The following is a 72,089-nucleotide window of genomic DNA, read 5'->3' as shown; positions in this document are numbered from 1 at the left end:
ATTACAGTGCATAGAGAAGGGTGTATTTCTAAACAGTAGGTTTGCTCAATGTTCTTCATGCAGTGGTAGAATATTTTTTATTTATTTAGTCAGTTAAGAACAAATTCTTATTTTCAATGACAGCCTCGGAACAGTGGGTTAACTGCTGTCACGTCCTGACCAGTTAAGGGTTATTTGTTGTTGGAGTTTGGTCAGGATGTGGCAGAGGGTATTTGTTTTATATGGTTCGGGGTGGTGGTGTAGGTAGTAGGTTGTTTTATTTATGTATTCCGGGGGTTTTGGGCACTGCTCTGTGTTTATGTATTTCTAGGTTTAGTTAGTTAGTTGTGGGTATAGGTTCTAGGTTTGTTTTCTATGTAGAGTTAATTGGGATTGGACTCCCAATTGAAGGCAGGTGTGTTGAGTTGCCTTTGATTGGGAGTCCTATATTAGTAGGGTGTGTTTGTCTGTGTGTTTGTGGGTAATTGTTTGTGAGCACTGCTTGTTTAGCCTGCCACACTGTTTGGTCATGAGTATCGTTTATTGTTTGGTTTTTCCTGTGGATGCTTTGTGTTTTTTTTCATTAAAAGAATGAGTATCCACATACCTGCTGCAGTTTGGTCAATTCAACATGGCACCTTTTGTGACAACTGCCTTGTTCAGGGGCAGAAAGACAGATGTTTCACCTTGTCAGCTCTGGGATTAGATGTCGCAACATTTCGGTTATTAGTCCAACGCTCTAACCACTAGGCTACCTGCCGCCCAGTTAAGGTAGACACACCTCCACTACACCTACATGTTTTTGATCTCCACCCAAAATGAATAGCAGGGGAATAGTGCGCTATTCGCATGTTTAAGTTTAAGGTAAGAATACGCATAGAGAATGACGTTCCATTTAGGTCGCTTAACTCTGGTCGGAATTCGGGCCCTAATGTAGCTAGCAGCTAGTTTAGCCCCTGGCGATGTCAACACGTTTCACAAGTCAATAAAATGTACAAATCAAAGCTATTGGTCACGTATACAGTTTAGCAGATGTTACAGCGGGTGTTACTAGCGCCTAACAATGCAGTAAATGTCAAACAGTTACACAAATAATAATTATTTTTCAAAGTACAACAACAAATCAAGACATTTCGGAATGAATACACCTAACAACCCAATAGCACTGTAACAGTAATCCAATCTATACGCATCTACACCAGATTAATTTACATAAAATATACTAGGAATGATATGTACAACAGTATATATATTAGAGTGAGCTATGTCAAGAATCCAGTCTTTAAATAAATATGTGGTGTGTATAAACGAGTGTAACTAAAATGCAATGTACAGTAGTAGACATATTAGAATGAGTTATGTCAAGAATACAGTACATTAAAACACAGTTGCTATCTCACGATTTTAAGACTTCCAATGTTTTTTCTTCTTCTTCTTCTTCACATTACGAACCTTTAACACGGACAAATGACGTTCTTTCCACTTTGGCTGCACCCAGATATGGGTAACTGCATACTTGGAGTGTGTCTGAAAGTGGGCGTTGAAAAAGATGTGGGTGGATCAACAGCAATGGGTGTAGCATCAGTGCTCGATTAGATTGGTTAGACCGTCCATAGCCAGGTGCACCGTGGGTCAGCTTAATGTTTACATAGCAGGTTAAGAGAATTAACATAGCAGGTTAGGATAATTAACAAGGCAGGTTAGGATAATTAACGTAGCAGGTTAGGAGAATTAACAGGGCAGGTTAGGAGAATTAACATAGCAGGTTAGGATAATTAACAAGGCAGGTTAGGATAATTAACAAGGCAGGTTAGGAGAATGAATATAGCAGGTTAGGATAATTAACAAGGCATGTTAGGATAATTAACAAGGCAGGTTAGGATAATTACCGTAGCAGGTTAGGAGAATTAACAAGGCAGGTTAGGAGAATGAGGTTAAGGTTAGGAAAAGGGTTAGGCTTAGCTAAACTGCTACAGTTGTCAACAATCGACTCATTGTGCAGCCCAATCAGCCACGCAAAACGGTCTTGAGTGGCAACAAAACGGCCCAATTAGATGATTTGCTTTCCATACACCCACTTCTGTTGATACGCCCACTTTCAGACACACTCCATGAAATCAGTTAACCATGCCTCCACCTATAGGAGGAGCATGTGAGAGGTGAGAGGATGTGTCACTTCCCGGTGACCTCTCGCTTATACAAAAATTGCCCACAAAACATTGTTAAACATTTTGTTCACCATTTCATGACTGAAAGTGTACATTTGTACATAAAAAAAGCTAATAAGAAGCCAGAAGAACGCTGGGCTGTCACCCGGAGGGATGCCACACTGACCTCTCGTCTGCCGTCAAACGGAGAGGAAGAGGCGAAGCATGAGGATTTACTCCGCTCCTAAATCTGTCCACATGAGATTAGCCCTTTTTTTTGTTGAATGGAGGTATATGAGAGAGCGTAGAATTACATGAGGCTTATTTGATTGAATAGAAGTTGTGTAATGTTTAGGCTGTTACAAATGGACTGATTAAAGGGAAGGAAGGAAGCATTCCGTCAACTTTGAGACAAATGACTTAGTTGTGCCTGTTGTTCACACGTGTATCTGCCCTCTCATTGGCTACAATGGTCCCACTTCATCTCGCCTGCCTTCAATCATTGAGGACATGTATTTCCATTGTTAGAGCGGTCACTTGGCTATCTTGTTGTCAATATAATAGATAATCTTCGAGTCAAAATGAAAGCAACTGGTTTCTGTCTGTCTCTTAATTTTGTCCTGGGTCATAACGTACAAATAGTGTAAATAGTGAAATTTAACTAAAGGATTTTGTTTTTGTAACGTATACTGACCGAGTTGTGAAATTTGTTGACAATGTCCAAGGGGCTTAGCTAATGTAGCTAGCTAGCTAACGTTGCATTACTGAATACTGAATAAGGGAGAAACGCTAGCTAACCTTAGTACTGTAAAGACCTGACTAGATCATAAAGGAACAATTGTCCAAACAGAGGATTGAGTTAACAAATTTACGGTTTATTAACCAAACTTAGCCCACGCCAAATAAATTAAGGATAAGTGAGGGTAGTTTAAAAATGCTTCATAAATGCAGAAATTACAGTTATATCGAGTATAGGCTTAACTGAATGAACAATAGAGACAGAATGCAATATGGCATTTTGTTAAATAGTTTGGTGTATGGCCTCCTCTCTGAGGAATACTCCTCAGAGCCAGATGCTGAGGACAGGTAGCCTTTTGCTGGGCGGCTGGCATCGAACCCCCCCCCTCCAAAATAAATACCTTACTCATCAGGGAGAAGGTACACAGCGGAGCAATGGTTAGATCTAAAGATTGAAAACAATAATCATTAGATGTGAAAGAGATACATGTGAAGAATAGAACAAAAGTGCAACTGTGCTGTAATGGAAAATATTTTATGAAATGTTTATTAATACGTCCAACGTTTCGACAGACAAGCTGTCTTCATCAGGGTATAATGACAAACACTGCGAGATGACTCATTTATATAGTGTCAAAAGACACACACGGGTGTCTGTAATCATGGCCGGGTGTGGCCTGATATCATTGGTTAATTCTCATATATTAAAATAGCATACAAAAAACATAAATGGATAGAGTACGATCATAGATACAATTTTGGCAACATAAGCCTACAAACATTTATAATAGCAAAATCACAATAATCACAAGAATGGCTTCAGATCAAAGTCTACGTTGAGACCGAAGGGAGCAGGGGTCTTTAAATTAAAGATCCAGGCAGCCTCTTGTTTTAACAATAAATTGTCGAGGTCACCCCCTCTCCTAGGGAGGGTGACATGTTCGATGCCAATATCGAGTGGTTTTCTTTCGAAAAGTGGGCCGCAACTGGGTAAGTTGAGTTTTTGCACCTAATGGTGCTACGATGCTCTGAGATACGTACTTTAAATTTGCGCTTTGTTTTACCCACATCATTTTTTACCACAAGGACAAGTTATAAGATAAATAACTGCCTTAGTGGAGCACTTGATAACAACATTGTTTGGGATCTGTTTCCCTGTTTGGGGGTGTTTGAAGGATCTACATTTATAAGTGCCATTGCATTGAGCACATGTAACAGTGTAGGTTCCGTCCCTCTCTTCGCCCCGACCTGGGCTCGAACCAGGGACCACACACAGCTGTTACACTTTTAGTTTCCATCCAGTAGAGGCGTAAATAGACGTTGTGCAGGGATATCTTTGGGTGGTAAATCGGAGTTTACCAATTGATTTCTGAGGTTTCTGCCCAGTGAGAATACAACCAAAGGAAGGTCCGAAAACATTACCGATACTATCATTGGATCTTAGAATGTGCCAATGTTTGAACGATTCCTTTAATATTTTTTTATTATTATTATTATTGATTATTTATTGAATATTCGAAACATACAATATACTTTCAGTGAAGCCGCTCAATAACTGCATCATACCAGTCATCCAACAGATTCCCATTCAGAGAGACACACAGAAGCATCCAGGGTCAATGCCCTGCTCAAGGGCATGTTGACAGATCTACCACCAGGCCAAAAAACGTGAACCCAAAACCTCCAAGATACCCCCCTCAGTTCCCCAATAGCTGTCCCTCAACCAATCGAAACCCCTACCACAGTCCCCCCCCAAGAATAAAAATTAAAAATACAATTCATTCCATTCCCCAACCCCAAGAACCCCCCCCCCCCCAATGCACCAACAACCAAGAGAATGAACTAAAGAGAAAAAAGGAAAAGACAGAAGAAAACAGCAAACAACAATGCAAAAAAAAATAACAAATTTAAAACAAAGGACATCAAGGACAACTAAAATCATAACCGCAAAGCCAACTGTATATGTTTGTGTGCATGTCTGGCACTATTACATGTATGTGTGTGTTCTTGTATGTGTTTATTTGAATGAGAGTGTGTGTATGTGCATGTGTACAAACAGCTGCACAGCATCAGCCTCAGGCAAACCGGCATTAGTTGTAGAAATACTGCCACTTCAAATGTACTTTTTATTATGATTTATTTTGACTTTATTTGACATTTTTTACTTTTATTTTTGACCATCATTCTATCTCTCACACAGCAACTCCACGCCCACTTGTCTCCAATTCCACATCCCAACCCTCAGCTTCCCTCAGCCCATCCCATCTATCTCTGCTGGCCACCCACTTCGGGTTTCTACGCACCATATATCTTTCAACTATACTGTGATGTTTAATGTACAATTTCAATCTATCTAATCGAATAGAATCCACAGATTGCGAGTTGAAGAGAAGTACTTTTACTAAGAGTGTTAGTATATTAGTAATCTCCTAACAGTACTATTTCTAGGGTCAATTTTAGATCAATGTTATGCATTTTGAGCCATTCCTGAACCTGAGACCAGAAACAGGCTACCTGAAGGCAACACCAAAATAAATGGTCTATTGATTCTGTATCCTCACAACAAAATCTGCAGAGCTTTGATGATTTTATGCCACAAATATTCAACATTTTGTTGGTGGCAAGAGTTCTATATAATAATTTTAGCTGATTCCCTTAATTTGTTCAGAGCACTTTGAATAGCTGGTAGTTAGAACGCAAGCATGCTTATTTTTTGCGAGACTGGCCTTGAAAAAGGTCATGTCTCGTTTCGTTTTGAATTTTCTCAATGGCAGGATTAATCTGACTGTTTTCGTACCCCCTCTTCTTGAATTTTCTTTGAGTCAGCCATATTTCTGTCGAAATCTGATTGTTTTTTTACAAATTCTTTTGATTCGACAGAATTGGCTGTAGGGCAACTGTTTTTCAAGGGAAGTGGTTGACAACTATCAGCCCTCAACAAACTGTTACGATCAGTGTACTGTAAACTGTAAAGATCAGTGTATAGAACATTATCTTCACACAAGATCAGAAGATCAAGAAAACTGATTTGACGTGTATCAGATTGCATAGTAAATCTCAAATGTTCAGAACAGGAGTTAAAAAAAGCATGGAATGCCTGGAGCTGTTCTGCATCACCCCTCCATAGAACAAAAATATCATCAATATACTGTTTCCAAATAATGATGTTAGGCAAGAAAAGTATTGTGACTATTCAAAAAATAAAGCAATTTTTCACTGACCAATGTAAACATTTTCAAATATATGCAACTTAAAAGTTTTACATCATGAAATTTCAACCTGAAAGCTTCTGGACATCACAGCAATTTTGAGGGAATTCTATTTGAGTCAGAAAAAGATACTCATATGACAGGTAAGATTTCCAAAATCTTGCGGAGAGCATATACAACTGACAATCGCTTAGGAAAAAATATTAACTATTGGAACCAAGACTTAAAAAGAACTGATATTTGCACAAATTGGAGGGAGTGTTGGAACATAATAAACTAAATTACAGTTAACTAAAATGTACACTTAATCCAATATAAACTAATATATAGAATTTATTATACAAGAGACAAAATTCACAAATTCTACAGCACAACCGCAGAGTCATGTCCTAAGTGTAAAACTAACAATGACACAATGATTCATGCCTTCTGGGAGTGCTATGAAGTCCTAAAGTTATGGGCAGAGTTAGAAAGATGGCTGTCAGATGTTTTACAATGTAAATTTACTTTTAATCCATCTATCTGCATATTTGAAGACATGGCATATGGGGGTGTGGTAAGATACCCATTGGGTTGGACAATATTATTTACGTCAATTACTGTATATTGAAGAAGCTATTACTTAAATACTGGAAGTCAAATTATAGCCCAAGAATGTAAGGATCAAATGCTTTATTATTTAATATGTAACTTTATGGGCAACCCGACCAAATTCACATAGAAATATGGGTTATAGATCTGTCATTCTCAGTGCTGGAAAAAGTACCTAATGTTCATACTTGAGTAAAAGTAAAGATACCTTAATTGAAAATGACTAAAGTAAAAGTGAAAGTCACCCAGTAAAATACTACTTGAGTAAAAGTCTAAAAGCATTTGGTTTTAAATGTACTTAGGTATCAAAAGTAAATGTAATTGTTAAAATATACTTAAGTATTAAAAGTAAAAGTATAAATAATTTTAAATTCCTTATATTAATCAAACCAGACAGCAACATTTTCATGTTTTTAAAATGTACAGATAGTCAGGGGTACACTCCAACACTCAGACATCATCTACAGATAGTCAGGGGTACACTCCAACACTCAGACATCATCTACAAACCAAGCATTTGTGTTTAGTGAGTCCGCCACATCAGAGTAGGGGTGGCCAGGGATGTTCTTGCTTGTTTTGTCACAAACTGAAATTAGGCGAACTATTCAAATTTTATCAACCAGGAAATGTCAAAGTGATATCTGCATAGTGCATCTTTAAATATTGAAAGAAATCTGGCTACAGACAGAAACGGCTCAACACAATTTGAAGTAAATGTTAAGTTGTCGGTTGTTTTTGTCTAGGTATGTTTTTGTTTATTGTCAAAGGAAGAAAAGGAGGATGTGAAATAAAATATTACAAAAAAATAATACGAGTGGGCAAAGATGGCATGAGACAATGCAACCAGGCTTAATGTTTGCTGAAATAATGTGATTTGCTTGGTGTGCGATGAGTTGAGGCCCACTATAGAATTACCAATGTTATGTAAACCAATGAACTGCAGACTACTGAGCCTGAAAATCCCACAAAAAGTATACGGATGGGAAGCATCCATAGTAAAACACATAATGAGTTCTGAGATCAGGCACTGCTTCGACAACCGTAGTAAAAGTGTTATGGAAACTGGGTGCTAACCAAGAACGTGCAGGTGCCAGATGAACCTTGCACACTAGCAATAAGGGAACCAATGTGGTGAAACCATTGCTGTGTAGCGTAATTTGCAAACAGAAAGTGGTTACCAAACTGTTAATTGGGTAGGATGTTAGAAGCTTGAAGAGAAGCATTTTCTCGAAACAGTTCAGGTAAGATGTAACCCAGTTCTTAGAAACAGAAGCTCCACCTGTAACAATGTACACATTCATTACAATGATGACAAAAACATGAAAGTAGCATTAATAGACTACAATAAGCTGATAGCCCTGGAGAATAGAAACATTACTTGAGATGGAACTGATCGTAAGGACTGGCTCAACATATCAAGTTATTGCAGAAGACATTTGTTTATGACGAGATGAAATACAAATTAAATAAAAATACCTAATGTGATGAGAATTAAGCTGACATTCCCTGAAATCGGGCACTAAAATTATTTAAAAAAATATGTACAGTACCTGTCAAAAGTTTGAACACACCTACTCATTCCAGGGTTTTACTTTATTTTACTATTTTCTACTTTGTAGAATAATAGTGATGACATCAAAACACATATGGAATCATGTAGTAACCCCCCCAAAAAGTGTTAAACAAATCGAAATATATTTTATATTTGAAATTCTTCAAAGTAGCCACCCTTTGCCTTGATGACAGCTTTGCACACTCTTGGCATTCTCTCAAACAGCTTCATGAGGTAGTCACCTGGAAAGCATTTCAATTAACAGGTGTGCTTTGTTAAAAGTTAGTTTGTATCGATCACATTTTTACTAATCCTGTAGAACTTTGTTCTAAAGCTGTATCCGTACGCACTGGATGCAATGATCACAATATAGTGGCTATATCCAGGAAAGCCAAAGTTCCAACAGCTCGGCCTAAAACAGTGTAGAAGAGATCATACAAAAGATGTTGCTGTGACTCTTATGTGGATGATGTTAAAAATATTTGTTGGTCTGATGTGATTAATGAGGAGCATCCAGACGCTGCACTTGATGAATTTATGAAATTGCTTCTTCCAATTTTTGCTAAACATGCACCTGTTAAGAAATTGACTGTTAGAACTGTTAAGGCTCCAGGGATTGATGAGGAATTAAAAAACTGTATGGTTGAAAGAGATGGGGCAAAAAGAGTGGCTAATAAGTCTGGCTGCACATCTGACTGGCTGACTTACTGCAAATTGAGAAATGTGACTAAACTCAACAAAAAGAAGAAGAAACTGTATTATGAAGGCAAGATCAATGATATAAGGAATGATGGAAAAAAACTTTGGAATACTTTAAATGAAATTATGGGCAGAAAGACAAATTCAACTCCATCTTTCATCGAATCAGATGGCTTATTCATCACAAAACCATTTGATGTTGCCAAGTATTTTAATTATTATTTCATTGGCAAAGTGGGCAAACTTACAAAGGAAAAGCCAACAACGAACACTGAGCAATTGTATTCATGCATAAACAAACAAATAATGAAATAAAAGCATTGCAAGTTTGAATTTTGTAGTTACAGTCTTGTTCCATCGCTGCAACTCCCGTACGGACTCAGGAGAGGCAAAGATTGAGAGACGTGCGTCGTCCAAAACACAACCCAGCAGCTTCTTGACATTTACAGCCATTTAGCAGACGCTCTTATCCAGAGCGACTTACAGTAGTGAATAAATACATTTCATGCATACTTAATTTTTTTGTACTGGCCCCCCGTGGGAATCGAACCCACAACCCGGGCATTGCACATACCAGGCTGGCGTTGCAAACACCATGCACTACCAACTGAGCCACAGGGAAGGCTAACACAATGCCCGCTTAACCCAGAAGCCAGCCGCACCAATGTGTCAGAGGAAAGACTGTACACCTGGCAACCATGTCAGCATGCATTGCACCTGGCCCGCCACAAGAGTCCTTAGTGAGCGATGGGACAAGTACATCCCTGCCGGCCAAACCCTCCTCTAACCCAGACGTTGCTGGTCCAATTGTGCACCGCCCCATGGATCTCCCGGTCGCGGTCGGCTGCGACAGAGCCTGGACTCAAACCAGGATCTTTAGTGGCACAGCTAGCACTGAGATGCAGTTTCTTAGACCACTGCGCCACTTGGGAGGCCGCTGTCATATTTTTAATCTGACCCTATAGGAAAGTCTTTGTCCTCGTTCCTGGAGGGAAGCCAAAGTATTTCCGCTACCCAAGAGTGGTAAAGTGGCCTTTACTAGTTCTAACAGCAGACCTATAAGCTTGCTGCCAGCTCTTAGCAAACTGTTGGGAAAAAAGGGTGTTTGACTAAATATGTCACAATTGTCGTAAGGAGTGGACCAAAACGCAGCGGGAAAATGTATACTTATCTTCTTTTTTATTTGAAGAAGGAAAACAAAATAAACACGTATACAAAACAAACGACTCCAAACAGTCCCGTCAGGTGCAATAAACACTAAACCAGGAAATAACTACCCACAAACCCCCATAGAACAAACACCCCTATAAATAGGACCTTCAATCAGAGGCAACGAGAAGCAGCTGCCTCTAATTGAAGGTCAACCCAATAAACACCACATAGAAATAGACTAACTAGAAATAACATAGAAATACACTAAGATAGAACATAACCCAAACAACCCCGAACCACACTAAACAAACACCCCCTGCCACGCCCTGACCAAACTACAATAACAAACAGCCCCTTTACTGGTCAGGACGTGACAAATTATAACATTATTTCTCTGTAAACAAATTAACAACAGACTTTCAGCATGCTTAACATGTACTGCACTGATACAAATGACTGATGATTGTTTGAAAGAAATTGATAATAAGAAGATTGTGGGAGCTGTACTGTTAGATTTCAGTGAAGCTTTTGATATTATTGACCATAACATGTTGTTGAAAAAACATTCATGGTATGGCTTTTCAACCTCTGTCATATCGTGCATTCAGAGCTATCTATCTAATGGAACTCAAAGGGTTTTCTTTAATGGAAGCTTCTCTAATGTCAAACATGTAAAGTGTGGTGTACCGCAAGGCAGCTCTCTAGGCCCTCTACTCATTTCTATTTTTACCAATGACCTGCCACTGGCATTAAACAATGCATGTGTGTCCATGAACTGTATGCTGATGATTCAACCATATACGCATCAGCAACAACATCTAATTAAGTCACTGAAGCCCTTAACAAAGAGTTGCAGCCTGTTTTGGAATGGGTAGCCAGTAATAAACTGGTCCTGAACATCTCTAAAACTAAGAGCATTGTATTTGGTACAAATCATTCCTTAAGTTCTAGACCTCAGCTGAATCTGGTAATGAATGGTGTGTCTTTGAACAAGTTGAGGAGACTAAATTACTTGGCGTTACCTTAGATTGTAAACTGTCATGGTCAAAACATATAGATTCAATGGTTGTAAAGATAGGGAGAGGTCTGGCCGTAATAAAGATATGGTCTGCTTTTTTGACACCACACTCCAAAAAGCAAGTTCGCCAGGCTCTAGTTTTGTCTAATCTTGATTATTGTCCAGTCGTGTGGTCCAGTGCTGCAAGGAAATGCCTAGTTAAGCTGCAGCTGGCCCAAAACAGAGTGGCACATTTTGCTCTGTATTGTAATCAGAGGGCTGATATAAATACTATGCATGACAGTCTCTCTTGGCTAAGAGTTGAGGAGAGACTAACTGCATCAATTCTTCTAGAAGAAACATTAACATGTTGAAAATCCCAACTTGTTTGCATAGTCAACTTACACACAGCTCTGACACACACTTACCCCACCAGACATGCCACCAGGGGTCTTTTTACAGTCCCCAAACCCAGAACAAATTCAAGAAAGCAAACAGTATTATATAGAGCCCTTTATTGCATGGTATTTCCTTCCATCTCATATTGTTCAAATAAACAGCAAACGTGGTTTCAAAAAACAGATAAAGTAACACCTCACGGCACAACTCCTCTCCCCTATTTTACCTAGATAGGTTGTGTGTATGCATTGATATGTAGGCTACGTGTGCCTTTACATTTTTTTTATGTAGTTCTGTCCTTGAGCTGTTCTCGTCTATTGATGTTCTGTATTATGTCATTCTGTATTATGTTTCATGTTTTGTGTGGACCCCAAGAAGAGTAGCTGCTGCTTTTGCAACAGCTAATGGGGATCCTAATAAAATACCAAATACCAAATCTCAGTGCAAGAGGCGTCACTACAGTACCTGGTTCAAATTCAGGCTGTATCACATCCGGTCGTGATTGGAAGTCCCATAGGGCGGTGAACAATTGGCGCAGCGTCGTCCAGGTTTGGCCGGGGTCGGGCATCATTATAAATAAGAATTTGTTCTTAACTGACTTGCCTAGTTAAATAAAGGTCGGATTATATATATTTATATATGTATGTATATGTGTGTGTGTGTGTGTGTGTGTGTGTGGGAAGTCATTCAAGATTGTTGGAAAACCATTCCAGGTGAAGCTGTTTGAGAGAATGCCAAGAGTGTGCAAAGCTGTCATCAAGGCAAAAGGTAGCTACTTTGAAGATTCTAAAATATATTTTGATATGTTTAACACTTTTTTGGTTAAAACATGATTCCATATTTGTTATTTCATAGTTTTGATGTCTTCACTATTATTCTACAATGTAGAAAATAGTAAAAATAAAGAAAAACCCTTTTGACTGGTACTGTATATGTTCACATGGCTTATTTTATTGATTTCCCATCGTTTTATAAGCCAGACGACAGCAATCCAGAACTTCCTAGGGCCATGCAAACGTCCTCTGTCGAATAAACTTGTATTTGCCTTCATCTGGTGGTCGGCTGCATCATTACATCGATTTATACAGTATCACTTCACTACAACGTCACGTCAAGAAAAACATTTATCCAGCTCGACTGCTTTATGGCACAGACATGGCAAAGCAATCCCTGAATTTCTCGAGCAGGCGGATCTACGATAAAGAATGTGAACTACACACTTCCTTAAACCTAAAATAAGTAAATAAGTAATTTGGTGTGGAAGTCAACATTGTTTTACGGAAGCAGACACATTGCATATGCTCAGAACGACAAAATCAATCCCTTTACATAGTCCATCTTCTCATGTCTATCGGAGGGATTTAGACGTTCACATATTTAACAGATAATGTCATGCAATATTTGGTAAAGTAATAAAGAAGGTGAAATATTTTGGGTAGATGTTCCTAAAACATAACTATATATGGACATATTATAAAATATGAAAAGGCTTATTCATTCACAATTGTATTTTATCATATCTTCATATTTGTACATGTTTTATTATTTACTTTTATTGTTTACTAGATCATATGGGTTGAAAAGTGTTTTTCTCAGATATACAGTACCAGTGAAATGTTTTTTAATTTTTTTTACTATTTTCTACATTGTAGAATAATAGTGAAGACATCAAAACTATGAAATAAGACATATAGCAACCAAAAAAGTCTTAGATCAAATATATTTTGATTTGTTTTTCAGACCAGGGGCGGAAATCCCGGGGGGGACACGACCCCCCCATCCTGGGAAAAATATGATTTGTCCCCCCCCAATATATAACTGAAACATAACTATGTAATTTAAATAATATTAATAATACGCAATGAAAGCAACTGTGCTGATTATAGACACTTAATAGCGCGTTTTTAAGTTTCAAAAGATTGCGACCCCCCCACCCTTTGCCTCACAATGGTTTGATCCACTGCCAGTTCCTTACAATGAACGTAACTGACGTGAGGTTAATCCAGTCAATCGCGCACACACACTAGCTGAATATGCAGAGCTAGCGCGCAAATATTAACTATTAAGCTAGCTAGTACCTATTCCATTTATGTGGCCTCGTCAAAGATGGAATCTTTGCTATCATCAATTTATTCCAAAATCAGCACGCAGACGATGTAAGTTAGTGCTTCAAAGTCCCTGTGATAAGGTTAGCGATAAACTGGAGTCCAAACTGAACAGAACTACACTCTCTTCTACCATTGTCTTAAATATATTTAATGGTCTCGTTGCAAAAGCTAAATTGTCGCAAGGGAACTTTTATTTATTTATTTTATTTCACCTTTATTTAACCCGGGTAGCAAAGATTATAGCAAACACCACTGAAACGGAATTGGTGCTCGCTAGCTTTGCAAATTCAGCTATTGTTGGAAGCCAGCCAATATGAAACTAACTATTAAAATTACAAAAGGTTGCAGCATATGTTGTGTAAATGGTGAACTCATACAGCTGTCAACTCTTGTCATTTTAATCCGTTTCACATTTGCTAGCTACCTTTTAGATCGAAGCCCAAATAGAATGATAAAAGATAAGATGATAGAAGCCCATCTCCTACTGTAAATAACCTACACACTGTGTGTGTGTGTGTAGCGGGCCAGCCAGGTAGAAAAATGGCAGAAAAATAAAAGACGGACATCAGAGTATTTTTCAATACACCAAAACACAAATTAAGAACCCTAGTAGCCTAATATCTCAAAGACTAGTTGATAAAATGTTCATAAGAAAGAAATGAAATTCAAATGGAAATGTTTCACAATGATGTCATTAGGCAGAGCAGGCAACAGATGGCACACAGACAGCAGAGTTGGGGACAGATATGCAGGGACAGACTGGCAGAGACAGGGAGTCTCAGGTAAGTTTGTTGAGTCTTTGTTTGGCAACATTATGAAAGGTTCTCAATTTTTTTTACTTGTAAAATAGGAACATAATTGGAAAATGCCATGGATACCCCCACTCTCAACTTAAACTGGTGACTGAACTAAGATTTGTTAAAGGCAATGGTATTGCTGTTATGATTAGTTGTGTAGTTTTGGGTACCGGTAGTTAGGAGTACGGCAAACACCTTATTTCTTTGGTTCCTCAATATACATTTACCATATTACAATGTAGGCTATGTGTTACAGCACTACTGTTGGTGTCCCCCTCAGGAATTGCTCTTGAGAAAATATCATGTAATTGTCCCCTCCAAAGTTGATATCAGATTTTCGCCCCTGTTTCAGACACTAGCTAAAAAGTTTAATTTGGCTCTATACTCCAGCATTTTGGATATGAGGCCAAATGTTTTATATGCGGCAACAGTACAGAATGTCACCTTTATTTATTTACCAGTACCAGTCAAAGATTGGACACACCTACTCATTCAAGGGTTTTTCTTTATTTTTACTATTTTCTACATTGTAGAATAATAGTGAAGACATCAAAACTATGAAATAACACATATGGAATCATGTAGTAACCAAAAAAACGAATCAAAATATTTAGATTTAGATTCTTCAAAGTAGCCACCCTTTGCTTGATGACAGCTTTGTACACTCTTGGCATTCTCTCAACCAGCTACACCTAGAATGCTTTTCCAACAGTATTGAAGGAATTCCCACATATGCTGAGCACTTGTTGGCTGCTTTTCCTTCACTCTGCGGTCCAACTCTTCCCAAACCATCTCAATTGGGTTGAGGTCAGGTGATTGGGGAGGCCAGGTCATCTGATGCAGCACTCCATCACTCTCCTTCTTGATCAAATAGCCATTACACAGGGTCATTGTCCTGTTGAAAAATAAATGATAGTACCACTAAGCGCAAACCAGATGGGATGGTGTATCGCTGCAGAATGATGTGGTAGCCATGCTGGTTAAGTGTGCCTTGAATTCTAAATAAATCACAGACAGTGTCACCAGCAAAGCACCCCCACACCATCACACCTCCTCCTCCATTCTGCACTGTGGGAACCACACATGCAGAGATCATCCGTTCACCTACTCTGTGTGTCACAATGACTTGGTGGTTGGAACCAAAAATCTCAAATTTGGACTCATCAGACCAAAGGACACATTTCCACCGGTCTAATGTCCATTGCTCGTGTTTCTTGGCCCAAGCAAGTCTCTTCTTCTTATTGGTGGCCTTTAGTAGTGGTTTCTTTGAAGCAATTCAACCATGAAGGCCTGATTCACGCAGCCTCCCCTGAACAGTTGATGTTGAGATGTGTCTGTTAATTGAACTCTGTGAAGCTGTAAGAACCGACGCTGGAGTAGAGAAGCAGGTATGGAGAGTGAACATTTAATTTTGCACAGACATGGAACAAGACAGGAACAGCGTCAGAACCGGGTAACACAACGACCTACAACAATTAATTCTGAATCGGGGAACAGAGTTGGGGATCAGACAGATATAGGGGAGGAAATAACACAGGTGATTGAGTCCAGGTGAGTGCAAAGAATCGCTGATGCACGTGACGAGGGGAGCAGGTGTGCGTAATGATGGCGGCAGGAGTGCATAGTGATGGGCAGCCTGGTGCCCTCGAGCGCCAGGGAGGGAGAGCGGGAGCAGGCGTGACAGAAGCATTTCTTTGGAGTCGCATTTAACTCTAATCAACGTATCCTCTGCAGAGGTAACTCTGGGTTATTATTGACTGACCTTCATGTCTTAAAGTAATGATGGACTGTTGTTTCTCTTTGCTTATTTGAGCTGTTCTTGCCATAATATGGACTTGGTATTTGAACAAATAGGGCTATCTTCTGTATACCACCCCTACCTTGTCACAAGACAACTGATGCAAACACGTTGAGATTGAAAGAAATTCCACAAATTAAATTTTAACAAGGCACACCTGTTAATTGAAATGCATTCCAGGTGACATGAAGCTGGTTGAGAGAATGCCAAGAGTGTACAAAGCTGTCATCAAGGCAGTGGGTGGCTACTTTAAAGAATCTCAAATATAAAATATATTTTGATTTGTTTAACACATTTTTGGTTGCTACATGATTCCATATTTGTTATTTTATAGTTTTTTGATGTCTTCACTATTATTCTACAATGTAGAAAATAGTAAAAATAAAGAAAACCCTGCAATGAGTAGGTGTGTCCAAACCTTTGACTGGTATTGTAGATATTCACACCCCTGTGTCAATACATGTTAGAATCACCTTTGGCAGCGATTACAGCAGTGAGTTTTTCTGGATAAGTCTTAAAGAGCTTTGCAGACCGGGATTGTACAATATTTGCACATTACTCTTTTTAAAATTATTCCAGCTCTGTCAAGTTGGTTGTTGATCATTGCAAGACAGACATTTTCAGGTCTTGATGTGCAAGTCAATTTAAGTACAAACGGTAAATAGGCCCCTCAGAAACATTCAATGTCATCTTGGTAATCAACTCCAGTGTAGATTTGGCCTTGTGTTTTAGGTTATTATCCTGCTGAAAGGTGAATTCATCTCCCATTGCCTGTTGGAAAGCAGACTGAACCAGGGTTTCCTCTAGGATTCTGCCTGTGCTTAGCTCTATTCCGTTTATTTTTATCCTACAAAACTGCCTAGTCCTTGCCGATGACAAGCATACCCACCTTGTATTCAGGACATAAAGTGAATTTCTTTGCTACATTTTTGGCAGTTTTACTTTAGTGCCTTGTTGCAAAAGGGATGCATGTTTTGGAATATTTGTATTCTGTACAGGCTTCCTTCTTTTCACAATGTCATTTAGGTTAGTATTCTGGAGTAACTACAATGTTGTTGATCCATCTCAGTTTAAAGGCTGTGATAGTTTTATCCTATGTAACTGTTTTAAAGTCACCATTGGAGAAATCCCTGAGCGGTTTCCTTCCTCTCCGGCAACTGAGTTAGGAAGGACACCTGTTTCTTTGTAGTGACTGGGTGTATTGATCCAAAGTGCAACTTCACCTTGCTAAAAGGGATATTCAATGTCTGCTTTTTTATTTTAACCCATCTACCAATAGATGCCATTTTTTGCAAGGCATTGGAAAACCTCGCTGGTCTTTGTGGTTGAATCTGAATTCACTGCTTGACTGAGGGACCTTACAGATAATTGTATATGTTGGCTACAGAGATGAGGTAGTCATTAAAAAATAATGTTAAACTCTATTATTGCACACAGTGAATCCATGCAACTTATTATATGAATTGTTAAGCACATTTTTACTACTGAACGTATTTAGGCTGGCCATAGCAAAGGGGTTGAATACTTATAAACTCAAGACATTTCAGCTTTCCATTTTTAATTCATTTTTAAACATTTAGAATTGACCACACATGACACCACTTACTAAAACATCTGCCCATTTTTTGTTGTTAGGTCTATCAATCCCATTTTTTTCCACGTTTATATTGTTCACATGTTGTGGAAGCCATCTGATGTGTTTCCAGCTCCAGTCATCAATAATTCACTTATTGTCAATGAAAAAACCAAAACTAAATGTAATTTTTTTTTGAAACGGTTACTTTGTGTGTGCTTGATCTTGTGTATTCTAAACCTTGTAACTCCTATCTATCTTCTGATAATTTCCTCACAATCTCCCAGATGTCTTCTTTCCAAAAATACCACGTTTTTGCATTTCAGAATCATGTAATTACACATGAAAAGCGTATGTCTATTTAGACGGAAATCTACATTTTGCCATTACATTTAAGAGAAGTTACCAACCTGCTCTGGACACTATTATGGCCAGTCTTTCATCAATACTTTTTACCATAGATAGCGAAGGTATCACAAATTATTTGTTTGAGCTTTGCATGGTAACAGAGGACAACGTTTCCAATCTACTATGCTTAATGAGCACAAAAAAAGCAACTGGGCTGGATAACCTTCCTGCAAGATTCATAAAGGATAGTGCCTTGTGTCACCGCTAAAATGATAACACATATTGTAAACCTTTCTATTAGTAGTGGTCCATTTCCCAAGGATCTCAAAACATCCCGGATGGTTCCACTCCACAAGAAGAGCAGTAAAACAAATGTAGGAAGCTACAGGCCAGTGTCAATCCTCAGCACCTTATCTGAAGTTGTTGAGAGATTTTTTTTTTTTTATCAACTTGGGGGTTACCTTCTTGAGCACAAACTTCTTTATGAACTACAATCTGGCTTGAGAACAGCTCATTCCACTGATACTTGCCTTATACACTTTTTTGACAACATCAAGCAGGAAAGTGGGAAGGGGAACTATACAGGTATGGTCATGTTAGACTTGCAAAAAGCTTTTGACACTGTGGACCATGATATTCTCCTGATGAAAGTGAAATGCATGTTTCTAAATGATGTAGGAAATCAAATCAATTTTTTTTGGTCACGTACACGTGATTATCAGATGTTATTGTGGATGTAGCGAAATGCTTGTGCTTCTAGCTCTGACAGTACAGTAATATCTAACAAGTAATATCTAACAAATTACACAACATATAGCGAACACACACAAATCTAAGTAGGAATGAATTAAGACTACATACATATGGACGAGCGATGTCAGAGCGGAACGGACTAAGATACAGTAGAATAGTATAGAAAATAGTATAGAAAACAGTATAGACATATGAGAAGAGTAATGCAAGATAAATGTAAACATTATTAAGTGAATGAGATACCGTAGAATAGTATAGAAAACAGTATATACATATGAGATGAGTAATGCAAGATAAATGTAAACATTAAGTGACTAAGATACCGTAGAATAGTATAGAATACAGTATATACACTACCGTTCAAAGGTTTTGGCTCACTTAGAAATGTCCTTGTTTTTTAAAGAAAAGCAATTTTTTTGTCCATTAAAATAACATCAAATTGATCAGAAATACAGTGTAGTATATTGTTAATGTTGTAAATGACTATGGTAGCTGGAAACGGCAGGTTTTTTATGGAATATCTACATAGGCGTACAGAGGCCCATTTATCAGCAACCATCACTCCTGTGTTCCAGTGGCACGTTGCATTAGCTAATCCAAGTTTATTATTTTAAAAGGCTATTTGATCATTAGAAAACCCTTTTGCAATTATGTTAGCACAGCTGAAAACTGTTGTACTGATTTAAAGAAGCAATAAAACTGACCTTTAGACTAGTCAAGGTAGAGATATGATCCTTGACTAGTCTCTCAAAGCACTTCATAACGACAGAGCTGAGTGCTATGGGGCGATAGTCATTAAGTTCAATTACCTTTGCCTTCTTGGGTACAGGAACAATGGTGGACATCTTGAAGCATGTGGGAACAGCAGACTGGGATAGGGAGAGATTGAATATGCCCGTAAACACACCAGCCAGCTGGTCTGCGCATGCTCTGAGGACGCTGCTAGGGATTTTAGTCTGGGCCGGCAGACTTGCAAGGGTTAACATGTTTAAAAGTTTTACTCACGTCGGCCACGGAGAAGGAGAGCCCACAGTCCTTGGTAGCAGGCCTCGTCGGTGGCACTGTGTTATCCTCAAAGGATGTGAAGAATGTGTTTAGCCTTTCCGGAAGCAAGACGTCGGTCTCGGCAACGTGGCTGGTTTTCCTTTTGTAGTCCGTGATTATCTGTAGTCCATGCCACATACGTCTCGTATCTGATTCGTTGAATTGGGACTCCACTTTATCTCTATACTGACGTTTAGCTTGTTTGATTGCCTTGCGGAGTGAATAACTACACTGTTTATATTCTGCCATATTACCAGTCGCCTTGCCATGGTTAAATGCGGTGGTTTGCGCTTTCAGTTTTGCGCGAATGCTACTATTTATCCACGGTTTCTGGTTACGGAAGGTTTTAATAGTCACAGTGGGTACTACATCTCCTACACACTTCCTTATAAACTCAGTCACTGTATCAGTGTACGCGTCTTGATTATTTTCGCAAGCTACACGAAACATATCTCAGTCCACGTGATCAAAACAATCCTGAAACGTGGATTCCGATTGGTCAGACCAGCATTGAATAGTACGAAGCATGGGCACTTCCTGTTTGAGTTTCTGTCTATAGGACGGGAGGAGCAAGATGGAGTCGTGGTCAGATTTGCCGAAAGGAGGGCGGGGGAGGGCATTCCGGAAGTTTGAATAGCAACGGTTGAGAGTTAATAGCGCGAGGAGGACAGTGAATATGTTGATAGAACTTCGGCAGCTTAGTCCTCAGATTTGCTCTGTTAAAATCCCTAGATACAATAAATGCAGCCTCAGGATATGTGGTTTCCAGTTTGCATAAAGTCCAGTAAAGTTCTTTGAGGGCCGTCGAGGTTTCGGCTTGAGGTGGGATGTAAATGGCCGGAGGAGAATTCTCTTGGGAGATAATATGGTTGGCATTTAGCAGTGAATTGGTTTAGGTCTTATCTGACCAACAGAACACAAGTATGTAATGTTGGTGATGTTCTGTCAGAGGCCAAAGAAATATCCTGTGGAGTACCGCAGGGATCAATTTTAGGGCCTTTTATTTCTTATACACGTTAATATGCCAGATATTTTATTTTATTTTTTATTTTACCTTTATTTAACCAGGTAGGCTAGTTGAGAACAAGTTCTCATTTACAATTGCGACCTGGCCAAGATAAAGCAAAGCAGCGCGACACAAACAACACAAACATACAATCAATAATACAGTAAAGTGCAAACTCCTGCTTTATGCTGATGACCCAGTCGTACTGGTATCAGGGAAGGATACAGATAACAGAGAAGATCCTGAGTAAGGAATTGCATTTTGTTTGAGATTGGTTGACACAACAAATTGTTGCTACATTTGGGAAAAACTGATTTTAATTGGAACAAAACGTAGATTGCTTAGGGCTGACAAGACAAAGGCAAACTGTGCAGGGAAGGAAGGATATTGAATCTAAAACAAGTGTAAGTTATCTTGGTGTGTCCCTAGATCAATCCCTTTCTGGAGACCTGATTGCTGCTAAAATTCATTCTAAAATGGCGAACAAATCGTAACACTGGATATTTTAACATCAAAGTTAAGAAACTGCTTGTCTCAACCTTGATTGTGTCATTTTGATTATGCCTGCTCTGCTTTGTATATTGGGCTATCAAAAAAGCTGAAAAAGAGAATGCAGGTTATGCAAAATAATGTTATCAGGTATATGCTGAATGTCTCCACTAGGACCCTCATAGGGGTACCGGAGTTCCGGGAGGTGGGCTTGTTGCCTTTGGAGTCCAGAGTGGACCAACTTATACCTAATCATATGTTTGACATCTTAAATGATTGTGCCCCAGGTTATATGAAAAACCAAATTGATATTGTCTATAACCAACACAGATACAATACCAGAGATAGTGTTATGTCAAGGAAAATCCCAAGAGGAAACATGCATTTGTCTGTGGAATAGCCTACCTTTGGAGATCAAGCAAATAAAAAGTAGAAATAGCTTTTATAAAGCAGGCAAAGGTTTTCATTTGGAAAAGGTTGTCTAAGTAAGGGAAACCACTCCACTGACCCTTGTGCCCCCTACTGCTGGTAAGGTGTATTATTTGAAGGATCGGTATGATGTGCAATGAATATTGTTTTAACGTAAAATTAATGGTAGATTTTTAAGGTTAGAGAGAAGTGCAGCGAATAGTGCCACTTTTTAGGATGTCAATATAAACAAATGTATTTATGGTTGTTTGTAATTTTGTCTTGCCTATGTGTTATTGTTTTTACCATCGAGGACCACTTTGGAAACAAGCTTTTAATACCTTCAAGTGATATCCTCTGGGTCGACATTGTACAATTTGTTGTCTGTTACCCAAAATAAATTGATTCTTAAAGAAATGCCTCATGAGCTTAGTTCAACTGTAGTATCCCATCAGAACTGAAAATACAAGCTTTATTTTTTACTCCAATGTTTGTAAACAATATAAATGTCAATAAACACTGTAGGCTATAGCCTCAACACATGGTTAAAACTATCATTTTGATATCATGGATGGTCAGTTCTTGCATCCATAGCAGTCTATGAATTTGAGTGGCAAGTATCCTAGCAGTTAGGGCCAATAACTGAAAGGTTGATGGTTTGAATCCTGTTACGTACATCTCTTGGAGGGAACGCAACACCCTGCTACACTCAACTCCCATTTGGACTGAAAGAGGTATGTGACTGTATGTGGGGTAAAGATGACAGAGGCAGAGAATATTACCGTTAACAGGGAATTTATTCTTCCTTCGCACGGTAATTTGGGGGAAAAGGGGCTGGACGGAACCAAAGCAAAGAAAGTAAAAGTTAAAGAGGCCCCTTCTCCTTCCTTACCTATCCACTACTTATTCTTAACGCCACCTGGCCCGCTAACCAAAATACAGGGGGTGGTCAGCCCAGGTCTTACCTAGTGTGCATAGAGTACATACTACGGGTATATGTATGCCCGCAGGCCTCTTGCCTAAGCACTCCTAAGGTGCCTTCCCCTCCCCCCTGGGAACTGTGGTGGCTAATTTCTGCATTACCAAATGAGGAGAGTTACAAACTTTACACACACACACACACGTCAGTTATACTTAAAACTACATCTTTAATAATTAAGATGCTTTTGCAAAAGCTTTTGACCTTCAATGAACCATTGAAAAGTGATTACACAAAAGTACAAAGATCTTTTATACCCAAGACCCACCCCTCTCAACGTACATGACGAACAACAGATCTTAGGAACAGTTCAAAGGTTAAGTTTTGTATGAAAGATATCTATAAAACATAGCAGAGAGCAACTGCTGTATCAACAGTGTTCATTGTATAGACCAGTGTCTGGTCCTCCTACCCCAAACTGGAACTGTCTCTTCCTGGTACAGTATAGAACAGAACCATTAGCTCATCCAATGGCATAAATCAATTGACAACTCTAGATACTCCCATCTCAAGTAAACCCCCTCTTGACTCCACTCCTGGACAAGCTCACTGAGGGGAGTGACTTGCGCACAGACATTGTGGAGACAATTGGTTCCGCATTAATCACACCATCCCTTCACATGGTTTAACAGATACATTCACATATGAAGACAATGTTCCATTTTGTCCTCCCTGTCTGATATTCTGCATAGCAACAGAGATATGTCAAAGACAAGTCTGACCTCTCCCCTCTCTGGGCCCCAAGTGACTGAGCCCCAGCTAAGGGAAAAGTACAACTGTCAACACCAGAGTCCAAAGGGCACGCCATCCTAATGACAAGTATCTCACATAAGCATATTATACAAATAAAACATCTTAATTATCTATGTTACCCAACTAATTCTGATTCATCCGCCACAGAACAAAAACAGAATAATTACTAACGTAAAATGAGCAATTTCAATAATCAACAGTCCTTTTGACATTAACATACTTTACAACAAATTATACAGAGCCACAACAAAACACAGGACATACAAAGAAGCGATCTCTCCTAACAAAGGAACACTGGCTTTTCAAGCTGAAGAAGGAGTTTGTATTTGAAAACAGCTGTTTCCCCTGGTGAGAGGGAGGGTTCAGAGCTCCAATTGTCAAGGGGCCGACAAATCAGCTGCTTAGAATCCAGAAAGCCATTTCCTGAAATACACACATACAAACACATACAAACCCAAAACAACACAGAAACTGGGGAACGTAACACATTTTTTAAATAACAAAAAATCATCATGAAACTAATCAAAAATGTTTGATTAGGCTATTGCGTTTAGCCACACAACTATCTTTATATTTTTATTTAAACCTTATTTTACCAGGTACATTGACTGAGAACACATTCTCATTTACAGCAACGACCTGGGGAACAGTTACAGGGGGGATGAATGAGCCAATTGTAAACTGGGGATGATTAGGTGACCGTGATGATATGGAGGGCCAGATTTGGGAATTTAGCCAGGACACTGGGGTTAACACACCTACTCTTACTATAAGTGCCATGGGCTCTTTAGTGACCACAGAGAGTCAGGACACCCGTTTAACATCTCATCCCGAAAGACAGAACCCTACACAGGGCAATCATTGCCCTGGGGCATTGGGATATATATATATTTTTTTAGACCAGAGGAATGGGTGGCTCCTACTTACCCTCCAACACCACCAATGGGTTTTAGTCTATTTGAGGCGGATGTAAAACAGGCTACATTTCTAGTACTGGGAAGTTACCATAGTTCATGTGTTACCATGGTTTCAGTCACCATTTTCGTTTTGAGTCATGTAGCTAGCTAATGGAGCCCATTATCATGTTGTTGTAGAAGATCTGTCATGATCATATTGTAGAAGATCTGTGTCGCAATGACAGAAAGACAAACACAAATCTTAGATCTTTTATTTTAAGATAACTTTTGGGCACGCGTTGTAACATTTGTATCTGGCTAAATCTTTCGGGGGGGGAAATACAAGTCAATAGGCTACCTATGAAGCTACGAGGACAGAGAGTGTAGAAGAGAAAACGAACTCGTATTGTTACAGGTAGAGAGGTATGAATTGATATACTGTAGCTAACGTGTGCTGAAAATGATTAACGGAGAGAAAGAGGGATATCTGATCATGTCCAAATATTAACGACGTCTGGAATCCAACAGTTTCACTTGAATGATCAAAACGGCAAGAGTCAGACAAACGGCAACCCTCAACATGTCCAACCGGTACATGTCAACAGCTCGTAGACACGGTTTAGCTGAGGTGCATCTCTCGACGCCAGGTAGGTTAGCCTATCTTTTTTTAAATATATAATGAAATCATTATTTTCACCCGACTTATGCCCGTCATAACTGAAATGTTGCTCTTTCATTTTTTTTCTAGGAGCTGTATCTGGCCAAATAAACCAGGTGAGTGACAAAACAGGCTCATCACACCGCTTTTTCAATAAAGCAAATTAAAGGCAGTGTAAGCGTGTGACGTTAATCTTATACAATTAAATCTTAATTATGATTAGCATTTTCTAAGTGTGCTAACAATTAGGGTGCAAAATTAGGGTGCAAATTGGTAGCCAAAATGTTGCCAGTAATAAAAATAAAAAAGGTATGGAATGCTCCACAAACAATTAAATGGATCTCACAAATGTTTAGATCCAAAGACCAATAAAGGTCTATTGACTGAAACGTTGGTGTGCCATCTAAGTTTGTGGAGCATCCAACATCAGTGTGATGGACTTTCCATTTTATTTATACATTTGTTCTCTCTCTGTGCACCTGTAAACATAAGAGCTGTTTGTAGCCTATGTATACTTTCCATTGACCTACTGGTAAAGGCTACCAAAAGAAAAACGAATTATGGCATACTTTCTGTGTAATTACAATTTGACTATGTCATTATACCTACCATATAGGTTAATGAAGTGCTACTAAAGTCTGATTATAGCTTTCCATAACCTATATAGGTACATTGCCTTGAGAAACAGCTAAATGGGGAAAAAAGATCACATGGTTTAATTAATTAGAGAAAAACTAATTGGAGACCTTAATTAAAACTTGTATAATACATCAGTCTTTACTTAACATGTTTTTTCTATCGTCCAAACTTATCTAATGCTAATCTCATATTTAAAGTAGGGCTTTATAACATAATAAGAATGAATAGTTATTATTTCTCAGATCTTGCTCCTGAATTCAAATGGACAAAGTCTACCAAATGTCAGCTTTAAGAAAAGAATGAATGAACCGTTTATTGCCCACAGGACTTCTATATCTCTCATCTGATTCGTCAACTTGAAGACTTGGACATGTCAAGTGGCGTCAGAGCACAGAAGGTGATAACTGTAAAAGTACTTACTATAGTTTAGAGCATTTAGATGTACAGCGTGTATGAGCAAGTCTAATCCATTTTACGGTTCTGGAAGTTTCCAGACAAGGAATGGTTACCGGTTGTGTATGACCATTTTCAACAAATTCCTTTGCCTTTAGCGTACTGTTTTTAATGCCTTTAATACATATTACTTTAAAATGCATTTAATACAGTCATCTTTTTAATTTCTTAGATATTTCCATCAACACTCAATTCAAGTATCTACCTGACCACCTGCCGTAGCCCATCAGAGTCTGTGTAAGTAGATAAATATTTTAAAATGCCTGCTTACTACCCTAACTTGGTGACAGCTGGGCTATTCACAGGCTGAATGAGATCTTCAGTGTGGGAATATTACCCTCTGTATACCAGTCACCTGTATAGAGGACAATGGGATATTAAACAATGGGCCAGCCATTACCTTGATGGAGGGAAAATCAATCAGAAATGTATGCCAGCCCGTCTGACAGCATTTGGTGTCATGTTTGTTCTGCCGTCGCCAAAATGCCGAACTTTAAATTGACTAGCTTTTCATTGGAATCCATTAAAAAAAAATGTTGTGTATCCAAACTCAAATATTAGGTTACTTCACCCCCATTTCTTGATTATCAAAAAGGAATATTCCACTGAAAATATAACCAAACATGATTTACCATTTACCTTGGCTGTAGTCAATTCACTAGGACAGTTTTTAGGTATCTGTTTTGCTTAGATAAGCTACTTAAAACACTACATTTGGTTGTCAGTATTACCAAAGGTGTAAATTAAAACACCTTTCAGGTTTATGGACTTCGAAATTAAAATACATGTTTTATGTAATTATTTATTAAGATCGCCATACTACTTAGCTCTATGCTATTTTTATGCCCTCTATCTTTAGCCAGAGCCAACCACAGAGAGCCCAGTTCAGGATGATCCACAGACGACCAACGATCAACATCCATCATCTCAACAGCAGGCTACGGCACCCGAGTTTCACCAAACATAACCAAGGGGAGGGCCGGGACACAAGCTCCAGTGAGTCTCTGAAAATCACACCTGTCCAGGCGGCTTACACTGTCAATTCGAGGGACAGGAGAAAGGGCAATGCAGAGAGGAGGGTAAAGACATTCTACTGTTGGGGCCCAATGAATGACAGAACAGGGCTTTGGTCAGGAACCAGCACTGATGGCTCAAAGCGAAACGGTAGCAGCACACCGGCGGACATCCACTCTGATGCCAGCGATCTATCCGACCAAGAGAAAGGGGGTGCCCAGGCCCACGAGTGGGTCACGCCCGAAGTGGAGCTCCGGTTGAGGCCTGAACCTTTCGACTTAGACCTGGACTCTGACTTGCACTTCTCGGAGTCGTCGGAGGCCCAGTCGCCATTTGCAGAGGTGCTCCCTGCATCTCTGAAAGTGTTGGATCTGACCCGGAGTCTGCCCAGCACGGCCGATTGGGAAAGTCGCCAGAGCCTGCACATGCGAGAGCCTTCATTGGTTGCCATCGTAAGCAGACTATCTGAGATGGAGGATCTGCAGGCGGCCACAGTACAGCGAGAGCTGACCAAAACGGGCCGGTGTCGGCCGGCTACGGCCGTCAGCTTGACCAGGAGCACTTCTCGCTTGAGGAAAGCAGATTCAGTTGTGTCCAGTGTAACGGAACTGAGCCTGTCTCGCGACTCACGCACTAGGCCGACTTGTGCTCCTTACAAACAGAATTGCATCAGGGTGGGCGCAAGGCCACATACAGTCTTTAAGAGGCCCTGTTCCAGCTCAGCCAAACTAAACAGAACAGAGACCCTTGTCCAGGTCCAGTCTTGGGGTGAGGGATCGACACCAAAACCTACAGGTTGCACCAAAATCAGAAAAGCCAAAGCGAGCAAGAAAGGCACATTGACCTCCTACAGAGTGTCACCACCAAGCTCTGCAAAAAATAAAACTAAAGCCAGGGACTTGAGAAAGGCTTAACAATTTGGAGACAGGGATTACACAGACTGTGCATTTAGAAAGCCTTTTCCTTTGACAGGGTGTTTCCTGATCACTGCACAATGTTCTCGAAGTAGAACATGACAGCTGAGTGAACTAGTGTACCAGTCAATGAATGTACAAAATATCTCGTCAGACCTTACCTGAACCCTTTGGTGTCATAACGATATAACATGTCAAAGTCAGGCAATGTTATCTATGTAGGTACTGGAAGCTAGTTGACTAGTGGGAATTAGAATGCCTAAATAACACTTTTTTGTTCAGGGTCCAAATTATACAAACTCTTAGGTGTGTCAAAATCTTGACTATTTTGAGTGTGTCCACACTGATGTTTAAGTTCATATTCTAGCACCCCTTAAATTCAAACCATGGTTGAGCCATGTTTATTTTAAGTCAGTTGTCATTAAGCAGACAGGCTAAGTCATGATTGTTTTGTGACAGCTTGTCATTAAGGCAACACGATTATGTAGACTATGACAGCATCCAAGTAAACTTTTATCAAAGAAACTCAAAATCTTCTGGTAGTCTGTGCCTGTTTTTATTATATTAATACACAAAGGAAAATGAACACAAGGTGTTACGTTCTCAATAAAGGACAGAATATGCACATTGATGTTATATCATAACGAAACAGTAGTGTACAGTCATTTGGGTTGGATTACATTGAAAAAAGTGAAGGATGTAGACAAATGTCTTACATACATTTAAAATAAAAATTAATAAAAAAAAATATATATATATATATTTCTGTTTTAACATTTTCTATCTGAGAAATATCCACTGGGCTCATTCATTGAACATCTCTCTGGTCTCGAGTCTTACATGGGCACCAAAGCAGAAAGAGGAGACTGAGGGAACCAAGGCAGTGAAGAGAAGTTCTGACTTACCCTGAAAAACAAAAACACAAAATTGCAATGTTACCAGTGATAACATGAATCTGGCCATATTTATCAATAACAAGAAAAAGTATTACCTTATTGTTGGTCACTTTGGCATAGATTTAGGCACATTATAACAAAAGTTCAATCGAACTAATACAATTTATCATGATTGCCATATACTTTCTCAGAATCCATAAGGAAAAACATTGAGTTCATGAACAAATCTCAAAAGTCTAATGGGTCCAAAATCTCACCCAACGTGTCTAACACTGACTCATTATTGTAACAACGTGTCTAACACAGACTCATTACGGTAACAATGACTCATTACGGTAACAACGTGTCTAACACTGACTCATTACGGTAACAACGACTCATTATGGTAACAACGTGTAATAGTAACTCATTACGGTAACAACGTGTCCAACACAGACTCATTACGGTAACAACGTGTCCAACACAGACTCATTACGGTAACAACGTGTCTAACACTGACTCATTACGGTAACAACGTGTAATAGTGACTCATTACGGTAACAACGTGTAATAGTGACTCATTACGGTAACAACGTGTAATAGTGACTCATTACGGTAACAACGTGTCTAATACTGACTCATTACGGTAACAACGTGTAATACTGACTCATTACGGTAACAACGTGTCTAATACTGACTCATTCAATAACAACGTGTAATACTGACTCATTACGGTAACAACGTGTAATACTGACTCATTACGGTAACAACGTGTCTAATACTGACTCATTACGGTAACGTGTCTAACACTGACTCATTACGGTAACAACGTGTAATAGTGACTCATTATGGTAACAACGTGTAATAGTGACTCATTACGGTAACAACGTGTCTAACAGTGACTCATTACGGTAACAACGTGTAATAGTGACTCATTACGGTAACAACGTGTAATAGTGACTCATTACGGTAACAACGTGTCTAATACTGACTCATTACGGTAACAACGTGTAATACTGACTCATTACGGTAACAACGTGTCTAATACTGACTCATTCAATAACAACGTGTAATACTGACTCATTACGGTAACAACGTGTAATACTGACTCATTACGGTAACAACGTGTCTAATACTGACTCATTACGGTAACGTGTCTAACACTGACTCATTATGGTAACAACGTGTAATAGTGACTCATTATGGTAACAACGTGTAATAGTGACTCATTACGGTAACAACGTGTCTAACAGTGACTCATTACGGTAACAACGTGTCTAACAGTGACTCATTACGGTAACAACATGTCTAACAGTGACTCATTACGGTAACAACGTGTCTAACAGTGACTCATTACGGTAACAACGTGTCTAACTGACTCATTATGGTAATAACGTGTCTAACTGACTCATTATGGTAACAACGTGTCTAATACTGACTCATTATGGTAACAACGTGTAATAGTGACTCATTATGGTAACAATGTGTCTAATACTGACTCATTATGGTAACAACGTGTCTAATACTGACTCATTATGGTAACAACGTGTCTAATACTGACTCATTATGGTAACAACGTGTCTAATACTGACTCATTATGGTAACAACGTGTCTAATACTGACTCATTATGGTAACAACGTGTAATAGTGACTCATTATGGTAACAACGTGTCTAATACTGACTCATTATGGTAACAACGTGTCTAATACTGACTCATTATGGTAACAACGTGTCTAATACTGACTCATTATGGTAACAACGTGTCTAATACTGACTCATTATGGTAACAACGTGTCTAATACTGACTCATTATAATAACTGAAGTAGTTACTGATAGTATATTTGAAAATGTCAGGTCATGACATGTCTACTAATAATTGACATCATCATACATGCCCCGTCTTCCTGCTTACAGACATCAACGATGGAATAAAAATCTGCCAGGACTGCCACATTTGCCTCTTCCTAATTTGCACCCTCCCTTGAGCTTTGCCCACAAGGGGAAAAGCCACAAGTGTCAGTCTCAGAAGATTTGAATGCTGCTGTTGATTTCTGTATGCAGGAATTTCCCCTGCTTTGTATGATGATGTCATATTGATGAGTCCACCTTTGCAAATACAGTAACTCTCCAGAACAGAAACCTTTGTCCAGAGGAGGTTCCTTGCGAGACTCTTCTCTAAAAGGGCAGCACCTAGAACATATAGAGAACAAATGAACAAGTATCTTGGTTCAACTTTGACAGTTACAAGTCAAGCTAACGGATGCCTGGTGGTTCAACTTTGACAGTTACAAGTCAAGCTAACGGATGCCTGGTGGTTCAACTTTGACAGTTACAAGTCAAGCTACCGGATGCCTGGTGGGTCAACTTTGACAGTTACAAGTCAAGCTACCGGATGCCTGGTGGGTCAACTTTGACAGTTACAAGTCAAGCTACCGGATGCCTGGTGGTTCAACTTTGACAGTTACAAGTCAAGCTACCGGATGCCTGGTGGTTCAACTTTGACAGTTACAAGTCAAGCTACCGGATGCCTGGTGGTTCAACTTTGACAGTTACAAGTCAAGCTACCGGATGCCTGGTGGTTCAACTTTGACAGTTACAAGTCAAGCTACCGGATGCCTGGTGGGTCAACTTTGACAGTTACAAGTCAAGCTACCGGATGCCTGGTGGGTCAACTTTGACAGTTACAAGTCAAGCTACCTGATGCCTGGTGGTTCAACTTTGACAGTTACAAGTCAAGCTACCTGACGCCTGGTGGTTCAACTTTGACAGTTACAAGTCAAGCTACCTGACACCTCGTGGCAATCTGGAACCAGTTTAGAGCCATATGCGTAACCAAAACACACTCAGGTACATGTGCAGCTTGGAATGACACTTTGTTAACCAGAAAGTGTCTGTCATGTGTAGACGAATACAAGGATCAAGCCTTAACATCTTGTGAGAGGAAATATTTGGAACCACAACTTTTTAATGGTTGAGTGTGGGTGATAAATGCCTTCCCGGAAAACAGTAGGCAAAATTAATTCCCCATATTGTATTTTACATCACCCCCAGTGTTGTTGGCTTTTAGTATGTAATAAAAAGCTGGAGCATCCCCAGAGAACATTTGTGTAGAGGTGGTGACTAAGGGTGAATTAACTGGAAGCTATACAACTAAATAGAGTCGCTGGGAGTTATATATGAGTTTGCGACTATTTATTTCTATAGCTTACGGCTTTTAGTATCTACACATGCCATCAGAAATGACCTTGATAAGTGGCCTTGTGGAGGTCTTGTCTCTCTGAAAGTGGAGCCCGGGCTGGAGAAGGAAGTGCTGGACTGTCTCGCTCTCAGCCACCACAGGAAACATCATTGTGGGGAAAAACAGCACAAACATCAGCGTCAGTGAAACAGCACACAAAATGATGTCTTCTGCTCCTTTGGTTTGAACTAAATCTAGCATGTAAGGGCCAAATCCTAACTTTCGATCTGTACGCGTCAAGTTTTGGCGCACAGATCTCAAGTTTGGATTCCAGCCTAAAAGTTGCTGAACACCAAAGTATTCTTAGTTTAAGTTTGGTGGATTAGCTTTAAAAAGAACGCATTTCAGTTCATTGTTGACACTTTAAGGGGCCTGAACATTGGCATTTGTATGTAGGGAAGACATTTTATGGAAAAGGCATACATACTGCATTAGCTACTCATTTAGGCTGTTTTATTTCTGCTTTGGTCCTATAAGAACATATATAACACCAAATAAAGTAGAGGCAATTACCGCTCATAACAAGCAGACTCAAAGCTCAGTGCAGGAATATCCCTGTATCAAAAGACAACATGGTCATACAAAACATGAATACCAATGACAGATAGCATAGGGAAACAAAACACTTACATAGCCTTTTTTTTTTTTGAGAACACACCGAGAAACAATTTCAACACATGCTTTTGTGTACATAGCAAGACTGCTATCCTCACAGTTTCTAACATCTTAACACCGTAAAGGGAGCGCAGGGGGAAAAAAAAAAAGGTATTCATTACACAGTAGAGCAAATAAAACGTAGCTGTTGCATTAAGAGAAGTACACTGAAGGTGACAGCTTGTTGGATAAAGCCCCCCCCCACCGATACAATTTTCTCTCTACAAATTTGGATGCGTGACTGATTTTTGATTTTTTTAAATCCAATATTTGCCATAGTGATTTGTTTTATGCTTAAGAAATATATAGTTGTCTTATAGAAACCATGTTTCAAGACATGTAAGAGATACCCTGGAGGAAGGTAAACCATGTCTACAGGGACATCTGGCTAAAACCATGTGTAATACAAAATAAACATATATGAGGTAATGACCAGTTGAAGTTGATGAGTTTAGTTTTTTTTCTAGGGGAGGGGGGGATAGCTTACCTTCAATGTACTGAAAGTGGTATACAACCTGCTTTAAACATGAGGGGCCATCCCTGCAGGTGTGCTCAAGTAGAACCCAAGGCCCCCTCAACCGTTTGGGTTTTCGGCACTGACAGACCTACAGGCAGCAGCAGAACGGGCATGCGGACCAGGGCCTGCACAGACACCAGGATGTGGGGACAGGGTGGGTGGGGGAGCGCTCTGGGCTTTCAAAACCTGGGGGAGACGCGGATATAGACATATATTTATGCTGGCCCTGCACCACATCACAGGTAACTGTAAGTCAATGGAGCTGCCAAGGTTGCAGGAGTTTAGTCTACTCACTGTACAAACATCCCATTGAAAAGGGTAAGGGCATTGGGTTACTCTCCCTGCTTGTCACAGCCTTGGCAACTCATGAATGACCGTTAACTCAAAAACCCCCAACAACCAGAATTAACATTTGACTAACCCAATCAGAATTAACATTTGACTAACCCAATCAGAATTAACATTTGACTAACCATTCCCAACAAATCAGAACTAACATTTTACTTAACCCAATCAGAATGTTTAAAAAAAATAAAAATTACAGCAAAAAATATCATCCACCTTCAGTCACCTGCAAGGGGCCAATCAAAAAACGGAAGATCTGATTGGATGAAAGTCCAACTCTAGTGGCTTACTGTCCATGAGATAGTTCTGTCTCATTATAAGCCCTCTATCTGACTTACAGGTAGGCTGAGACTGAACATATGCTGTGCAGCAGGCATTCTGCTTGGAGCCCTACTACGGTTATTTAATACAATCCAGAAGACCGATGAAAAACGGGAGAGTGTGTGGTTCAAACGGGGGAAGAAAGATAATACTACTTCCTCTCCATCAGCAGTGCCAGATGGGATGTGGGTCCAACCACAGTCAAACTAAGGACTCAGTACTGGTTGCGGCAATCAATGCGTGACTGTGAGTGGATACAGTACAAAGTGGTCAGAAGATCTTCTCCTGGATGTAGGGGTGCTGCAGGGCCTGGTTGATGCTGATCCTCTTGGCCGGGTCCAGCATAAGGGTCTGGTCCAGCAGGTCCTTGAGCTGGGTCACCTTCTTGCGTTGGTCCTCGGGCAGACGCTGGCAGCCTACCATGTCAGCCAGCAGCTCCTTGGTGGGGTTGATGGTGCTCATCACTGTCACCTTCTCCTGTGAATGGGTGGGACAGAAGAAAAACAAGTGGGGGAGGGGGAAGAGCGAGGGAGGGAGGGCAGGAGGGAGAGAGCGATAAAGAGATGGGATGAGAAGCGGAACAGATAAGTGGTGTGGAGTTGTGTGGGGCGGGGCAAGAGATCAGAGTCGAAAAAGACCCAGGGAGGAAAACAAAACAGTTTTAAAAGAAGGAGAGAGAAAAGGAGAGAGGAAAACAAAACAGTTTTAAAAGAAGAAGAGAGAAATGAGTGAACAAAACAAAGATGGTAGAGAGAAAATTAGCAGAGATACGGAAGGGGGGTTGGAATAGGAGGAAAAGGAGAATGAAGAGGGGGAGAGAAAGAGGGAGAAAAAGAGTGGGAGAAAGAGGGGGGGAGAGATGTGGAAAAGGAGTAAGAGGACAGAAGGCAAGAGCAATGACACCATAGAGATGAGATGGAGATAAATCGATACATGACATCATTTGAGGTTCGTTTGACTTTTTTGCAGATCACAAGGTTTTAGAGTCATCCTCAGGAAAGTAGGGTCCTTAAAAATATAGACACATGACTTAGCTTACTATCTATCCTTCATTAACATTCCCACTGAGACAATATGAGAGAAAACAACAACCTCCTACCCTTTCAGTAACTCTGTCTACTTCGGTGTACAGGAAGTTGAGGTTCTGGTCAAAGTGCTGGTCCTTGAACACGCCTTTCCTGATCATCTGTGCAGGATAGAAAGATACTAGTTGGGGGTCAATTCCATTTCAAATTATTCCATTCAGGAAATAACCGGAAACTCAGATTTTAGATTCCTCCGATTTTTTTGAATTGGAATTTCAATAACACTTCCGAATAAATAGTTTTTCTGCTGTAAAATATCCATTAGTAGGGTGAAGGGAGAGTTTATGGATGGACCCTACACTACAGTTAAATATCCATTAGTAGGGTGAAGGGAGAGTTTATGGATGGACCCTACACTACAGTTAAATATCCATTAGTAGGGTGAAGGGAGAGTTTATGGATGGACCCTACACTACAGTTAAATATCCATTAGTAGGGTGAAGGGAGAGTTTATGGATGGACCCTACACTACAGTTAAATATCCATTAGTAGGGTGAAGGGAGAGTTTATGGATGGACCCTACACTACAGTTAAATATCCATTAGTAGGGTGAAGGGAGAGTTTATGGATGGACCCTACACTACAGTTAAATATCCATTAGTAGGGTGAAGGGAGAGTTTATGGATGGACCCTACACTACAGTTAAATATCCATTAGTAGGGTGAAGGGAGAGTTTATGGATGGACCCTACACTACAGTTAAATATCCATTAGTAGGGTGAAGGGAGAGTTTATGGATGGACCCTACACTACAGTTAAATATCCATTAGTAGGGTGAAGGGAGAGTTTATGGATGGACCCTACACTACAGTTAAATATCCATTAGTAGGGTGAAGGGAGAGTTTATGGATGGACCCTACACTACAGTTAAATATCCATTAGTAGGGTGAAGGGAGAGTTTATGGATGGACCCTACACTACAGTTAAATATCCATTAGTAGGGTGAAGGGAGAGTTTATGGATGGACCCTACACTACAGTTAAATATCCATTAGTAGGGTGAAGGGAGAGTTTATGGATGGACCCTACACTACAGTTAAATATCCATTAGTAGGGTGAAGGGAGAGTTTATGGATGGACCCTACACTACAGTTAAATATCCATTAGTAGGGTGAAGGGAGAGTTTATGGATGGACCCTACACTACAGTTAAATATCCATTAGTAGGGTGAAGGGAGAGTTTATGGATGGACCCTACACTACAGTTAAATATCCATTAGTAGGGTGAAGGGAGAGTTTATGGATGGACCCTACACTACAGTTAAATATCCATTAGTAGGGTGAAGGGAGAGTTTATGGATGGACCCTACACTACAGTTAAATATCCATTAGTAGGGTGAAGGGAGAGTTTATGGATGGACCCTACACTACAGTTAAATATCCATTAGTAGGGTGAAGGGAGAGTTTATGGATGGACCCTACACTACAGTTAAATATCCATTAGTAGGGTGAAGGGAGAGTTTATGGATGGACCCTACACTACAGTTAAATATCCATTAGTAGGGTGAAGGGAGAGTTTATGGATGGACCCTACACTACAGTTAAATATCCATTAGTAGGGTGAAGGGAGAGTTTATGGATGGACCCTACACTACAGTTAAATATCCATTAGTAGGGTGAAGGGAGAGTTTATGGATGGACCCTACACTACAGTTAAATATCCATTAGTAGGGTGAAGGGAGAGTTTATGGATGGACCCTACAGTTAAATATCCATTAGTAGGGTGAAGGGAGAGTTTCTGTGGTTGGTGGATTTTGGTCTGACCTTGTTGGGCATCTTGCCCTTGAGGTCCATGGCGAGCTTAATCATGTGGTTGTTGGTTTTCCCTGGGAAAAGGATCTTGCCCGTGTACAGCTCATACAGAGTGCAGCCAACGGACCACATGTCGATGCCGTAGTCGTAAGGCTTCCCGATGACTGCAAGGACAGATACAGGCTTTAGGGGACTTGGGACAAAACTATGGAAAATTAGTATGTTTGATGAGCATTGTGTTCATAAGGGTACACCGTTTCAAAAATATTCTAAATGTTTTATAAACGGGGGAAAAAAGTTTTTCCCTTCCGTTTGGTGCGTACGAAACACGACAGTTGAATATTTTCCCTACAAGTTAAGACCTACAGCAGTGTTCAACAACTGGTTGTGGAGAGCTGCTGAATTCCACTAATTTAACCAATCAAGGACTTGATGAGCAGGTGATTAGTTGAATATAGCTAGGCTGGAGGAAAAAACCTGAACCCAGTAGCTCTCAAGGTCAAGGGTCGTGACAGGATAAAAAAAAAAAGAACAGAGGAAAAGAACACAAAAGAGAAGAGTAGGAAAAGACAAGAAAAGAGGAGTCTCACTAATCTCCGGCGCCCTGTAGAACCGGCTAACCAGGTAGGGAGTGATGTCATTCTCTGCCACGTGCGACGCTGAACCAAAGTCGCAGAGCTTGAGGATGGTTTTCGACTCGTTCACCTGTTGAAAACAAACCAATAAAAAAAATTAAAAAATATGCCACATGACCTATATAAAACTCCAGCCAACAGTTTTAAAAAGGTCAAAGGTGACATCAAAGCCCCGTCAGACAGCACATTATTCACACTGGGTGGGTTCAATTAGCCCCGTCAAACAGCACATTGTTCACACTGGGTGGGTTCAATTAGACAACCGTGGTCCATTGGGCTATGGCCCGTCATGTGACCGGGAGAAACTGGTAGGAGTAGAGTGCCCTGATCAGTGGGTTAGAGGTGACTGTGTCTCTCTGGGGACTATGGTGGGTTAGAGGACTGTCTCTCTGGGGACTATGGTGGGTTAGAGGACTGTCTCTCTGGGGACTATGGTGGGTTAGAGGTGACTGTGTCTCTCTGGGGACTATGGTGGGTTAGAGGACTGTCTCTCTCTGGGGACTATGGTGGGTTAGAGGACTGTCTCTCTGGGGACTATGGTGGGTTAGAGGACTGTCTCTCTGGGGACTATGGTGGGTTAGAGGTGACTGTGTCTCTCTGGGGACTATGGTGGGTTAGAGGACTGTCTCTCTGGGGACTATGGTGGGTTAGAGGACTGTCTCTCTGGGGACTATGGTGGGTTAGAGGACTGTCTCTCTGGGGACTATGGTGGGTTAGAGGACTGTCTCTCTGGGGACTATGGTGGGTTAGAGGACTATGGTGGGTTAGAGGACTGTCTCTCTGGGGACTATGGTGGGTTAGAGGACTGTCTCTCTGGGGACTATGGTGGGTTAGAGGATTATGGTGGGTTAGAGGACTGTCTCTCTGGGGACTATGGTGGGTTAGAGGACTGTCTCTCTCTGGGGACTATGGTGGGTTAGAGGACTGTCTCTCTCTGGGGACTATGGTGGGTTAGAGGACTGTCTCTCTCTGGGGACTATGGTGGGTTAGAGGTGACTGTGTCTCTCTGGGGACTATGGTGGGTTAGAGGACTGTCTCTCTGGGGACTATGGTGGGTTAGAGGACTGTCTCTCTCTGGGGACTATGGTGGGTTAGAGGACTGTCTCTCTGGGGACTATGGTGGGTTAGAGGACTGTCTCTCTGGGGACTATGGTGGGTTAGAGGACTATGGTGGGTTAGAGGACTGTCTCTCTGGGGACTATGGTGGGTTAGAGGTGACGCACCAGGATATTGTCAGGTTTGATGTCGGCGTGAAGGATGTTGCAGCGTTTGAGCAGCTTCAGGGCCAGAAAGAGCTGCTGGCTGTAGGAGCGCACTGCCTTGATGTGGAGGCCCACGTCTTTGCCATACTTCTTCAGCACCTCGCGCAGGTTCATACTGAGGAGGAGAGAGAGTAGACACCACATACAATATAGGGGTGAGTCACAAAATGGCACCCTATTCACTAAATAGTGCCGACATTGCTCGTCCAAATATGTATATATATTCTTAATTCCATTCTTTTAGATGTGTGTATTGTTGTGAAATTGTTAGATATTACTGCACTGTTGGAGCTAGAAACACAAGCATTTTGTAACCACAGAAGAAGAGGAAGTAGTGCACTACTTGTAACCACAGAAGAAGAAGACGTAGTGCACTACTTGTAACCACAGAAGAAGAAGTAGTGCACTATGTAGGGAATATGGAGCCATTTCAGACAGTTTGGTAACCCGTCTGCGCTAAAACCAATTGAGATCCTGGTTAGAATGAAAACAATATCTACTCAGCGCTAAAACATGGGACAGAGTTGGGCTGGAAATTGCCAGGGACCTCACGATACGTTTGTATTTTACATTACTCCATTGTCTGAATTAAAAAAATTACAAATAGAAAAGTATTGAGCCTTTTTACCTAATTTTACCCAAGACAACGCGCTGTGGGATGTTGGTACTCAGCCACGCGCTAATGTGTCTCTCTCTCTCTCCTCACTGAAAGAATGACAAATGGATGAACGGGAGATAATTGTGCACCTTACTTCACACAATTGATTTTAAATGAGGCCCGACTGAACGATGAGGGTGAAGAGGTTGATTTAATTTAGAACAACATTAGTGTAATGATGAGTGTGTGTTATGACTATTTATCAGCGTTGGCACTCAAGTTAATAATTTGAACGCGCACCTTGAGGCTTGATACCGTTCTCTTTTATGTAAAAAAATAAATAAAAAGCTGTTACAAGACTGTTTTATTTACTATAACTCTATTACTAATCAAATTAATTGTAAGGAAACGAAAACATGCTGTTTGTTACAGTGGGCCTTTAGAATAATGCTAAACATATCCTTGCCTCTAAGTTGATGAGCAGGAAACCAACGATGCCAGTCAGACGGCACAGCTGGCCCATCGAAACGACACCTCAACGATACCGAAACTAATTTCACACATAACCGTTATCCTATAGACAACATTCATTTGACAATAATCTGATGAGTGACAATATTAGGCCTATCAGCTGTCAAATTGTACATGAAGAAATGGACGAATCTTGTAATTTACAAATGCATGGAATGGAGAATCACAAATCCTCCTTCAGAGTCACATGCAGGATAAACATTTTTGATTTCTATACAGTATCAGAAAGAGCCTATTCTGCAGTTTCTATGACACATACATCTGTCAAATAACTCATCATTCAAGAGGTGCGACTCTATTTCCAAATGTCACATTTTCCAAGAATATATGTGCATTCAGCACATGACCACCCACGCAGCAGCATTGCTCTGGCTAACTAAGCAAAAACAAATAAACATTATAAACTTAAAAATATGCTATTTATTTAGGCAATTCATCCTTTACAATTGTTCATGCACTGGTGCCTTTTGTTTAGGAATATATAGCAAATAATTTCACCTGTGCACCTGGCTGGTTATATTATCTTTTTTTGTTTTATACTTTGTCAAAAGAAGCTTTAACTGGACTTTATTAATTACTATAACTCTACTACTAATTTAATCTACAAATAAAGTTGATACAATTAAAAACATTAGTGTAATCCATTTTAAGGGAAACTAAACTAGGCTATAGGCCTACATTTTTTTCCTAGGACAAAACATATCCTTGACTATCTAAACAAATAACTATTGTTGTTATTTTTGTTTGAAATTGATATAGTTCCACAAATATTTCTTCATGCAACTAATCCTTTACAATAGTTGATGAACTATTTATCAAGCGTTGGTGCTTATGTTTCAGCACCTTGTGGGTTGATATGCATCTGATGCTAAACGAGATGACCGGCAACATTCTCTAGCGGGTACCTGTAGGCTGAAAGGCTAGGCAGTTCTAGTGTTTAAAAAGAACAAGCTACAGGATGAGAAATACTGGGAGGTATTTTGCAGGTACAGCCGACTAGCGCTAGCTAACGTTAACTGCCTAGCAAAAATAATTTAATTTAATTTAAAAATTAAAAATAGATACTTGGGAGTCACAGTATTGATATAAAATGGGAAAAAAATAATATCACCATTCCATATCGATTTCCCCCATCCCTAAGACAGAGAGCAGCAGACTTCCTCAGACTTCAAACAGCCTCTTTGCATCAATAAGACCACCTCTTTTCAGACTCCATCTCCAGCAAAATGATCAATTGAAACCACATTCTTTAACACAGGGAGAGCAAACCTACGCGCAAGGGGCCCACCTAGGGGTGTTACGGTGACCGTATTACCGCCACACCGTCAGTAATTACCTTGTTTAGTCAAGGTAATTAGGCTTCTCCAAGCTCTGATGCCACTGCTGGTCATTAGTAGCCTACCAAACTTGCTAACTGCCTGGTACTCAGCACTCTACTGTCCCTCTAATCACTCTGACATCAATGCAAATGTAATCGAAACTCTAATTAAACACTTAAGAGCCCATGAGCTTATGTTGCGGAACATCGCTATAGGCTATGCAATTGTGCAAGAAAACAGAGTGATGGCCTCTACTAAAAAGAGGAGGATCATGCAGCATTAAAAATCAAAACATATAGCCCGACGTTTGTAGAACAACTAAATGTATGGTTAATTTAGAGTTAATGTATAAGAATACCTATTTCTTTGTTAACCGCTCAACACAACTCAGCACTCCCTCAAACCATTTGGAGAAAATATCCTTTATTTTATTCAATTTTATTCTTAATTACTATTAAAAAAAATAATGCTGAAATTCTAAGCAAATCTTGTCTGCTAAATGAACTAGTGTAGCCCACAGCCATTTGGCATAGCCACATCAGGACAACACAGAGTAGACCACATGTTCTTCAAATCATGCTTCTTTAAACCGGTCTAAAATAAATAATGGCTTTATTGTGAAGGTGTAGGCTATATTAAATGAATTTATTAGACTTTTTAAAATGTAGATGTTCAAAAGGTCTGCATCAATGGCTTGAAGCCAGGAGATGCTAAATGTGTTCATTAATTAAGCCAATTACCGTGAAACCGACAGTTACTTGCTTGACAATCACCGGCTGACAACATTTCGTGACCGTAACAGCCCTAGGCCCACCCTGCCTATACAATGAGAAGAGAAACACTGTTCTCAATCTAAGGGTGCCAGTAACCTGGAGGGTGTACCTGAGAGGCTCGAAAACCAGGCAGAGGTGCTGCTTGTGGTAGAAGTGTCGGAAGAGGCGCAGGCAGTGGAACTTGTCGTCAGGGTCGGCATCGTTGAGTTTCTTCAGGAACTCCAGCTCCTTGAGCCCAGTCTTCTGCCTTTTTGGGACAGAGAGACCACTTCGATGAGTCTAAAGTCATGGACACACTGGTGTGCCAGTAGGACAGGTCCCCCTGGAGAGCTATTGGGTGGACAGGCTTTTGGTTCCAGCCCTGTTATGACACACTTGACTCAGATAATCAAGTACAGGTTAGTGGAATCCGGCGTGTTCGAGCAGGGCTAAAACAAAAAGCCTGTACACCCAATATCTACCCACAATAGTAACTGACGTAGATATGTAACTAGGAATACAGTGACAGATAATACAGTAACAGCAGTGTATGTGATGAGTCAAAAAAAAAGAAAAGGGTCAACGCAGATAGTTAAATAGTTAACCAAACCGGACTAACTATTAACCATTAACTATTAACCAGTCTTATGGCTTGGGGGTAGAGAAGCTGTTCAGGGTACAGTTGGTTCCAGACTTGGTGCATCGGTACTACTTGCCGTGCGGTAGCAGAGAGAATAGTCTAGGACATGGGTGGCTGGAGTCTGACCATTTTTAGGGCCTTCCCCTGGTATTGGAGGTCCTTGATGGCAGGGAGCGCTGTACTGGGCTGTACACACTACCCTCTGTAGCGCCTTGTGGTCGCTACAACTGCCAAGCAGTTGCCATACCAAGCGGTGATGCAGCCAGTCAAGATGCTCTGAATGGCGCAGCTGTAGAACCTTTTGAGGATCTGAGGGCCAAAAGCCAAATCTTCTCATCCTCCTGAGGGGGAAGAGGCGTTGTCATGCCCTCTTCACAACTGTTGGCGTATGTGGACCATGATACAGTGAGGGTAGAAAGTATTTGATCCCCTGCTGATTTTGTACATATGCCCATTGACAAAGAAATGATCAGTCTATAATTTAAATGGTAGGTTTATTTGAACAGTGAGAAACAGAATACCAAAAAAAAATCTAGAAAAACGCATGTTAAAAATTGTATAAAATGATGAGCATTTTAATGAGGGAAATAAGTATTTGACCCCTCTGCAAAACATGACTTAGTACTTGGTGGCAAAACCCTTGTTGGCAATCACAGAGGTCAGACGTTTCTTGTAGTTGGCCACCAGGTTTGCACACATCTCCGGCCGGATTTTGTCCCACTCCTCTTTGCAGATCTTCTCCAAGTCATTAAGGTTTCGAGGCTGACGTTTGGCAACTCAAACCTTCAGCTCCCTCCACAGATTTTCTATGGGATTAAGGTCTGGAGACTGGCTAGGCCACTCCAGGACCTTAATGTGCTTCTTCTTGAGCCACTCCTTTGTTGCCTTGGCCGTGTGTTTTGGGTCATTGTCATGCTGGAATACCCATCCACGACCCATTTTCAATGCCCTGGCTGAGGGAAGGAGGTTCTCACCCAAGATTTGACGGTACATGGCCCCGTCCATCATCCCTTTGATGCGGTGAAGTTGTCCTGTACCCTTAGATGAAAAACACCCCCAAAGCATAATGTTTCCACCTCCATGTTTGAGGGTGGGGATGGTTTTCTTGGGGTCATAGGCAGCATTCCTCCTTCTCCAAACATGGCGAGTTGAGTTGATGCCAAAGAGCTCCATTTTGGTCTCATCTGACCACAACACTTTCACCCAGTTGTCCTCTGAATCATTCAGATGTTCATTGGCAAACTTCAGACGGGCATGTATATGTGCTTTCTTGAGCAGGGGGACCTTGCGGGCGCTGCAGGATTTCAGTCCACGGTGTAGTGTGTTACCAATTGTTTTCTTGGTGACTATGGTCCCAGCTGCCTTGAGATCATTAACAAGATCCTCCCGTGTAGTTCTGGGCTGATTCCTCACCGTTCTCATGATCATTGCAACTCCTCGAGGTGAGATCTTGCATGGAGCCCCAGGCCGAGGGATATTGACAGTTCTTTGTGTTTCTTCCATTTGCGAATAATCGCACCAACTGTTGTCACCTTCTCACCAAGCTGCTTGGCGATGGTCTTGTTGCCCATTCCAACCTTGTGTAGGTCTACAATCTTGTCCCTGACATCCTTGGAGAGCTCTTTGGTCTCGGCCATGGTGGAGAGTTTGGAATCTGATTGATTGCTTCTGTGGACAGGTGTCTTTTATACAGGTAACAAACAGAGATTAGGAGCACTCCCTTTAAGAGTGTGCTCCTAATCTCAGCTCGTTACCTGTATAAAAGACACCTGGGAGCCAGAAATCTTTCTGATTGAGAGGGGGGTCAAATACTTATTTTCCTCATTAAAATGCAAATCAATTTATAACATTTTTGACATGCGTTTTTCTGGACTTTTTTGTTGTTATTCTGTCTCTCACTGTTCAAATAAACCTACCATTAAAATTATAGACTGATCATTTCTTTGTCAGTGGGCAAACGTACAAAATCAGCAGGGGATCAAATACTTTTTTCCCCCTCACTGTAGATCCTTCGTGATGTGGACACAGAGTAACTTGAAGCTCTCGACCCGCTCCACTACAGCCACGTTGATGTAAATGGGAGCGTGCTCCATTTCCTGTAGTCCACGATCAGCTCCTTTGTCTTGCTGGCATTGAGGGAGAGGTTGTTGTCCAGGCACCACACTGCCAGGTCTCTGACCTCCTCCCTATAGGCCAGCTCATCCTCTGATCAGGCCCACCATTATCGTGTCGTCGGCAAACTTAGTGCTGGAGTTTTGCGTGGCCATGCAATCGTGGGTGAACAGGGAGTACAGGAGGGGACTAAGCATGCACCCCTGAGGGGCCCCCGTGGTGGATGTGTTGTTGCCTACCCTCACCACTTCTTCTAATGTATTTTTCGGAATGTGTCAGACCCCAGGAAGATAGCTGTCGCCATTGGCTTCAGCTAATTGGGATCCTAAAAAAATAATCAACCTAGGGGCAGCCCGTCAGGAAGTCCAGAATCCAGTTGCAGAGGGAGGTGTTTTAATCTAAGGGTCCTTAGCTTAGTGATGAGCTTGGTGTTGAACGCTGAGCTGTAGTCAATCTCTCCAGTTTCAAAAAATGTTCTGCCTACTGAACCGGGTGCAAGACTAGCTATTGGTAAACGACACTCACATGAGCTCGTTGTTCCGAATGATCTTAATAGCAACCTCCTGGCTGGCGCGGGCCACGTCACGGGCTCGGATGACGTTGCTGAACACGCCCTGCCCCGTGTAGCCGTACACACTATACCGCTTGTCCAGTTTCTCCCCGATATTGAGTCCTGTCAAATAGCAAAAAGACATTGAATGTATTAGCTAATTGGTTATGAATAAGTAGGGATTGACCTTAAGCGTTTGCCCTGTTGCAAGTAAACAAAAAACTACAAAGAATTCCAGTAGGCCTAAAACAGATCTTTATGGTTCATTCCCAATGTTTAAGTGAAAGGACTGACAATTTATGGGATTCATGGCAGCCGGGCAAGTGAGCTTGCTCTATGGTTGCACCATTAGGAAGAAAATAAATAAAAAATGTAATAAAAACACAATTCCTAACACACTTTATTTTTTGCTACACTGGAAGAGTAACTTTTGGTCTGTGCGAGCAGAACGCTAGCCACAATATCCTTTTGCTCTCAGGCATGAGCTGCGTGTCGAAATCTTGAAAATAGAACCAGAACTGAATATTATGCTCAAACAGAGCCGGCATGGTTATGCTCAGGACTTGTTGAAATTAACTGGAGCGTCTCACGCTAAGCAAAAGTTACGCGTCCGATGTAGCAGGTGAGTAAAACAGATTTTCTGATTCCTCCTTGTTTGATTTAGCGACCAACAAGAAATGGCAATTTTGCATGTAAACAACCATCTTCACATTTTCGGGCAAATCAAAGTTTATTGGTCACGTCATGTGCAGATGTTATAGCAGCTGCAGCGAAATGCTTGTTCCTCTAGCTCTAAAAGTAATATCTAGCAGTAAAAATGTAAAAAAAAATACACAGACATTAAGAAATATCAGAACACGCAATGTCAGAGACCGGAATATAAATAAACATCCAACATAAAATATAAAAACGCAACATGTAAAGGGTTAGTTCCATGTTTAATGAGCTGAAATAAAAGATCCCAGAAATATTCCATCCACACAAAAATCTTATTTGGGTGGAGCGCTGAGGAGTATTTCTGTCCGTAATAAAGCCCTCTTGTAAGGGTAGTCTCATTCTGATTGGCAGAGTCTGGCCCCTCAGTGGGTGCCCTCCAAGGCCCACCCATGGCTACACCCCTGCCCAGTCATGTGAAATCCATAGATTAGGGCCTAAGGAATTCATCTCAATTGACTGATTTCCTTATACGAAATGTAACTCAGTAAAGTCTTTGAAATTGTTGCATGTTGCGTTTTATATGTATTGTTCAGTAGTGATTAAATGAATGAATAAGCAAACATATAAATGAACAGAATAAGGAAGGAGCTTTAATGCCAAATGGACTTACGGTAGTATCCCTCTGCGTCTGTCCAGTTGTCTCGGAGGTTGGGGTTCTCCTTAAAGTCCTTCCCGATACCTGCTGCTCGAAACCTTGCACTCTGCAGTGGCCACAAATCACTTAAGTGTTAGTATGACGGGAGACCAAAATGGTTTTTCCAATGTTAGTTTTTTTTTTTCCTTTCAAGAAATCAGTTATCATTATTCTGATGGGAATCTGTGCTTGATTGAGCTTGCCTAGTGCAATGGAACCAAAGGAACAGTCCCAAATGTGCAAATGCTGTCCATCTGGCACCCCATGCAGGCTCATTTAAACGCTCAAAGTAGTTTAAAGAAAAAACAAATACTATTTGAACCAAGGTCTGACTGTCAGGCTACAATACAAAACCACAGCTGAGGTGGTATTCTGACTTGAGATTGACGCGGTAAACCTTTGGTCCCGCACTGACATCAACAAATGATTTACGCGAAAGTCCCAACTTGCGCGCTTATCTCGACTCAAATCGGACTAGCAGTTCTCAGTCGCCTCACAGAAAGGTCACCAGAGAAAACGCTGTGGCTCGGTCTAAAGTTACCCGCTGACAGACGCGTGTTTGGACAGTAATAATACAAGGGCGACCCGAGACACGGACACCACTCTTAGCAACCCTATCTGACAGGATCCTATTCCATAGACAACTTCATTTAAAAAAAAAAAAAAGTTGAAGACACATTGGCACAAGTCATGGTGGTCAGAGTCCAAACAACGCAATGGAATCAAAGCAACAGGAGGAGTACTCACGTCAAAGTAGGCGGCGAACATGTCATCCGATTCGGTAAACATGTCGGGGGCGGAAGGTTTTTTGGGGTTGGTTCCTTTTAGGAAAGAAAGGGGGTAGAGTTTAATCTGAAGCACTGTTAAAACTGTAAAAGCACTTTGACATAACTGCTGATGTCAATATGACTTAAAAAAAAAATCTATTTCATTGATTAAGAAGTCAGAGTACATGAGAAATGAACATCATAATAAGTAATTGCGTAATAGACTATATTTGAAATCGATCAACGTCCAAGTAGCCTGGTGGGTAGGCGCATTGGGCCAGTAACCGAAAGGTTGCTGGATTGAATCCCCGAGCTGACAAAGGTAAAAAAAAAAAAAAAAAAACGATCTGCCCCTGAGCAAGGCAGTTAACCCAGTGTTCCCCAGGCGCTGAAGACGTAGATGTCGATTCAGAGGGGTTGGGTTAAATGCTTAAGACACATTTCAGTTGAATGCATTCAGTCGTACAACTGACTAGGTATCCCCTTTCCACTTCTGAATCACTACTACTAGCCTGACGACTATTACTGAGCCTGCTTTTGCTGCTACTACTGCATCAGACAAACAAACATGCCGAGTGCTGCTGTGGCTGTTACTACTGCATCAGACAAACACCCACCTGGGTTAGACACTTCATGGTATTAACAACAGAGTAATCTATGGTTTCCATAATGTACCAAGCATAGATTAATTAGTTGAAAGTATTTCACATAGGTCTATGTCTTAGTTGACAGGTCTGATGTACACACACACACTTAAAGTTGAAGTCGGAAGTTTACATACACATAGGTTGGAGACATTAAAGCTCGTTTTTCAACCACCACAAATTTCTTGTTAACAAACTATAGTTCTGCCAAGTCCGTTAGGACATCTACTTTGTGCATGACACAAGTAATTTTTCCAACAATTGTTTACAGACAGATTATTTCACTTATAATTCACTGTATCACAATTCCAGTGGGTCAGAAGTTACACACACTAACCTAACTATGCCTTTAAACAGCTTGGAAAATTCCAGAAAATGGTGTCATGGCTTTAGAAGTTTCTGATAGGCTAGTCGACATCATTTGAGTCAATTGGAGGTGTACCTGTGGATGTATTTCAAGACCTACCTTCAAACTCAGTGCCTCTTTGCTTGACATCATGGGAAAATCAAAAGATACCAGCCAAGACCTCGGGGAAAAAAATTGTAGACCTCCATAAGTCTGGTTCATCCATGGGAGCAATTTCCAAATGCCTGAGGTTACCACATTCATCTGTACAAACAATAGTACGCAAGTATAAACACCATGGGACCACGCAGCCGTCATACCGCTCAGGACGGAGACACTTTGTCTCCTAGAGATGAACGTACTTTGGTGCGAAAAAGTGCAAATCAATCCCAGAACAACAGCAAAGGACCTTGTAAAGATGCTGGAGGAAACAGGCACAAAAGTATCTATATCCACAGTAAAACGAGTCCTATATCAACATAACCTGAAAGGCCGCTCAGCAAGGAAGAAGCCACTGCTCCAAAACCGCCATAAAAAAGCCAGATTATAGTTTGCAACTGCACATGGAGACAAAGATCATACTTTTTGGAGAAATATCCTCTGGTATGATGAAACAAAAATAGAACTGTTGGCCATAATGACCATCGTTATGTTTGGAGGAAAAAGGGGGAGGCTTGCAAGCCGAAGAATACCATCCCAACCCTGAAGCACAGGGTGGCAGCATCATGTTGTGGGGGTGCTTTGCTACAGGAGGGACTGGTGCACTTCACAAAATATATGGCATCATGAGAAAGGGAAATTATGTGGCTATATTGAAGCAACATCTCAAGACCTCAGTCAGGAAGTTAAAGCTTAGGCGCAAATGGAACTTCCAAATGGACAACGACCCCAAGCATACTTCCAAAGTTGTGGCAAAATGGCTTAAGGACAACAAAGTCAAGGTATCGGAGTGGCCATCACAAAGCCCTGACCTCAAAATTTGTGGGCAGAACTGAAAAAGCGTGTGAGCAAGGAGGCCGACAAACCTGACTCAGTTATACCAGCTCTGTCAGAAGGAATGGGCCAAAATTCACTCAACTTATTGTGGGAAGCTTGCGGAAAGCTACCCGAAACGTTTGACCCAAGTTAAACAATTTAAAGGCAATGCTACCAAATACTAATTGAGTGTATGTAAACTTCTGACCCACTGGGAATGTGATGAAAAAAATAAAAGCTGAAAAATAATTCTCTGCTATTATTCTGACATTTCAAATCCTTAAAATAAAAGTGGTGGTCCTAATTGACCTAAGACAGGGATTTTTTTATGAGGATTAAATGTCAGGAATTGTGAAAAACTGAGTTTAAATGTAATTGGCTAAGGTGTATGTAAACGTACGACTTCAACTGTATATACAGCACATATGTTTACCATCTTTCTCCTGTTCGATGAGGTTGTGCTTAGCCTTGATGTTTTCTTCAAAGGTGTCCATGTTTTCCCGCTCGTACTCTTTGACGTCGGCCGTCACACGCTCCAGGATGTCGTCTGGCGAGGGAGAGCGGCTGCGCTGGCTGCTCTGCGGGCTGCCGGGCTCCGACATGTTACTGTCCTCGTTCCCTCCCTTGTACTTCTGTTCACAGAAAGAAAAAAAACACACACACACACACGTCAGCAAAAATATGCAAGCACAGGCACGAGAATATGTATAAAAACAGACACAAATACATACGCACACAATGCACATGTCAAATCAAAATCAAATTTTATTTGTCACATGCACTGAATACAACCGGTGTAGACTTTACCGTGAAATGCTTACGAGCCCTTAACCAACAGTGTTTAAAAGAAAGAAAAAAAGTAGCACATACAAAAAAAAAATGGTAACACAAAATAACAATAAAGAGGCGTACCGATATGGAGTCAATGTGCTGGGGTACAAGGTAGTAGAGGTGATTGATGTAATATGTACATGTAGCTTGGGGTAAAAGTGACATAGGATATTACAGTACTTCAGATCACGTTGATAGGATAGTTGCAATCGGAGCACAAGAAGTTTATTCTCCAGTGATTATAAACATGAAACACTTCAAAATTTGCACCCTTTTCTAAATCATAAAAAAATAAAATTGTGCATACAAAATCATCTCTATATGGTCATAATTATTGGTATTCTTAGTGGTGTGCTGGGAGGGAAGGGCCTACAGGAATTCTGGTTGTTGGTGGACAGGGAGAGAGAGCGAGAGAGGGAGGTTTGTGGATAGGCAGAGAGAGGGAGGTTGGTGGACAGGGTGAGTGAGGTTGGTGGACAGGGAGAGCGAGAGAGGGGGAGGTTGTATTTTCCAGGAATACAGAATACACTGCCCTCCCCTCTGTCGCTCAGCCCAGCCATCTTCCTGCCTACCGGTGTAGTCCTCTTACACAACAACCAGAAACTAATGTGATCAACAGACCAGGACCCGATCGGCTAATGAAAAGGTGGGCGTGCCATTAAGCATTTTGATTGACTCCCTTGGCACTAAGCAACACAAAACCTGGGATTAGGGGTGTTGCCAGAGTATGTGTGTCTGTGTGTGTCTGTTCAAATTGTTAAACTAACAATCAAACAGCTGTGTGTGTCATGTTTGCATGCTGTGCATGACAATAGCCAATAAAGAAAGGTTAAAATACATATTGTAGCAACATGGCTGTGTGGCTCTGGTTAAGTTAGGTCGGTACAGAGGGGATGATGATGATGATGTCATACGTCTTTTTACCCACCTGGACGATGGCCAGACGCTGTAGCCTCCTCTGTTCGATGAGAGCCTCCTCGTCGTCCTCATCCACGTCGTAATCTTCCAGCCTATTACAGGACAAACCACGTCAACACACACACACACACACACACACGTGGTCGTCCACCCCACACCCATAGACAAAAGCTTACATTGCTAAAAATGGTGCGTCATTTAATTAATGACAATGAAATGGATTCATGTTGTATCATTTGTGTATGAACCATCCATTCAACACATCTGGAGGTAAACAGTAAACAACTCAAATTAAATCCCAAGTGAACTGCCTACACTTCATCTTCAGAGTCCTCCTTGTCAACCTTCATTCCCTCCGAGAGGCTGCCCTTGAACTTGTCCTCTCTGTCCCGGCTCAGTCTCTGCCTCCCCTCCTGGGATCTGGAACCCCACTGCGGCCTCCGTCCCAGCCTGTCCCGATCCAATGACCTACGTAGAAGAGTCACAGTAAAGAAAAGCAAAAGTCAGATGCAATATGTAAGATTTCCCGATGTTCAATGGGCATTTCAATTAATGATATACAGTGCATTCGGAAAGTATTCAGACCCCTTCCCCTTTTCCATATTTTGTTACAATACAGCCTTATTCTAAAATGTATATATACAAAAAATCCTCATCAATCTACACAAAATACCCCATAATAACAAAGTGAAAACAGGTTCACACATTTTAGCAAACTTTTTAAATAAAAAACAGAAATACCTTATTTACATAAGTATTCAGACCCTTTGCTATGAGACACGAAATTGAGCTCAGGTGCATCCTGTTTTCACAACTTGATTGGAGTCCACCTGTGGTAAATTCAATTGATTGGACATGATTTGGAAATGCACACACACTACGAGTCAAAAGTAAGGACATACCGACTCATTTTTACAATTTTCGACATTGTATAATAATAGTGAAGACATCAAAACTATGAAATAACACATATGGAATCAAGTACAAACCAAAAAAAGTGTTATTTAAAAAAAAAAGTATATATTTGAGATTCTTCAAAGTAAACAGCTTTGCACCCTCTTGGCATTCTCTCCACCAGCTTCATAAGAAAGTCACCTGGAATGCTTTTCCAACAAGGAGTTTCCACATATGCTGAGCACTTGTTGGCTGCTTTTCCTTAACTCTGCGGTCCAACTCATCCCAAACCATCTCAATTGGGTTGAGGTCGGGTGATTGTGGAGGCCAGGTAATCCGATGCAGCAATCCTTCTTGGTCAAATAGCCCTTACACAGCCTGGAGGTGTGTTTTGGGTCATTGTACTGCTGAAAAACAAATGATATAGTTTCACCAAGCGCAAACCAGATTGGATGGCGTATCGCTGCAGAATGCTATGGTAGCCATGCTGGTTAAGTGTGCCTTGAATTCTAAAACACCAAGTGGTGGACAAGGCGGTTGGAACCAAAAATGGCAAATTTGGACTCATCAGACCAAAGAACAGATTTCTACTGCCATAATATCCATTGCTTGTGTTTTTTTGGCCCAAGCAAGTCTCTTCTTCTTATTGGTGTCCTTTAGTAGTGGTTTCTTTGCAGCAATTCGACCATGAAGCCCTGATTCACGCAGTCTCCTCTGAACAGTTGATGTTGAGATGTGTCTGTTACTTGAACTCTGTGAAGCATTTATTTGGGCTGCAATCTGAGGTGCAGTTAATTGCCGATTTCTGAGGCTGGTAAGTATAAATTAACTTGTCCTCTGCAACAGAGGTAACTCTGGGTCTTCCTTTCCTGTGGCGGTCCTCATGAGAGCTAGTTTCATCATAGCGCTTGATGGTTTTTGCGACTGCACTTGAAGAAACTTTAAAAGTTATTGGCTTTTTCCGTATTGACTGACCTTCATGTCTTAAAGTAATGATGGACTGTTGTTTCTCTTTGCTTTTTTGAGCTGTTCTTGCCATAATATGGACTTGGTACTTTTACCAAATAGGGCTATCTTCTGTATACCCCCCTACCTTGTCCCAACACAACTGATAGGCTCAAACACATTAAGAAGGAAAGAAATTCCACAAATTAACAAGACACATGTTAATTGAAATGCATTCCAGGTGACTACCTCATGAAGCTGGTTGAGAGAATGCCAAGAGTGTGCAAAGCTGTCATCTAGGCAAAGGGTGGCTACTTTAAAGAACCGTAAATATAAAGTGCGGCTTGGCTGGGTTGTGTTTCGGAGGACGTACGGCTCTCGACCTTCGCCTCCCCCGAGTCCATACGGGAGTTGCAGCGATGGGACAATTGGATACCACGAAATTGGGGAGAAAAAGGGGTAAAGTAATAAAAAATAATTAAAAATATATATTTTATTTGTTTAACACTCCCTGGTGGCAGGGTAGCCTAGTAACCGAAAGGTTGCAAGTTCGAATCCCCGAGCTGACAAGGTACAAATCTGTCGTTCTGCCCCTGAACAAGGCAGTTAACCCACTGTTCCTAGGCCGTCATTGAAAATAAGAATTTGTTCTTAACTGACTTGCCTAGTTAAATAAAAGGTAAAATAAAAAATGTAAAAAATCTATGTGTTATTTCATAGTTGATGTCTTCACTATTATTCTACAATGTAGAAAACTGTAAAAATAAAGATAAACTCTGGAATGAGTGTGTTCAAACTTTTGACTGGTACAAATATACAAGGTCCCACAGTTGACAGTGCATGTCAGAGCAAAAACCAATCCAATGAGGTCGAAGGAATTGTCTGTAGAGCTCCGAGACAGGATTGTGTCAAGGCACAGATCTGGGGAAGGGTACCAAACAATTTCTGCAACATTGAAGGTCCCTCAGAACACAGTGGCCTCCATCATTCTTAAAAGGAAAAAGTTTGGAACCACCAAGACTCTTCCTAGAGCCGGTCACCTGGCCAAACTGAGAAATCAGGGGAGAAGGGCCTTGGTCAGGGAGGTGACCAAGAACCCGATGGTCACTCTGACAGAGCTCCAGAGTTCCTCTGTGGAGATAGTAGAACATTCCAGAAGGACAACCATCTCTGCAGCACTCCACCAATCAGGTCTTTATGGTAGAGTGGCCAGACGGAAGCCACTCCTCAGTAAGAGGCACAGGACATCCCGCTTGGAGTTTGTCAAAAGGCACCTAAAGGACTCTTAAGACCATGAGAAACAAGATTCTCTGGTCTGATGAAACCAAGATTGAATTATTTGGCCTGAATGCCAAGCATCACGTCTGGAGGAAACCAGGCACCATCCCTACGGTGAAGCATTGTGGTGGCAGCATCATGCTGTGGGGATGTTTTTCAGCGGGAGGGACTGGGAGACTAGCCAGGATTGAGGGAAAGACGAACAGAGCAACATACAGAGACATCCTTGATGAAAAGCTCTCTGGAACAGGTGGCTTCAGGACAAGTCTCCGAATGTCCTTGAGCCCAGGCACTGCCTGGACTTGAACCCAATTGAACATCTATGGAGAGACCTGAAAATAGCTGTGCAACGACACTCCCCATCCAACCTGACAAAGCTTGAGAGGATCTGCAGAGAAGAATGAGAGAAACAGGGGTGTGCCAAGGTTGTAGCATCATACCCAAGAAGATTTGAGGATGTAATCGCTGCCAAAGGTGCTTCAACAAAATACTGAGTGTAAGGGTCTGAATATTTATATAAATGTGCAAACATTTCTAAAAACCTGTTTTTGCTTTGTCATTATGGGGTATTGTGTGTAGATTGATCATTTGTATTTTATTCATTGTAGAATAAGGCTGTAACGTAACAAGATGTGGAAAAAGTCAATGGGTCTGAATACTTTCCGAATGCACAGTATAAACTATTGAATCTTGAAGAAAAACATGATAGGGCGGCAGGTAAACTAGCGGTTAGAGCGTTGGGCCAGTAACCGAATGGTAGCTGGTGCGAATCCCCGAGCCAACAAGGTGAACAATCTGTCAATGTGCCCTTGAGCAAGGCCCTTAACCCTAACTTGCTCCAGGGGCGTCGTACTACTATGGCTGATCCTGTAAAACATCACATTTCACTGAACTGATCCTGTAAAACAACACATTTCACTGAACTGATCCTGTAAAACAACACATTTCACTGAACTGATCCTGTAAAACAACACATTTCACTGAACTGATCCTGTAAAACAACACTTCACTGCACCTATCCGGTTACGTGACAATACAATTAGAAGAACTACGATAACCTCAAAATAGGCAAATTGCAACACTCCCCATTATTTATTTATTTAATATTTATTTATTTAATATATATATATTTATTTATTTAATATATATTTATTTATTTAATATATATTTAATATATATATATATATATATATTTTTTTTTTTTTTTGTGTAAGTAAAGATTAAAATAAAGAATGACGTTTCGGTCTAAGTAGACCATCGGACAGAGAATTGGGATAGAATGACTTGTGTATTTTTAGACTCTCACAGACATATACACAACACAGGTGCGGCCAGTACAGTTATCAGACATATACACACAACACAGGTGGGGATAGTACAGTTATCAGACATATACACACAACACAGGTGGGGATAGTACAGTTATCAGACATATGGGGACAAAAGTACCTCCACCCACCTCCTTCTGAATGGAGACCTGCTGCGTCTCCTGGGAGAGCAACACCTCCTCCTGAATGGTGAGCGGCTAAGCCGTCGCCGGGCACCTAGAGCTGCGCTGGCATCCCTGCGGCCCCCTGCCTCGTCCTGGCTCCGAATCCTGAAGGTCACGCAGCAACAGGACAAGGGGTTACACATTCAATGTTCTCCATGTATTACCTAAAAAAGGGGGGGGGGTGATTTAATTTGGACACGAATTCAATGTGTGGGTGAAGTAAACTGGACTATGTGTGGATGGGAATATTGCGGCATGATGACACATGCCATCTTCCACGTGGCAATTAAGTGCTGGTCTTACGTCAACACTCCTTTCTTCTTCGTGGCTTTTATCTGCTTCAGATTCTGCTGATAGACCCTTACAAAGATTCAATCATGGACACGCTTACTGACAGTTGTGGCTGCTTTGTATGATGTATTGTTGTCTCTACCTTCTTGACCTTTGTGCTGTTGACTTTGCCCAATAATGTTTGTACCATGTTTTTGTGCTGCTACCATGTCATGTTGCTACCATGCTGTGTTATGTTGTTGTCTTAGGTCTCTCTTTATGTAGTGTTGTGATGTGTGTTTTGCCCTATATTTTTATTGTATTTTTATTATTAATCCCAGGCCCCCATCCCCGCAGGAGGCCTTTTGGTAGGCTGTCATTGTAAATAAGAATTTGTTCTTAACCGACTTGCCTAGTTAAATAAAGGTTAAATAAATCAAATAAAATACTGGATAAAGCAGCTGTCTACTTGCAATTAGAGCGTTGGGCTAGTAACTGAAAAGTCACCATTTCGAATACCCGAGTAGACAAGGTGAAAGATCTGTCGAGGTGCCCTTGAGCATAGAACTTAACCCTAATTTGCTCCAGGGGCGCTGTACTACTGAGGCTGACCCTTTAAAACAACACATTTCACTGCATCTATCACACTGCTACGGCTGACCCTGTAAAACAACACATTTCACTGCATCTATCACACTGCTACGGCTGACCCTGTAAAACAACACATTTCACTGCATCTATCCGGTGTATGTGACGATATAATATCTTATTATTATTTTAACTGAGATGTAGTTTTAAAATGTGAGCTCGGCTCCTTAACCATCCTCGGTGTGGTGTCTAACACCATCGTATTCACTAGAAACCAAACGGAAGCAACCAGCTGAAACGGAAAGGGACTAAGCTACATTTGCCCCATAAGAAACACTACTATTCATTGTAAACCGTTTCGCTACAGTGTGAACTAATGAATACAACCCCCCCAATGCTCATGGTCTATCCCAACGGGAGAGTGACAACCCGAACCTAATGGTTTGTCACAATGTTACCAGTAAATTAATTTGTGGAGCCTTTACATGGTTGTGAGAAGATGCATCTCCTCCTTGAAAACAAAATTGCCTGTTTATCTGTATTAAACACAAAAGGCCACATTTCTTAACTCATCAACTTGGATGATTTTTTTTGTTGTGATGTGTGTGTGTGTGTGTGTGTGTGTGTGTGTGTGTGTGTGTGTGTGTGTGTGTGTGTGTGTGTGTGTGTGTGTGTGTGTGTGTGTTGAATCGACATGAGGCCAAACAATGTTCTGACCTGCCAGGTGAGAGTCTCAGTCGGTCCACCTCTCTCCTTTGACTCTCCGGGGAGCTTGGGTGGCCCCCTCTGGGTGGTGGCGGTGACCTGGCCCGTCGCTCGGCTTCGGAGGAGGCCCGGGGGTCCCGGCACTGTGATGGGGACTTGCTGCGCTGCAGCTGGGAGGCGGGGCCTGGCGGCCTCCTTCGTAGGCCAGGAGAGCAGTTCTCATTCCCAGAGGAAGCATCCTTGGCGGGGGACTTGATCGGCTTCTTGTGTTTGTCCTGGTTTTGGGCCTCTCTGCTTTGAGCCGGCAGGGAAGGCTTGCTAGTGCCAGGAGGAGACTTGGATACCCGTGCCCTTTCCTTGAAGCAATCTGCACTCCTGGAATGTCTCCTGTTGTCTCTATCCCTGGACGTGCTCAGTCCTCTCATCTGATCCTTGGTCTTGCCGTCCATCTTTCTCTTCCTGCCGTTTTTATTGGGATTGTTCTGCTTAGCTTTGCCGGCATCTGTCGACTCTCGCTGGACTCTACCGGTGTCTTTAGCAGTCTGCGAGCCTGAGCCAGCCACGGGCCCCGTTGCCCCTCTCCGCAAGTGCTGCCCGTTGCACATCCTCTCCCCCTGAATCTCCCCATCCTCCTCCTCCCCAGAGTGGTATCCCTGGAGTATGAGCCCCATGCCCGACTGTACCCCCCTGCCCCCCTCAGTCAGTTCACTGTCCAGCTCGGCTTGGATCAGGGCCCTCTGTTTCTCCAGCTCCTCCAGAAGCGCCATCTCATCGTCTTCCAGTCTCGGCGGCTTGGCGGAGGAAGAGTATGGGAAAGCGTTGTTGTCGCCACCGGTGGGGAAGCCGTCAGTCAAGGGGCTGTCTTTACGCTTGTGCTTTTTGCGCTTGTGCCGGTGCTTGTGGCGTCGCTCCTTGTCCTGAGGTGAAGACTGCTTGTGTCTCTTGTGTTTGCTGCGGTGCCTGTGTTTCTTTTTCTTGGTCTTGGCTGAGGTCGCGGCGACCATGCGCTTCGACGAACTGGCGTCTGCCTTCCTGGTGCCTCCTTCCTCCTCTGACAGGTCCTGGTTTTCCTCTTCATTGCCACTCTCTGCTTTCTCTCCCCTGCACACGACAGGATATGGGAAGGAGTAATGTAATAATTAATCAACTGGAATGCTCCATGATAATCGGTTCATTTGACAACTATTGCTGGTTTATTCTACAACAACTAGTTGTGCAACTTGAGTGTTTCTCAGACCTTTCCTTGGGGACCCCCCAGTCGTTACACAATTTTGTTGCAGTTTAAACAAGCCCAACTGATTAAATTAGCTAGTCAGGGGCTTGAGGATTGGCAAGTTGAATCAGATGATCTAGCTCTTGAATATAGTAAACGGCTGGGGGTCTTGGCTAACCTTGTCCAGTATTTATCCGAGTTGCATTACTATGACATAGGCTTGTAAGCTAGCTAGCTAGCTAGCTAGAAGCGATACAGGCTCTGGCTAACGACGCGTATATAACACGATTTTTTTTTTTTAAACAATAACTGGTTATGACCATGCGCAGAATAACCCATATGAAAAACTATACATTATAGCTACCTAAAACACAATCAAAAAAATTGCTTACGCTTGTTTTTTCTCGCTGTCACCAGTTAACATTATAAAGTCAACGGCAGCCATTTTCAGTGAGGGGATTCGATTAATCTCGTCCAGGCGCCCGTGTTTGCGTGTTTCGCATTAGTTAAAAGTTGGTTGCATTCGATGTGGAACTGGCTGCCTCCCGGGCGTGAGGCAGGTGCCCCGTTCAATGCCCATGACGAAGTCGGCTAAAAACAAATATGTTGTAATTTAGCACGTGTTGTAATTAGTAGGACTCTGTGTTTTCCCACGCAAAATTGATTGCATGGGAAATTCCCCCCAAAATGTATGGAAAATATATGTTTTATGTTTCTTGACGATGCACTATGTTACTTTGTTGATAAAATGAGCGAGCGACACAGATTACTTTTCGAGTTGAAGGAGCTCCTACTCGGTGCCCCGGAGTTCAGCGTAATCGAATCCGCCCATCGTTTACTTTGGACATGCGCAATGGATAGGAAAGCGAGACAAACAAAAGCGTTGTCTTTAAAGTTTTTTTGTTTGTATCCCCTATATGAGATTTCGAAATAATGAATCTTCTTTTTGCGTATACTTTGATTTTACAAACTATTATACGCTGACTTATTACATAAAATGTTTCAATAAGACAATAAGTAATTTACTGCACAGAAACTAAGCATACTATTGACAGTGGTCCCTAAAAGGTCAGCATGGGTTGGCTCATTTGTATGCTTGGATCCAGTTTGTTTCGGAATCGGATGTGTTTACATTTCATACTGTACGCATGTACTCATGGCTGACATAACGGGGACATCATTGTCGGATAGTCTAACAAGCTATGGACTGTAAGTCTATGTTAACATTAGCTGGCTAGCTAGCTACCTGAAACTTCTGGTGATGACTGACAAGATGTTTTAACAAATGTAATGTTAGTGGTGAGTAGATAAACCATTTTTAGAAAAATGGTATATTCCAGCACATTCAGTGTTTACAGCCCTTAGCCGTGCATATTGGCCATACAGTATAGCACAAACCCCGAAGGTGCATTATTGCTATTATAAACTGGTTATAACGTAATTAGAGGATACCCTTGGTATATGATCTGTTATAAACTGAGTGGTTCAAGTCCTGAAGGCTGAATGGCTGAAATCCGTGGTATATCAGACCGTATACCACGGGTATGACAAAAACAATTATTTTTACACCTCTAATTACGTTGGTAACCAGTAAATAATAGCAATAAGGCACCTCTGGGGTTTGTTGTATATGGCCAATATACCACGGCTAAGGACTGTATCCAGGCACTCCGCCCTGTGTCGTGCTTAAGAACAGCCCTTAGCCGTGGTATATTGGCCATATACCACACCCCGTAAGGCATTATTGCTTACATATTTCAGCCAATCAGCATTCAGGACTCGAACCACCCATTTTGTGTGAGTTGTAGCATATAAAACATTTTACTGCCGCAGACAAATAATGAGTACAGGGATTTTGGTGTGAATTCAGGTATTATATTTATTGTCAAACATCACAATTTGTTCTTACAGTGCACTCATATATAAATGTTCTTATTTTATCAGGAATTTCATTTTCTTTCTTCGTTAAAATAAAGACAATTATTTGCTCCTCATTTGCATAAATACACTGGGTGTATTTGCAAACGTTAATATATTAACATAAAGTGGAATAAGGCTGCAATCACAAAACACTTGCTCTGTCTACTCTACCTGAACTCACCTGCTCTGTCTACCCTACCTGTACTCACCTGCTCTGTCTACTCTACCTGAACTCACCTGCTCTGTCAACCCTACCTGCACTCACCTGCTCTGTCTACTCTACCTGAACTCACCTGCTCTGTCTACCCTACCTGTACTCACCTGCTCTGTCTACCCTACCTGAACTCACCTGCTCTGTCAACCCTACCTGAACTCACCTGCTCTGTCTACCCTACCTGCACTCACCTGCTCTGTTTACCCTACCTGCACTCACCTGCTCTGTCTACCCTACCTGTACTCACCTGCTCTGTCTACCCTACCTGAACTCACCTGCTCTGTGTACTCTACCTGTACTCACCTGCTCTGTCTACCCTACCTGTACTCACCTGCTCTGTCTACCCTACCTGAACTTACCTGCTCTGTCTACCCTACCTGCACTCACCTGCTCTGTCTACCCTACCTGTACTCACCTGCTCTGTCTACCCTACCTGAACTCACCTGCTCTGTGTACCCTACCTGTACTCACCTGCTCTGTTTACCCTACCTGAACTCACCTGCTCTGTGTACTCTACCTGTACTCACCTGCTCTGTCTACCCTACCTGTACTCACCTGCTCTGTCTACCCTACCTGAACTCACCTGCTCTGTCTACCCTACCTGCACTCACTTGCTCTGTCTACCCTACCTGCACTCACCTGCTCTGTATACCCTACCTGAACTCACCTGCTCTGTCTACCCTACCTGTACTCACCTGCTCTGTCTACCCTACCTGAACTTACCTGCTCTGTCTACCCTACCTGCACTCACCTGCTCTGTCTACCCTACCTGAACTTACCTGCTCTGTCTACCCTACCTGCACTCACCTGCTCTGTCTACCCTACCTGCACTCACCTGCTCTGTCCACCCTACCTGCACTCACCTGCTCTGTCTACCCTACCTGAACTCACCTGCTCTGTCTACCCTACCTGAACTCACCTGCTCTGTCTACCCTACCTGAACTCACCTGCTCTGTCTACCCTACCTATACTCACCTGCTCTGTCTACCCTACCTGAACTCACCTGCTCTGTCTAGCCTACCTGAACTCACCTGCTCTGTCTACCCTACCTGAACTCACCTGCTCTGTCTACCCTACCTGAACTCACCTGCTCTGTCTACCCTACCTGAACTCACCTGCTCTGTCTACCCTACCTGCACTCACCTGCCCTGTTTAGACTGCCCATAGAGAATGATAAGTATCCCTGTGTAGTTCCTATTATGACGTCTGTGAGCTCATGGGCAACGCTGTCTAGACTGTCCATAGAGAATGATAGAGAAAGCATCCCTATGTAGTTCCCATTATGACGTCTGTGAGCGCATGGGCAACGCTGTCTAGACTGTCCATAGAGAATGATAGAGAAAGCATCCCTATGTAATTCCCTTTATGGCGTCTGTGAGCGCTTGGGCAGCGTCATCGAGGCAATCTCCATTTTGAAGTGTCACATCTGCTCCTGCCACACCCCCTAGTGGTCATCCAGTGTCTGCTTGACCTGCAGCCATTCCTCCAGTACTCTCTCTCTCTCTCTCTCTCTCTCTCTCTCTCTCTCTCTCTCTCTCTCTCTCTCTCTCTCTCTCTCTCTCTCCCCCTCCCTCCCTCCCTCCCTCCCTCCCTTTCTGTGGTTGGAGGCTGGAGTCAGATCAACATGACCAAGCTCTTAGTCTCCAGAAGGGTTTTATCAATGAGTTTTCACGGAACCTGTCTGTCCTACAGAATCAAACCTTCGCCCAAAGCTCACAACCTGTCCCTCCTCAGTTTGTTCCTACTCCAAAGTGCTACGATGGTAATCTTGGAACCTGCAGAGCCTTTTTTGGTACAATGTTCACTAGTATTTGAGCAACAGCCCAACTCTTATGCTAGTGAACGAGCCAAGATTTAGTTTTTGATTGGTTGCCTCTGTGGAGCAGCGCTTTCCTGGGCCACTGCTGTGTGGGAGATATAGTCACCCATTTGCTTCTCCTATAGTAGATTTACAGAGGAGATTAAGGTTTTTCGACCACCCGGTTTGCAGAAAGGGCGCTGCTAAACGACGTCAAGGCTCCCAGAGTGTTGCTGAAATGGCATGTGAGTTCCGCACTCCCGCCGCAGAGAGCGGCTGGGATGAGGAGGCTCTTCAGGGAGCATTCCGGAACTCACTCACTAAGACACTAATGGACGAGTTGGTGTCCAGGGATGATCTTGATGAAGTCATTTCTCTCACTATCCGCATTGACAACTGTCTCCGGGAGCGTCGGAGAGAGAAGCTAGTTAAGGTTGCAAATTCCTTAACATCTGCTTCAGTGCCTTGTTATTCTCCTCCGACTGTATCCCAACTCCAGGCATGTTCTGAACCTGAACCCATGCAGCTCGGCCGGACCCATCTATCTCCAGAGGAGAGGCAGCGACGTGTCGATACTAGGAGCTGTCTATACTGTGGCCAGGTTGGTCACCTGATTTCCACTTGTTCCCTGCGTCCAGTAAGAAGAGGCTCGGGTGATATGGGGAAAATACTATTGGGTCAAATCGCCTGCCCATCTTCCCCCAGACCCCTGTTAGAGGCCAACCTTGTGTGGCAGAGTCAGGCTTTTCCTCTAGCTGCTCTTATAGATTCCGGTTGCCGACGAGAGCTTTCTGGACCGAGGTGTTGTCAACCAGTTGGACCTGGACACTGTTCCACTTAATTCACCTCTCGATGCCTATGTTCTCAATGGTAAGCTTCTCTCCCGTGTCTGTGAGAACAGTTCCAGTCATCCTGCTTCTCTCTGGCAATCACCAAGAAGAGATACGTTTCCACATAATCGACAGTCCCTATTCTCCTCTGGTTCTGGGCCATCCATGGTTAAAACTACACAACCCACAGATTGATTGGACCAGATTGATTGGGTTACTACTTGGAGTACATTTTGCCATTCCAATTGTCTACATTCTGTCCTTCCACCTGCCTTGTCTGCACCCCAGTCCATTCCAGAACCCCCGGACCTGTCTTCTGTTCCTCCAGTGTATCACAGTTTAGCTCCTGTGTTCAGTAAGCACCACACCCCGTCTCAGCCGCCTCATCGCTCGTACGATTGTGCTATTGACCTCTAGCCTGGAGCTCCCCTCCCCAGTAGCAGGTTGTATAACCTTTCTCGCCCCAGATCTAAGAATACCAAGCCAGACGCCTTCTCCCGTCAGTTCACCGCAGACAACACAGGTACCAAGCCAGAAACCATTAAGCCATTCTCCTGCATCATTGCTGCTGTCTCCTGGGAGATCGTGTCCCGTGTTCGTCAGCCTCAGCTGAACCAGCCTGATCCAGGAAACGGTCCTTGTAAGGCTCTGTTTGTGCCAGATTCAGTTTGCTCTGAAATTCTTCAGTGGGTTCATGCTACTCACCTCACCTGTCACCCTGGTATGAACTGGACTGTCGCCTTCCTGCGGCAGTGATTTTGGTGGCCCACCATGGAGAGAGACACTCTGGAATTCATCTCAGCTTGCTCGGTCTGTGCCCGGAACAAAACCTCCATCAAACCTACGTCCGGACGGCTTCGCCCTCTTCCCATACCCAGTTGCCCCTGGTCACACCTAGCTCAGGACTTCGTCACTGGCCTTCCTCCATCTAATGGTAACTCAGTCCACAGGCGCCATTGTCATTGCACCTGGAGGAAGGACTGGTCTGTTCTTCGTGCCTCCGCCAGGACCCAATCCCAAGCTAACCGTTGCCGTGCTTCAGCTCCAGTCTACACTCCAGGTCAAAAGGATTTCCATACCTTACACCTTACACCCTAACAAGCCGGGTTGTGTGCCAAGTGGCGCCCGTGGGGGGGGTACTGTCACATCTGCTCCTGCCTCTACAAGTACTCAGTTCTGCCACTTCCACTCTGCCAGATCCTAATCTCTGCTCAGTCAGTTTATGCTTCTAGCCATTATTATTCAAGATCCTGTTACCCTGCTGTACCTGTTTCCCTGCTTGACGCTGTTTATCCTCTCACTGCAGTTTTGCTGCCCTGACTCTGGCTAATGTCTCCTGTTCCACATCACAATAAAATTGGAAGTCCTGCCCATGCTAATAAGACCTGGTCAACGTGTACAGCTGCAGAGTGTGCCAGTTCACCAGCATCCACACACACATACTGGAGAGGCACGACTTAGGAGACCCTGTCTTGAGAAGGTCCATGGCCTAGAGGTGGATGTAGGGATTGGAGTTGAACTGGTCCAAAATGGCTCCCAAAGCTAAAACCTGGAGGATGACCTCCATTCTGGCTCAAAGGATGCTGATGATGACCAGATAGATCATATGGGCTTGGAGCACATGTCCTTCATGCTGTCCATGTATGGCATACTGCCCAATATCAATCCCGGGTCATGTGACATGGCCCTGAGCTCCAACTCGGATATGAGCCTACACGTTGCATAGACCTGTGAGGTAAAATAAATGTTTTCTAGGGGGGGAGGGGGGGGACTTCTGTTTCAGATACAGTGAAAATTATGGTCAAGAGGATAGAATGGTGGACTAGTAAGGAGAGCGTGTTCCTATTGGACGCTGCCGGCTCCATCAACCTGTCCTGTCCAATTGGCTCGGTGGTGGTGAATGAGCCTGAGGCCAAGGATGAATAAATGGCCCAGTCAGCTCACGTCATGACCAGGGCCTCTTTCGCATCTCCACAGCCAACAAGGGCCTCTCAGGCCGAGTGCGTACCCAACTTGCCTCAACTCCCATCGGACAAAAGGGCATGGAGTCGGACACCTCCCTGGATGACAAAGTGCTCCAGCCCCAGGAGCAGCAGTCACCACCTCTTCACAGCCCCAAGCAGTTAAGAAAACTGTTCTGCGTCCTCTGCCGCTCCACACTGACCTCCAAACACTTGCTTGAGGGCCACCTGAAATGCCACGATGGGGATTGGGGCTTCCAAGTGCATTCAGCCGGCTGGAGGAGATGGAGCGCCACTGGAGGGCCCATGGGAAGAGGAGGAGGCGGCGGGTGGGAGAGAAGGTGACGTGTGGGAGAGGGGCTCCAGGCCCCATTCCTGCCAGGTTTGTCCCTCGGAGGTTCCGTAGTGTCAAAGGATGCCTACAAGCGGAGGCACCACAGTCGACAGCGGAGACCTCAACAATGCTTCATGTGCCTACACTGTCACTACAGTGCTGAGAGCCTGCACCAGTTTCATCCCAATTCTACCCCACTGTCTATATTCCACCTGACATTGTTCAGAGGAACACATATACATTTACACTAATATAGATTCTATAAATGTTTTAGTTTTACCCCCTTGTCCCATGTCTCTCTACCGGCTCTGCTGCACAAACATATTCTTTCAGAACTTAAAGCCTTTGGGGACAGACTGACTGACAGACGCGGGTGGACTGAGTACCGATGTTGTCTAGGTGGTTTACTTGTTCCCTCCCTGCACCATAGCCCCTCCCTGCACCATATCCCCAAAGCACCAAACCAACCTTCTCATTGTGTGCACCCAAAATATTTATAAGCATTTGGTCTGGACATAGGCCCTATTTGAATTCAGTAAAAATCCTTCTGTGAAGTCATCACTGATTAGACGACACAAGGGCTCCACCACATGGCTTTCAGGAAAGATGCACTTCTAAATAATTTGAACAGGGCTCCTGTTAGCTACTGTATCAAATCTATTCTGATTAATTTTCACAAGTTGGTGTTTGAACACAGTTGAGTCAGTTAATTATATCAACCATACGTTTTTGAATATTAAAGGGGCAATCTGCGATTGGTACTTCCATTTTGGACTTTTAAAGTAGTAATATACCCATTGATTCTTAAAGAATATAATTTATAAAAATGCCTCATGAGCTTAGCATCTGTCATATCCAATCAGCAACCAACAATTTTTATTTCCCATTTTTTTTGTAGACAATGTAATTGTAAACAAACATTTTATAGCCAAATTCTTTTTTAACCATATATTTAATGTAATGAGTGGTCAGTCCTTGCATTAATGGCTCTGCTCATGAATTTGAGATTGGTTATATTTCTCCCATTCATCCCTCAGCTGTTTACCAAAACAATGGCAGGGTATCCGATTTGTTGTTTGAACTGCAGATTGCCAATTTAACGTACCCTTCTCCAACTCAAAGGCGCGCTTCAAGGAAGTTCACCCACGAAAGCAATTACCCACAAGACCGACAAGGAGTGGAGCCAGAAAAGTGGTCCCAACCGAGGAAGAAGAGGAGGCTGAAGCAGACAAGAAGAAGGAACGTAGAGGAGGGGCAGAAAAGAGTTCTGCTGCTCCCTTTGCAACAGGTAGTCAGTCACTCAGAGGTGTCAGTAACCAATTTTACCACAAGGGGTCAGAGTTCAGTTTTTTTTGTGGAAGATCATTACAAGAGCAACAACTTACAGTTGTGTGAGTGCATACATTTTTTTTCATTCGTACTGTTCCCCCGTGGGAATCAAACCCACAGCCCTGGCATTGCAAGTGCAATGCTCTACCAACTGAGCCACACAGGACTTTTATGACCTTTATGGCCCTCAAACCTCAAGCCTATTACAGATGCTTTGTCTGTTGACTCGTCTTTTGATTTTGTCAGACCATACAGTATACACTTTCAAAAATAAAATTTGTCACAAAAAAATGGTCTGTAAAACTCAACCGGAATGACACGTAACACACTGTAGGACCATCTGGTGATATAATGGGAGCACATATCAAGTAAACGCTACAGTGTTGAGAGAGGCGTACATAGAGAAAAACCCATGGTATACAAAACTATAACCTTTTAGGCCTAATCTATCTATACACAATTGGTGAAGCATTGATGTACAGTAGTGCTTAAAAAGCCTTCATCATTTGGAGTTCATTTAAAGTATGACCATGTTATGAATACATCTCAATGAGCCATGACAGGAAGTTGTCCACCACATGGACATGCAACAAGCTACGTTGAGTGTCCCCATTGCCGCTTCAAGCACCCGGCTCAAGGCCTCACTGGTACAGCACCTCCGTGTTCACACAGGTCATGTTTTCAGACCATGTCCAATCATCCTACAGTAACTGGTACTGTAGTCAGCACAAGGATACATACACGTACACACACATTTTTACATTTTGTGTAATTTAGCAGAAGCTCTTATCCAGAGTGATACACATATACACACACACACTCACTGGTACTAGTGTTATTCATGACATGTGTAGTAGTAAGGCACATTACTGTGTGTGTGGCTTGTAGATATCAGACATGTCTGTTTAACAAATTATAAGTGTTAGACGTTTAATGTAGTTTTATTAATTTTTTTACAGAAAAGCTGGACATGCAAAAACCAGTGAACACCGTCGGAGGAGTAACTGGACCCTCAAACATTTTCCCATTGTTCGCTGGTTCTTACCAAAGGGGGGGGGAGGAGGAATGTCGCTGTGGCCCAATTTTATTACAGAACCTTTCCCACACATTCTGTCTCAGCAAGTGCTTTGAGAGCTGTGTGGCCATGGTAACACCAGTGAGGTTACATAATATGCCATGGGGTTGAAGACTGGAATGTTCATCCCATATAGGCCAATGTTCCATTCCACTGACATGATATGTACATCAAAAAACACAATATTTAGTAGAATGCATTGTTTTTCCTAGATATTTTCCTAAAGTGGGGCCAGGCCCCATCGAGAAACTTGCAGGAAAGCAGACACCAATATTTACAATATATTGTAGACATTTCTTTTAGGAATTGGGATGCACTGGGCAACAGAGCAAGTAATATGAGATACGCAGTTTGTTTCTGAACAAACGTGTTTGTCGTTGATTGTTGGAAAGCTACTGAACCCAATAATAGGTGCCCGTTTTATACACTACTTATCATGTGACCAAGAGGGTCATAGCAGCATTTTTATGTTATTTATTTAACCAGGCAAGTCAATTAAGAACAAATTGTTATTTACAATGACGGCCTACCCAGACGACCCTGGGCCAATTGTGTACTACCCTATGGGACTCCCAATCACGGCTAGTTGTGATACAGCCTGGATTCAAACCAGGGTGTCTATAGTGATGCCTCAAGCACTGATATGCAGTGCCTTAGACCGTTGCTCCGCTCGGGAGCAGCCAAGTCTGGCATTGAAACCCCATTATTAAGTAGCTACCTACTCTGGTCAAATAAAGTTATCGACAGTAGCTTTTGGTTTAAAAAGGGTTTTCCTACTATTCCAGGAGTGTAGAGTTTCCAACCCATCCTTGAGGGCCACAGTCACATTGTTGTACTTGGCTTTAAAGACCCCCGGTGGAGACTAGTAAAAAACTAACATGTTCAACTGTTCTGCCTGTGGCTATGGAAACCTGACCTGTTCACCGGACGTGCTACTGTACCTTGTCCCGGACTTGCTGTTTTCGACTCTCTCTCTCTACCGGACCTGTTGTCTCGAACTCTGAATGATCGGCTATGAAAAGCCAATTGACATTTACTCCTGAGGTGCTGACCTGTTGCACCCTCGACAACCACAGTGATTATTATTATTTTACCCTGCTGGTCATCTATGAACGATTGAACATCTTGGCCATGTACTACAACAGGTAGCCTACACACAGGTAAACTACACACACACACACACACACACACACACACACACACACACACACACACACACACACACACACACACACACACACACACACACACACACACACACACACACACACACACACACACACACACAGGAGAGGCTCTACTGGTGCCAGTAGTGTCCCTACAGCAGGTTAATACACACACAAACACACACACACACACACACAAATAGCTCTTTAGAGTTCATGTTAATCGTTTGCAAAGTCTCTCTACTCCTCAATGGCAGCCTCTGTCTACCGCACCAGTCTCCCACACACTAGCTCACTGTAAGAAAGCTCTCGCTCTCTCTCCACTCTCTCTCTCTTCCTCTCTCTTTCTTGCTCTCTCTCCACTCTCTCTCTCTTTCTCTCTTTCTTTCTCTCTTTCTGTAGCATCCAGAAAAAGAGCTTGGACCTCCACGCACGGCGCCACCTCAAAGGCGAGTCTTTCCCCTGCCACCTCTGTCCGTACGCTACGCCGGACCACCAGCTGCTACGCCACGTGCGTAATGCACCACCACTCTAGATCGTCCCCCGTATTAGGACCAAGGACACCCAAACGCTCCAAATCCTCTACCTTGGCAGGAAGGGCCCAGCAATCCTGACAAAGGCCTTTCTTTGAGCTGTTTTCAGTAGGCACCAAACCAAAGAAAATTGACTGATGTAGGGAGGGACTACCGGGACGTGTCCGATAAGAAACACTTATTTTCCTTTTCTGTTGCGTGGCCTAATGAACATGACCTTGGTCTTATATGTAAATATGTAATGAATCTTATTAAACAAGCACATTTATATTACGACACCACATACTACTTGATACTACTTTTATTAAGAAATGACATGGTAAAATGGTCATTACACAGTATTAACCTATTCATTTTCTATGAAGGTTCTTTCAGATTCATTAAATCAAAGCAGGCACCACTAAGTAACATCTGGTACCAGGTAGTTACATAGGAGTAAATCATTGGTAGTTACCAATTGCATCATTCCCGATTTACTCTGTCTTTCTCTTCAGTGGTATGGTTGTGCATCGAGAAGTGCGTATAATAAAATTTTGCCCCCCAAAAATTCAAACTGCCTGCCCGGCGAAAAATTCTATGACAAACAGTGACATACACTCTGAATGATCTAAAATTATGAATCCCATACTGGTCTTTCACAGTCAGGCCAACTCAAGCTGTACTGTGCAAGTAGACTAATAGTAGGCCTACTATTGAAACAGATAAACGAGTCAACTGAGTCAAAAAAAAAATCCTGTCTTTGCTTTGTGTCTTTGCTTTCAAAGTGACGCTTTATGAATAAATAAACAAAAAACTAAAATGGATGTTCAAAGTCTACAATGCCCAAACCACATCAGGAGACCACTTTTGAGGTCTGAGAAAAATCGAATCTAAGAAATGTAGATTTTTTGGTGTAGTTACCTTTTAATTAAACTGGTCCGGCACTTAGCACTGTTTGGTTAGTGTGTTTCTGTAGCGCACATGAGATGGAGTTTGCAAAACAAATGTCCATTGGATTGATGCAAATAATTATGATATCATTCTGCCAGGTAGGCATATAGGCTACGTTGTAGTTAACATTTAATTGAGAAGGTTTTAGCGAAAGCCTTTCCATCTACCAGTAGAAGGTTAGGCCAGTCATTAGCATCGCTATATTTTTCCTTAATTGTTCCTTAATTGTTTGAAACCTGGACGTTTTATCAAATCAAATCAAAGTTTATTTGTCACGTGTGCCGAATACAACAGGTGTAGACCTTACAGTGAAATGCTTACTTACAAGCCCTAACCAACAATGCAAGTTTTAAGTAAAAAATAGGTATTAGGTGAACAATAAATAAGTAAAGAAATAAAAACAACAGTAAAAAGACAGTGAAAATAACAGTAGCGAGGCTATATACAGTAGAGAGGCTACATACAGTAGGGAAGCTATAGACAGGCACCGGTTAGTCGGGCTAATTGAGGTAGTATGTACATGTAGATATGGTTAAAGTGACTATGCATATATGACGAACAGAGAGTAGCAATAGCGTAAAAGAGGGGTTGGAGGGTGGCTGGACACAATGCAGATAGTCGTGGGTAGCCAATGTGCGGGGGCACCAGTTAGTCAGACTAATTGAGGTAGTATGTATGTACATGAATGTATAGTTAAAGTGACTATGTAGATATGATACACAGTTCATAATACGAGGCATGTCTTACTAGCTTCAAAGTAGCCTATTGACAAAATCCCGCCATAGAAACGTGGAGGCAATTATTTTCTATTGTTTTTCAAATGAACTCTTTCATTGCCACCAGCCAAAGCCAGTATCCTAGTCATAATAGCAACCCGTGATAGTTGTTGCATCTTAAGGTTGCATCTAAATTCCTAATGGATTTATTCCATCTCTGTCCATGAAAACCGTTCGCATGTGTAGCGCACATTTTAGAATGGTGTTTTCCCTCAAATTTGATCAACGTTTTAAGCTAAACGTTCTGATCTGTTCCATCAGCCTCATTAATTGATATGGCGTATAGCCTAACTCTACTACACTACTTTGATACGCATCGTGGGGATTAAGAAGTGAGTATACCCAATGCCCATCAAAAGAGTGGCTATAAGGTGTATAACTGTGTATACCTTCCATCACACCACTGCTTACAGTTACAAGAGAGATGAGCAGTACCTTTGACATTATAAACAGAATTCAAAATATTAGAAAATGCATTACTTTTTTTATAACTGCCCTGTGTGTGCATACTTTTCTCTGAAAACTCTAAGCCTCTACCTGAAGAGAGCGACAAAGCCAGAGGTACTGTGGTAGTCCTAGTGTAGTAGTTTATCAAGTACTGTGGAAGTACTAGTAGTAGTAGTAGTAGTTTACCAGGTACTGTGGTAGTCCTAGTAGTAGTTTATCAGGTACAGTGGTAGTACTAGTAGTAGTAGTTGTTTACCAGGTACTGTGATAGTACTAGTAGT

At 41.9% G+C, this 72,089-nt stretch overlaps 2 protein-coding genes across 12 annotated transcripts; one reads left to right on the top strand and one right to left on the bottom strand.

Annotated features, from left to right (window-relative positions):
- Positions 1 to 24,751: 24,751 nt before the first annotated feature.
- On the top strand, positions 24,752 to 28,634 carry LOC106597339 (uncharacterized). Its single transcript, XM_014188541.2, has 6 exons — positions 24,752 to 24,838; positions 24,944 to 25,062; positions 25,164 to 25,189; positions 26,038 to 26,109; positions 26,338 to 26,402; positions 27,025 to 28,634. Exons 2-6 carry the CDS (start codon positions 24,954 to 24,956, stop codon positions 28,091 to 28,093), a joined length of 1,341 nt encoding a protein of 446 aa, XP_014044016.1. The 5' UTR covers positions 24,752 to 24,838; positions 24,944 to 24,953; the 3' UTR covers positions 28,094 to 28,634.
- On the bottom strand, positions 28,631 to 59,040 carry LOC106597319 (serine/threonine-protein kinase PRP4 homolog). 11 transcript variants are annotated; one of them, XR_006769046.1, is made up of 17 exons: positions 58,888 to 59,040; positions 57,295 to 58,383; positions 55,687 to 55,824; positions 51,426 to 51,578; positions 51,121 to 51,202; positions 49,795 to 49,993; positions 47,377 to 47,450; positions 46,606 to 46,696; positions 45,254 to 45,401; positions 42,107 to 42,244; positions 38,738 to 38,891; positions 37,470 to 37,584; positions 36,892 to 37,043; positions 35,145 to 35,231; positions 32,180 to 34,522; positions 31,077 to 31,160; positions 28,631 to 28,999 (listed from the first exon to the last, which is right to left on the bottom strand). XR_006769046.1 is itself a non-coding variant. In XM_014188527.2 (15 exons), exons 1-15 carry the CDS (start codon positions 58,938 to 58,940, stop codon positions 34,316 to 34,318), a joined length of 2,880 nt encoding a protein of 959 aa, XP_014044002.1. In that variant the 5' UTR covers positions 58,941 to 59,040; the 3' UTR covers positions 28,631 to 34,315. The 11 variants fall into 11 exon arrangements, 1 of the variants encoding a protein (XP_014044002.1); XR_006769047.1 differs by having other exon boundaries at positions 32,215 to 34,522; XR_001326904.2 differs by having other exon boundaries at positions 31,077 to 34,522.
- Between the last annotated feature and the right edge of the window lie 13,049 nt (positions 59,041 to 72,089).

Source organism: Salmo salar, chromosome ssa03, assembly GCF_905237065.1.
Source record: "Salmo salar chromosome ssa03, Ssal_v3.1, whole genome shotgun sequence".
NCBI classification, from domain to species: Eukaryota; Metazoa; Chordata; class Actinopteri; order Salmoniformes; family Salmonidae; genus Salmo; species Salmo salar.
Note: the sequence above shows the minus strand (reverse complement) of the source record. Positions and strands in the feature narration are given on the sequence as shown.

Coding starts and splice junctions, on each gene's coding strand:
- LOC106597339 (XM_014188541.2), top strand. CDS start 24,954: ATGATCAAAACGGCAAGAGTCAGACAAACGGCAACCCTCAACATGTCC. Junction 25,063..25,163: donor GGTGCATCTCTCGACGCCAG/GTAGGTTAGCCT, acceptor TTTTTTTTCTAG/GAGCTGTATCTGGCCAAATA. Junction 25,190..26,037: donor TATCTGGCCAAATAAACCAG/GTGAGTGACAAA, acceptor TATTGCCCACAG/GACTTCTATATCTCTCATCT.
- LOC106597319 (XM_014188527.2), bottom strand. CDS start 58,940: ATGGCTGCCGTTGACTTTATAATGTTAACTGGTGACAGCGAGAAAAAA. Junction 55,825..57,294: donor CTGAGACTCTCACCTGGCAG/GTCAGAACATTG, acceptor CGTGACCTTCAG/GATTCGGAGCCAGGACGAGG. Junction 37,044..37,469: donor CTACAGGGCGCCGGAGATTA/GTGAGACTCCTC, acceptor CTGTCCTTGCAG/TCATCGGGAAGCCTTACGAC.